Below are 53,103 nucleotides of genomic sequence, written 5' to 3' on the forward strand. Positions count from 1 at the left end.
CCACAGCAAAGTTTGTCCAAGTAGAGGCGGGTGTGATGAGAACTGCTAACTCACGGGCTGCGGGGCTGGCTCAAATAAGAGGCTTATGAGCCCCATGCCTATGTCCTTTCCTATGGTTTCCTTATGACAAGCAGCACTTTTTGACAGCACAACACTAAACACTAACACAAAATACAGTGAAAAGGGATGAAAAAGAATGGCCTGAATCCACTAGAGATGCCAGACAAATGAGAATCTATAACAACCAGAGTACAAAACTGAGAATAAGCCAGAGACCTCCACGCAGAGTGAGGTTAGCCCTAGTGCTGACCACATCGGTGCACTTGATAGGCCGAGAACATGGAGGCACAAGGGGCCTCTGGGTGGCATAACGGTTGGAAGCCTGGGGACCTCAGGTACAAGCAGTACAGACTTACCATGGGATCACCAGGAAAACTGTGCAACCAGCAAAGGCTATTTATTCACAACTTGCTATAGCGGGGGAACCAGCCAGCATCACTTGCTTTTGGTAGAAATTTAAAAGGCCCGAAAGGGATGGGAAACTTTTTATAGTTTTTTTTTGTTTGTTTGTTTGTTTTTTTTAAGTATCAGATTGGAAGTCGTTGGGGGGAAATGTTTTTAATTACATATTTTCTGATATTAAACCCAACACAGTTGTACTTTAATATTTTACCTAGGGGAACTACTTATTTTACAACTATATCCCAGTGTATCACTCATGATCAGCCACATAATTTGAATCATGCATTATCTTCTCTCCACAAATTACATACATTTAGGATTTGGCTACTTAAAAAAATCATTAAAAAGTAACAATTTAAATCCATTGATGGGAGAACCTCAGTTAGTTTAAAAACAACTGCCAGGCGGGGTGACTCATGCCTGTAATGCCGGCACTTTGGGAGGCCGAAGCTGGAAGACGGCTTGAGCCCAGGAGTTCCAGGCTAGCCTAGGCAACAGAGGGAGGCCCCATCTCTACCAAAAAAAAAAAAAAAAAAAGAAAAAAAACCTAAAAATTAGCCAGGCGTGGTGGCATGCACCTGTGGTCCCAGCTACTCGGGAAGTTGAGGCGAGAGGATCTCTGGAGTCGGAGGTGGGGAGGCTGCAGTGAGCAGTGATGGCTCCACTGCACTCCAGCCTGGGCGACGGAGCGGGACCCTGTATCAAAAAATAGATGAATAAATAAATAAAAACAATTCTAATGGAAGATTCGAAGAGCAATTTAAAACATGTGGCAACCAACCCTGACCCTGCGGCTTCAGTTTCCTCGCCGCTAGCTGAGGGCCGTGGCCGCTGCACAGGTGCTTGGGAGGATTCACGGATTCAGGCAGCGCCCGCCGCCCGTGTGCCAGACGTGCGGCCACACGGTAGGAGCAGTAAGACGTATCCAGGGAGAAAACAAGTCCATGAATGAGAAAGGAAACCCAGCGTTTGTAGGACTAGGAGGACAAAGAAAAAATTGCTGGCGGCGGAGGGCGAGGCTCAGCTGTGCGTGGCAGATGGGAATTTGCTCGGTGGCGGCTCCTCTTTCTAGAGGGTTTCCCAGCGTCCCCTCCCCCGCCAGCCCGCGGTGACGCGCCCGGTGCCCACCAGAGCCGGCTCTCCGCGCCGCTGCGCCTTCGCTCGCCCGCTTAGGCCGTGCTCGGGGTGGCGTGGGAGACAGAGTGCCCGGAGAGGACCCTGGAACACACAGTGGCATGGAAGACGCCTAGAAAAGGGCTTCTCTTCCCACTCACGAAAATCAGTGTGTGAGCTCGAAGCCATTTCCCAGCGTGTCCGCCTCAACTCCCTCCTTTAACAGATGAGGGAACTCCTCCAGGGAAATGCAATGATGCGCCCACGGCTGCCGGCGGCCCAGCGCCAAAGGACGTTCCACAAAGCCCTGGGGCCCGAAGTCCTCGGCTCGGCTGCCACGCAGGCCCCGCGGCCCCGTTCGGGCTCCCAGGATCGGCTCCCGGGCTGGACAGCGCTGCGGTCCACGAGTCCGGGCAGGGGCGCCTGCAGGCCGTAGCGGTTTCCTGCCTCGGGCATTCTGCTGCCTCCACAAACGGTTTTTGGAGGCACACACACAGATACTTTAACACGTCGGTGATGAATCGGCACCCAGCTGCCAGTGGCGGAGCTTCCTGGGCGGGGCCGCGGGCGCGAGGCAGCCTCATTTCCTCGCGCGCGCCGGAAGTGGCCGCTCAGGCGCGGCGGCGCGCCCGGGGGTGGGTGGCTGAGGCGGCGGCGGCGGCGGCCTGCCGCCCGGGTGTGCCAGCGGCGCAGGAGGCTGTGGAGCGCAGAGCGGGCGAGCGCGGTGAGTACCTGGCCCGGCCTTGCCCGCCCGCCCGCGACTCCCGCCGGCTCGAGCCCGGGCGGTGCGGGCGCCCGGGCTACGGGCTCCTGTCTGGTCGGGTGGGGTCGCCTCGCGGACGGGTCCTGCGGGGGGCCCTGTCCCTCAGGGATGAGCCTGCCGGAGTAGGCTCCGGTTTTGGGGAGAGCGCAGCCAGAGACGGTTGGTTCGCGTGTCAGTGTTGGTCTTTTTTTTTTTTTTTTTTTTTTTTTTCTTTTTTACCAACTCATCACCATCTCTGCTCCTCTCAGTGGATAAACTTTGGTCAGCGGTGACCTTGTCATCGCGTTAAAATAGTTCTGCCCGCAGCCCCTCTTTATTTGTAGATGGCAGAGCGAGCGCCGGTAAAGATGCTTGGTCGTGGAGGGCTCAGTGGGGCGGAGGAGACGGGAAGCCTCTGGTGTTGTCTTAGAATGCACCTTAAAAATGACCCTACCCTTGAGCAACGCAGGAAGCACGACAGTGATACTTCTGTTTGTGATGATGGTATTGGCGGTATGATAGTTTGATTATGCATCTGAAGCTTTTCTTCCTGAGCCCTTGGCTTGTTAAACTTGGAGGCGTTTTCTAGCATGCTTTTGAGAGAGATGTGGGATGTCGTGACGTTTCACCGTCATTCAAGGCTCGCAGGAGCAGGGCCTTCATGTCTGGTAATTAATGTTTTTTGAATGTTGTATTAAAATAGTATTTTCGATCTTGGAAGTAAGAAGCCAAGTATTTTAGGACTGAGTGTTAGCGTTCATTTTGTACTATTATTCTTATACCAACTTTAAACATAAAGTTGTCATGTAACTAAAAGAATGAAAAAAGATGTTGAATTTCCAATATTTGTGGCTCAGAGGATTTTGGCCTAACTAAGCACAGTTCCAACCAGTTTAGAAGCTGCATTTTTCTCTTTGTTTTTGTTGAGGCATACAATACATATGAAATCAATAAGAGCACGAATCTTTTTTTTTTTTTATACTTTAAGTTATAGGGTACATGTGCATAACGTGCAGGTTGGTTACATATGTATACTTGTGCCATGTTGGTGTGCTGCACCCATCAACTCGTCAGTACCCATCAACTCGTCATTTACATCAGGTATAACTCCCAATGCATTCCCTCCCCCCTCCGCCCTCCCCATGATAGGCCCCGGTGTGTGATGTTCCCCTTCCCGAGTCCAAGTGATCTCATTGTTCAGTTCCCACCTATGAGTGAGAACATGCGGTGTTTGGTTTTCTGTTCTTGTGATAGTTTGCTAAGAATGATGGTTTCCAGCTGCATCCATGTCCCTACAAAGGATACAAACTCATCCAAGAGCACGAATCTTAATTGTGCAGCTCAATGAATTTTTACATACTTATTACCCTGTGGAATCACTAGATATATCAAATTATAACCGTAGAACATTTCCATCATCCTGTTTCCCTGTGCTTCTTCCAAGTCAATTATATCCTTGTTTTCCCATCTGTATTCTAACTTCTCTTATCAGCTTTTAGTTTTCTGTGTTTTGAGCTTCATGTTAATGGACTGCATAGTATTCTCAGCATATTGTTTGTGAGACACACTCATGCTATTTCATGGTATTGTATTATTATTGTGTAATAGTCCATTGAATAATATGTGACTACTCTTCAGTTGATGGACATTTTTGTTCCCAATTTTTGTATATGATGTATTTTGGATATTAAGAATGCTGTGGGCCCGGCATGGTGGCTGAGGCCTGTTATCCCAGCGCTTGCAGAGGCCAAGGTGGGTGGATCACTTGGTCAGGAGTTCGAGACCAGCCTGGCAAATATGGTGAAACCACATCTCTACTAAAAATATGAAAATTAGCGAGGCGTGGTGGCGGATGCCTGTAAGCCCAGCTACTGGGGAGGCTGAGGCAGGAGGTGGAGGTTACAGTGAGCCAAGATCGTGCCTCTACACTCCAGCCTGGTCGGCAAAGCCTGACTCAGTCTCAAAAAGAAAAAAAAAAAAAAGAATACTGTGGACATCCTTGTAAATTAAATGTCTTGGTGAGCATCTGTATGCATTTCTGTCAGCTATGGAATGACTGAGTCATGACATAGGCAGAAAATTACCAACATGGAGTCATTACCAACCTTACCATTACCAACCAAAGGCAGAAAATTTAACCAACATGGAGTCATGTTTTTTTTAATGTAATAGAATTACTTATTTTAACTAATATAACATTCAAGGTTGGTTTAAAAAAAGCATAACTATTAAGAGCTCAAGACGTAAGTGATTCATTCATTACCATATTATTTACCCGTTGGATTGCACATTTATGACCGTCTTCTGTCAGACTGTCATTGTTTGTTTAACTGTTAGACAAGTCTGTTAGAGCTGGTGAGGATCTGACTCTGAAGTTTAGCATAACGTTTACGTAAGAACTATGTTACTCAAGTTAGTGGTTTTTTAGAGGAAATGAAATACCAAAAGGATATGACTGAAAGTGGATTGAAGAAGCATGGGACTGCAAGTCAAAGAACTTAACATTGTTATTGTCGTGCTACACAAGCACTAGGTATAAGTGTAAAATTGAATTATAAGGCTAGTTACAAATGTGAATTTACAGCAGGAGTACAGTGATTTTCATATGGACTGAGATACTACTAGCACATTTATAATGTGAACACACAACAAAAATCACTAAAAATTTGTGGGAAATCAATAGCATCTAAGAGAAGCTTCAGACCAAACAAATACAAGAACTAGGCACTGAAGCAGTGGAGCTAATGTAAGACAAAAGAAAACTTTAAAATAAGTATTAGTATCTTCAAATTTGTTAAGGTATTATGCCTACTGAACACATACAGGGTGACATGAAAAAAAAGCAATCAATTCTTGAATATTTAAACATGGAAAGTAGGAAAGAGCCAGGTGTGGTGGCTCATGCCTGTAATTCCAACACTTTGGAAGGCCGAGGCAGGAGGATCGCTGGATCCCAGGAGTTTGAGACCAGCCTAGGCAACATAATGAGATCCTGTCTCTACAAATAATTTTTTTTTTTTTTTTTTTTGAGACAGAGTCTGGCTCTGTTGCCCAGGCTGGAGTTCAGTGGCATGATCTCGGCTCACTGCAAGCTCCGCTTCCCAGGTTCACGCTATTCTCCTGCCTCAGTCTCCTGAGTAGCTGGAACTACAGGTGCCCGCCACCACGCCCGGCTAATTTTTGTATTTTTAGTAGAGATGTGGTTTCACCGTGTTAGCCAGGATGGTCTTGATCTCCTGACCTCATGATCTACCTGCCTCGGCCTCCCAAAGTGCTGGGATTACAGGCATGAGCCACCGCACCTGGCCACAAATAATTTTTAAAATTAGCAGTATGGTAGTGCACACCTGTCATCCCAGCTGTTCAGGCAGTGGAGGCTGCCACTGCACTTCAGCCTGACAGTGAAACTGTCTCAAAAAAAAAAAAAAAAAAAAGGAAAGAAAGAAAGAAAAAGAAAGTGGAAAAGACTAGCCATGACATGCAAAGTAGATCTAGAAGAGCCAATATACATCTAATAGGAGTTCCAGGAGGCGTTAGAAATCGGAAAAGAGGAAATAACCACAGAGATAACAGACATCCGGAAGGTAGGAGTGTCCAGGCAGAGTCTTGGGCAGCCTGAGCCAGGGAGAAATAAGTATCAGAGGACAAAGGACTGGCAAATATAGATCAACCCTTCCCTCTCTGGTCTGTTTCTTCATCTATACAGTGGGGATGATCAAGAAGTATGCATTTTTCTGAGAGCTTATGGAAGGATGTATTAGGTTTGCTGACTGTTCCCCACTCTTCTTCCCTACCAGCTCACAGCAGGGATTGGGGTTGTGTGTCCTTATATGATGTTTAACCTTTTTATCACACGTATTTATTTTGTGAAATTTTTAAAGTGTAACAATTTTTTAGAAGTTAAAGCAGGGATTGCCAGTATGGCTGGCTACCTATTTTAGTATAGCCTGTGATCTAAGGCTGGCTTTTACACTTTTTATTTTTTTATTTTGTATTTATTTATTTATTTATTCATTTATTTTTGAGACAGAGTCTTGCTCTGTCGCCCAGGCTGGAGTGCAGTGGCGCAATCTCAGCTTACTGCAACCTCTGTTTCCTGGGTTCAAGTGATTCTCCTGCCTCAGCCTCCTGAGTAGCTGGGTTTACAGGTGCACACCACCATGCCTGGCTAATTTTTGTATTTTTAGTAGAGACAGGGTTTCATCATGTTCCTCAGGCTGGTCTTGAACTCCTGACCTCGTGATCCACCTGCCTCAGCCTCCCAAAGTGCTGGGATTACACGCGTGAGCCACCGTGCCCAAGCCCTACATTTTTTAATGCTTTGGGGAGAAAAAAAAAATAATGCTTTTTTGTGCCGCAAAAGCAGAATCAACTGGTTGTGACATTTACTGTCTGACCTAAAATATTTGCTGATTCCTGGTTTAGAGGTCAGAAATGGACTTATGCATATATAGGAATTTTGCTAATGATAAAGGTGGCATTTCAAACTAGTGACAAGAGCATGGATTGCATGATAAATGGCAAGAATTAGCTATCTATTTGAGTGAAAATTTACTTTTATTAGGATTACTTCGGGTAGGGAAGCTAAAATCAAGAAGTAGGAAAAGATTAATAGATTTCAGTCTATTACCACTACCACCACCAACAACAAAACTTTGCTTAATAGGAAATAATACCTAACACTTACTGAGCACTTATGCTTGTCATGTTTTACTTGAATAAGTGTTATAATTATACTCTAAGGTAGGTTCTGCAATTATTCCCACTTAACAGAGGAGGAAACTGAAGTTTACATGTATTATGGAATTTGTCTGTAATGAAGAGTAGGAAACCATGATGCAGATCTTTGAATTCAGGCCATCTGGCTCCCAAGCCTATTGTAGACAAGACAAACTGAGAAAAAATATTTGCAACATGGTAACACCATTTTGTAGGTATTATCTACATCAGCACATAAAGATGTATGTAATTCCTTTAAAATATTCTGTTGTGTAAATGTCTTCAGTTAATTTAACCTTACCTCTATTGATGAACTTTAAGTTGCTTCTGTTTTTATTTTGCTCTTACATATAACACTGATAAACATCCTATGTATGTGACCTTATATAGTAGTATGGATACTTCTGTAGTATGGAATCAGGAAAGTGGAATTGTGAATTGCTGAATTAAATGATCTGTGCATTTAAATCAAGTTTTCTCTACAAAAATTTTTGTGTGCGTGTGTGTGTGTGTGTGTGTGGTTTAACTAAAGGAATCATAATATCTTGGAAGGAACATTGACTGTTCAGGCAAAACTGCCTCATTTTTTAGAGGAAGCCCTGAGAGGTAAAGTGTTGTGCCTAAGGTTACATAGCTATTAAGTAGCTGTTACACTTGACTCTTTAAGTTGTTTTTACTGTGCCACAGTTTGGCACCTTTTTCTCCTTTGTCTTGCTGAAATCCGGGTGCCATAAGTATAGTTTTCTCCAGAAACACGCTGTCAAAAGGATCCATTTGATATTACTTGTCCTTGGTACTCAGCACAGTACCTGACACACAGTAGGTAATCAAGTGTTTGTTGAATAAGTGCTGCTTTCAGATGATCAGTACTTACAGATCACTTATTCAGTAACATATTGACAACCCATGCATCACTGTAATACTCATCAAGTAATCAAAAACTTACCAAGAAATAAAACATTCTAATCTCCTGCTTCCTAGATATTTACACTTCATAATGGTTTAGTTTTCTGACTGGTTTATGTTTTCCAGATAATTGTGTGACTTTGTTTTTGCTTTGTAAAAAATGAACTCAAAATTATAAATTTAGTTTTTGAAAACTTTAATGAGAAATTGTTCTTTGCAGAAAATTTGGGAAGATTATACAGAATATGTTTTATAATAGACTCAAATGGATTGTATCCTTCAGAGGGCAGTAGATTAGTCTTGCAGGTTAACTTGACATACTGCAATGTACACGTCCTGGAAAAGATGCGTAACTTTTGTGTTCGTAGTACCAAAAATTGTGTATAATCAAGATTGAGTAGAAACTCCTTAAGGGTCATATTATTATGTAAGGGACTAATGCTGTAGAATTAACTATCTTTAACACTTCTCTTGTCTCCAAGTCACAAGGCAAAGAGAAAAGATATGGTAAGACCTTTAGAGAAATATGTAGTACTCTACTTTTGGGGAGATGAGGGGCTTAGTTTTGTTTTTTAAATGCAAACTTGTAATCAATAAATCTTTATACTTCAGTAAACAAACTGGAGGATTTTTGGTTTTTTATTTTTTTTTTACAAATGCCTTTTTGGCACTACTACTAAATCTGACTTGGCTTTATTTTTTAAACAGCTTCATTGAGGTATAATTGACATAAACTACACATATTTAAAGTGTGCAATTTGATAAGTTTTAACATATGTATACACCTGTGAAATCATCACTGCAACGAAAGTAATGAACAAATCCATTACTCCCAAAAGTTTTTCCATCCCTTTTTATAATTCCTTCCTGGTACCACCTCCCACAGGAAATCATTGACTGATTTACCTTCAGTTAACCACAAATTACCTTTCATTTTCTAAAATTTTATATAAATAGAATCATATAGTAAGTACTTCTGTTGCCTGGCTCCTATGACTCAGAGTAATTGTTGATATGTATCCATGGTGAAACATGTGTCAGAGTTTATTCCTTTTTATTGCTAAGCAGTGTTCCATTGTGTGTCTGTTTTACATTTTGTCCATTTACCTGTTGATGGACACTGGGTTGTTTCTGGTTTTGGGCTCTACACATATAAGTTGCTATGAACATTTGCGTACAGGTTTTGGTATGGTTAAAATATAAACTGAGGCAGAATAAAATTTTAAAGAGTTTTATCTGAGCAAACAGCAATTCATGAATCAGGCAGCAACAAATCAAAAATGATTTGGGACTCCACCAAAGGAATGTGAGCAGAAGACTTCTATAGGATGAACAAGGAAGCAAGGCAAAGACAATATTTGATTAATTGCATTTATACAGTTGCCTTGTTTAGTCCATCCTATTGTAAAGTCCCTAGTTATATAAGTTAGTTGATGGCTTCTAATTGGCATAACCTAAGTTTGTTTGTTTCTTTTTTTTTTTTTCTTTTAAGAGACAGGGCTAGAGTGCTTTGGTTCGATCGTAGCTCACTGCAGCTTTGAACTCCTGGGCTCAAGTGATCCTCCCACCTCAGCCTCAAGTAACCAGGACAACAGGAACTACAGACATGCACTGCCACGCCTGGCTAATTTTTTAAATTTCTTATAGAGGCAAGGTCTCGCTAGCTATATTGCCCAGGATGATCTCAAATTCTGGTCTCAAGTGATCCTCCTGTTTCAGCCTCCCAAGGTGCTTACAGGCATGAGCCACCATGCCCAGCCTAATGTTTCTTTAATATAGGCACAGACAAAAAATAAGCAAAGTTTTACATTTGCAAACAGCCCAAATTAAGTTTTGCTTCTATTGCTTATATTTGCAAGGTCAGGGTTGTTTTAATGGCTTAACTGGCTTTGTTCAGGAGATTTACAGACCTATTCTCCATCTTATTTTAATAGTATGAATATGTGTTTTCATTTCTTTTGGGTAAATATCTAGGAATGGAATGGCTGGATCATATGAGTAGGCTTATTAACTTATTAAGAAACTTGGCCTGGACTACATAGCAAGACTCTCTCTCCTAAAAAAAAAAAAAATTTAATCCTAGCACTTTGGGAGGCCGAGACGGGCGGATCACAAGGTCAGGAGATCGAGACCATCCTGGCTAACACGGTGAAACCCTGTCTCTACTAAAAAGAATACAAAAAACTAGCCGGGTGAGGTGGCAGGCATCTGTAGTCCCAGCTACTGGGGAGGCTGAGGCAGGAGAATGGCGTGAACCCGGGAGGCGGAGCTTGCAGTGAGCCCAGATCGCGCCACTGCACTCCAGCCTGGGCGACAGAGCGAGACTCCGTCTCAAAACAAAAAAAAGAAAAAATAAATTTTTTTAATTAGCAAAGTGTATTAGGGTTCTCTAGAGGGACAGAACTAAGAGGATATATGTATATATGAAAGGGAGTTTATTAAGGAGAATTGACTCATACCATCATCACAAGGTGAAGTCCCATGATAGGCCATCTACAAGTTGAGGAGCAAAGAAGCCAGTGGTGGATCAGTCCGAGTCCCAGAAGTAGGGAAGCTAACAGTGCAGCCTTCAGTCTGTGCAGCCAAAGGTCCAAGAGCCCCTGGAAAACCACTGGTGTAAGTCCAAGAGTCCAAAAGCTGAAGAACTTGGAGTCTGATGTGCCAGGGCAGGAAACATCCAGCATGGGAGAAAGATGAAGTCCGTAAGACTCAGCAAGTCAGCTCTTCCATCTTCTACCTGCTTTATTCTACCCCCGCTGGCAGCTGATTAGATGGTGCCCACCCAGATTGAGGGTGGGTCTACCCCTCCCGGTCCACTGACTCAAATGTTAATTTCCTTTGGCAACACCCTCAGAGACACACCCATGAACAATACTTTGTATCCTTCAGTCCAGTCAAGTTGACACTCAATATTAGCCATCACACCAGGTATAGTGGCTCCCACCTGTAATCCCAGATACTCGGGAGGCTGAGGCAGGAGGATCACTTGAGCCCAGGAGTTAGGCTGCATTGAGTTACAATATGATAGAGCCACTGCACTACAGCTTTGGTAACAGAGCAAGGTCCTGTCTTTTTTTTTTTTTTTTTTTTTTTTTAATAAGAAAGAAAATAACTTGTTAAGTTCATAACTTATTAACAAAACTATTTTTTATTCCCATCAGCAGTGTATGAAAGTTCTAGTCCTTCCACGTTAACAACACTTGGTATAGTCATTCTTTTTAATGTTAGCCATTATATTTTTAGCCCTTGTGTGTAGTGGTGTCTCATTATGATTTGATTTGCATTTCCCTAGTGACTAACAATGTTGAGCATCTTTTTCAAGTGTTTATTTGAAGTGTTCAGGCCTTTTCCCACATTTTAATTGAGTTTGGTTTATTATTTCATTTTGGTCATTTTAAAATATATTCTTGGTACAAGACCTTTATAAGCTGCATGCTTTGCCCATATTTTCTCCAGGTCCATGACTTGTCTTTTCATTCTCTTAACAATGTCTTTGAAAGAGCACAGATTACTAATTTTGATGAAATTCAATTTATCATTTATGCTGTTAAATATCATATCTAAGAAATATTTGCCTAACTCAGAGTGACAAAGATTTTATCCTATGTTTGCTTTTAGTTTTATAGTTTTAGGTTTTCCATTTAGGTCTATGATTTCACTTTGAATTACATGCTAGTGGATGTGGAGTGGTATCTAATTGTGCTTTTGATTTGCATTTCCTTTTTGGCGAATGGTGTTGAGCATCTTTTCATGTACTTATATGGGCCGTTCATTTATCTTTACAGAAATATCTGTTCAGGTCTTTTGCTTGTCGAATTATCTTTTCTTTTTTTCGTTTTAAAGACAGACAGACAAATGATTTACAAATGTCCTCTAATTCTGTGTGTTTTTTCTTCACTTTCTTGATGATGTCCTTTGCAACACAAGTTTTTTTTATTTTGATGAAGTCCAATTAATACTTGTTTTGACTTTGGTGTCATAAGAAGCTGTTGCCTGATCCAAGGTTACAAATATTTACACATAGGTTTTATTCTGAGAGTTTTATAGTTTTGACTCTTACATTCAGATCTTTGACCCATTTTGAGATAATTTTTGAATGTGGTGTGAAGTAGGAGTCTAGTTTCATTCTTTTGCCTGTAAATATCCAGTTGTCCCAGTACTATTTATTGAAAAAACTATTCTTTCACCCATTGAACTGCCTTGCTACTCTTGTTGAAAATCAACTAACCATAAATGTGATGATTTATTTTTGGGCTTTAAGTTCCATTCCATTGACTATATGTCTGTTTTTATGCCATACCACATTGTCTTAATTACCTATGGCTCTGTAGTAATTTTTGGAATTGGGAAGTGTTTTCCTCCAATTTCATTTTTCTTGTTCAATATTGTTTGGGTTATTCTGGGTTTCTTGAATTTGTATAAATTTTAAGATCAGCTTGCCAATTTCTTCAAGAAGTCCACTGGGATTCTTGAAGAGGATTGTGTTTAATCTGTACATTAATTGGGGAACATTATCCTTTTAGCAATATTAAGCCTTCCAATCATGAGTGTGGTGTCTTTCTGTTTATTTAAATGTTAAATGTCTTCCAACAATGTTTTGTAGTTTCTATGAATACAAGTCTTGCAGTTCTTTTGTTAAAATTATTACTATTTTGTTCTTTTCAATGCCATATTGTATACAGAATTGTTTTTGTTAATTTCTTTTTGAGATTGCTTATTGCTAATATGTAGAAATACAATTGATTTTTGTATAGTGATATTGTATCCTACAACCTGGCTGAACTCATTTATTAGTTATAATAGATTTTTAGCGAATTCCTTAGGATTTTCTGCATACAGATCATATCATCTGCAGATAAGGATAGTTTTACTTCTTCCTTTCCAATCTGGATGCCTTTTATTTCATTTTCTTGACTACTTGCTTTGGCTAGAACAATGTAAATAGAAGTGACAAGAGCAGACATCCTTGTCTTATTCCTGATCTTGGGGAAAGGCATGCAGTCTTTCATCATTAAATACAATGTTAGCTATGAGGTTTTTGTAGGTCCCTTTTCTTATATTAAGAAGGTCTCTTCTAGTTTATTGAATGGTGTTTGGTTTGGTTTGGTTTAGTTTGGTTTGGTTTGGTTTTTTGAGATGGCATCTCGCTCTGTTGCCCAGGCTGGAGTGCAGTGGCGCAATCTCGGCTCACTGCAACCTCTGCCTCCCAGGTTCATGTGATTCTCCTGACTCAGCCTCCTGAGTAGCTGGGACTACAGGTGCATGCCACCACCACACCCGGCTAATTTTTTTGTATTTTTAGTAGAGGCGGGGTTTCATCGTGCTAGCCAGAATGGTCTTTATCTCTTGACCTCATGATACGCCCACCTCGGCCTTCCAAAGTGCTGGAATTACAGGTGTGAGCCACTGCACGCAGCCCCTATTGAATGCTTTTTATTACGAAATGGTGTTTTTGTCAAATGCTTTTTCCATGTCTGTTGAGATGATCAAGTGAATTTTGTCTTCTATTGATATGGTATATTGTATTAATTGATTTTCAGATGTTAAACCAGCCTTGCAGTCCTGGGATAAATCTTGGTCATGATGTATGATTCCTTTTATATATTGCTGGGTTCGTTTTACTAGTATTTTGTTGAGGATTTTTGTATTTATATTCATATAGGATATTGGCCTATGGTTTTCTTTTAATGTCTTTGGATTTGGTAGTAGGATGATACTGACCTTATAGAATGCTTCCTCCTCTTCTGTTTTTTGGAAGAGTCTGTGAAGATAATTCTTATTTAATAATAATAATTCTTATTTAAATGTTTACTAGGCTGGGCGTGGTGGCTCACGCTTGTGATCCCAGCACTTTGGGAGGCTTAGGCGGGTGGATCCCCTGAGGTCAAGAGTTCGAGACCAGCCTGACCATCATGGAGAAACCCCATCTCTATTAAAAATACAGAATTAGCCAGGCATGGTGGCACATGCCTATAAGCCCAGCTACTCGGAAGGCTGAGGCAGGAGAATCCCTTGAACCTGGGAGGCAGAGATTGCAGTGAGCTGAGATTGCGCCATTGCACTCCAGCCTGGGCAACAAGAGCAAAACTCTCTCAAAAAAATAAGAAGAATAAATAAATATTTGGTAGATTCTACCAGTGAAGCCTCTAGGCCTGGACTTTTCTTTGTGAGTAGTTTTTTTTATTACTATTAATTCAATCTTTTGTCATGTAAGTCTATTCATATCCGGTATTTCTTAAATCAGTTTTGTTTCTATCTTTCTAGGATTTTGTCTATTTTATTCAGTTATCTTTTGAAGAGATTTAGATAATAATGAGCAAAAATCTTATGTTACCAATGTAGTTTAACATTAATGATGTTTTCCGTTGCTTTGTATAAATCCATATTCCTTTCTGGTATTATGTTCCTGTGCCTAAAAGACTTACAGTACAGGTGTGATGGTGATGAATTCCTTTAGCTTTTTATGTAGGGAAAGTATTTTGCCTTTTTCAAAGATAATTTTTCTGGGTATAGAATTGTAGGCTGGTATATTTTTCTTTTCAGTTCTTTAAAGATAATTGTTCCACTGTCTAATTACTTGCAATTTTCAAGGGGTAATCTGTCATTATTATCTTTTGTTCCTTGTATGTGATGTGCATTTTTCATGTGGCCAGTTTAAAGATTTTTCTCTTTACATTGGATTTGAGCAATTTGATTATCATGTGCCTTGCTACAATTTTCTTTATGGCTATTTGGGATTGGTTGAGTTTCTTATGTGTGTTTATAGTTTCCATCAAATTTGGGAAATTTTCAGCCTTCTTTATTTATTTCTCCTAACTCCTTCCCCCTTCTTTGGGGACTCCATTTACATGTGTATTAGGCTGTTTGAAATTATCACAGAGCTTATCAATGCTCTGTTTAAATTTTTCATTCTTTTTTCTTTCTGTTTTTGCATAGTTTCTGTTGCTACATCTTTAGTTTACTAATATTTTCTTCTAAAATATCTAATCTGCCATTAATCCCATTCAGTGTATTTTTCATCTCAGACACTGAAATTTTCATCTCTTGAAGTTTAACTTGGATCTCTTTTATGTCATTCATACCTCTACTTAAATTTTTGAACATAAACATCATTTTAAAAATACAGTTATGATAGCTGTTTTGGTGTGCTTTTTCTGCAGACTCCCACATCTGTCAGTTCTAATCATTGGTCAGTTTTAATCATCAATTTTTCTCATTATGGATCATATTTTTTTATGCCTGGTAATTTTTGTTGAGATGCCAGATACTGTGAATTTTATTTTGTTGAGTACTGGATATTTCTATATTCTTATAAATATTCTTAAGGCTTATTGTGCTATTACTTGGAAATAATGTGATCCTTTCAAGTCTTGCTTTTAAGATGTATTGGCAGGATTAGTGTCATGTTTAGTCTGGAGCTAATTATTTCCCACTACTGAGACAAGACTTTTTTGAGTGCTAGTCTACCCAGTGCCCTGGGAATTTTGAGGTTTTCCAGTCTGTCTGGTGGGAACATGCACTAATCCTGGCCCTGTATGAATGCTGGGTTCTGTGTCCTCTAATTTTGTGTGTGGTCCTTTTCTTAGCCCGTTAGTTGCCTCATAAGCCTTCACTGATCAGTGCGCTGCCAAATACCCATGGGATATCCTATTCAGATTTCTGGAGTTCTCTCTCTCTGCAGCTGTATCCACTCTGGTACTATTTGCTTTAATCCTACATACCTTGGTCTCCTCAGACTGTGAGCTGCATCCCATCAACTCAGGGAATCTGCTGGGCTCTGCTTAGGTTCCCCTCCTTGTGTGGCTCAGAAACTAAAGCAGTAAGCTGGCAACCATTTGTTTCTTGTTTCTCTGGGGATCACTGTCCTTTGTTACCTGATGTTAAATATTTTGAAAATCATTGTTTCATATTTTGGGTTTTTTGGCAGAAAGGGTTGGTTTTTTTTTGGTTGTTTCAAGACAACCAAAGAGAGCAAATCTGAGAGTAAATCTGGCCCATTACTTCATCTTGGTTGTAAGAGGAAGTCAGTTTTTTAGTCAGTTTTAGAGAGTTAGAATTGAGGGCTTGTAAGGTTTCTTTCAATCCTGAGATCTTTGGTTTCATGTTACATACCTTTAACAGCTTATTTTCCCATCTTCATGTTATCCTTTTCTCTCCTCAAAACACTTAACTATCTGCATTTGTGCTTAGAAGGCTTGTTGGGATTAACTCTGGGCTGTGAATGAACCGTATTCATGATACAAACACATTTCATAGAATGATGACAATCAAGATGTAACAACAGAAAAATGTTTCCTGTAATATTCTTAACATAATTTATATGATAGAACAGTTATAATGTAATCTTCTAGATTATGGCCATAGAGTTCTTTTCAGGAACTAGGCAAATAAAATTTTAATTGAAATCTTTCATTTTTAATAACCACAGAATTATGCAACTAACATTTACATTCTGAAGTAATTACAGTATCCTTTCTTTCATTTTATCAGAAAATATTCAACTGTAATATTAAGTAGGATATCTCAAAACCTGTATTTCCCTTAAAGGGAAGAGGAAGAAAGATGACCTTAGCTTTAACACTGCCACTGATATTTTCCATTCTATTTTATTGAAAAGTAAACCTTCAGTAGTGACCCATTGTCTGAGTTATAGCTCATTGTCTAAAATACATTGTGTATATAAAGAAAACATATGAGGTACCATATTAATAAAAGATAGTGGTAGTTCTGTTCCAGTTTCACTTCAGTTTTGAGTATAGTATGCTTAAGTATGTGTATCTTTATTAAAGTATGTATATCTTTATTTTACAAGATTATGTCTCCACATTTTCAGTTCTTTTTCCTAATAAATGGACTAGTAATAATAGTTTAAAAAGCTACTGCTAGGTTTTGAAACTCAAGTGTTTTCTTATGCTAGGGATTATGGTTTTGAGGTATGGTTAAGTCCTGGAAATAATATTAGTTTCGTATTCTTATTTTTTAATTAGATAGTATTTCTTAAAGCCAACTATTTTTTTCTGTTTTTCTCTATGTCACTCAAACAAGATTTATAATCAGTAAGAGAGATACTGTCATAGTAAAAGACTCCCTTGGCTGGGCGCGGTGGCTCATGCCTGTAATCCCAGCACTTTGGGAGGCCGAGGCGGGCGGATCACAAGGTCAGAAGATCGAGACCATGGTGAAACCCCGTCTCTACTAAAAATACAAAAATTAGTCGGGCGTGGTGGCGGGCACCTGTAGTCCCAGCTATTCGGGAGGCTGAGGCAGGAGAATGGCATGAACCCGGGAGGCGGAGCTTGCAGTGAGCCGAGATCGCGCCACTGCATTCCAGCCTGGACAACAGAGCCAGACTCCGTCTCAAAAAAAAAAGACTTCCTTGTAGTGAACTAAATTTTCCAAGATACTTGGTTATCATTTGGTTTACTAAAATAATAAATGACTAAGGAGAGTTAAGACCATTATTTGTGGTATATTGGCCATAAGAAGTTTTCATCTGTCCTATGTTTTATACAGACATGTTACCAAAAAACAAAAACAAAAACAAACGCATTGCAGCATTTGCCACAGAAAGCATCCAGGTTTTTTACTCATTAAAAAAGTCGCTAGGACTGATAATCTGTAGTGATCTTCCAGGTTTTGCTGCAGTGAGAAAACCATTACTGTTAAAAGCCTGCTGTCATATCACATTATCCTTCTCAACAAGCACTTTGTTACGATGGAAGTTCTCTTTGCAGTGAAGGCCTCCTTGCCTCCCTTGTCCTAAGTTAAACCTCTATTTCTAGAGTTAAGAATCATTAAAGACATGGAGGAGTTTGCACAACTGGTTGTGGCATGAACGATGGCATGTAATTTTATAAATGTATAAATGGTTTTTGAATTTTTTTCTCTGCTGATAAGGATGATTAAATTCTTCATGTTTTTTCTTTGTATAGACTCCAAACCTTTCTAGACTTGTAGGAAATCTGTTGATGCATAATACAGTGGAAAGAATTGTGTAATCTAATGTGCAAATAATCTACTGGAGGACATTGGATATAAAAATGTTTTCTTAATGTGTTTTTCAGATGTCTGTGAGCTTATGAAATTGTTCTTTCCCCCACTTAATTTTAAGGCTTCTAGACTGGCTGAGCTGAGCAGTAGAAATTAATGAGGTAGAATGCTTGAGTTGAATAAACTGGAAGAAAATATCTCTCTCCAGTAAACCATTATTACTATAACAGAAACAATTTCTATAAACTCAGTTCCCAAATGGACATAAGCTTTAGTTGGGAAATGGTGCGGTAATTGAAATACTATGTTAATAAAGAATTATAGGCAATATAATTTTCAAAAAATTAGAGAACAGTAGAATATATGTAATATACACTATGCTGAACGTAATTTTAATGTTTCTTTGACTCAAGTTATAGCCGTGTAGACATACTAGTTAAAAGTATTATACATAATTTATTGTTTTGTAAGGTATTTTTAAAAATTCTCCCAGGCCAGGCTTAGTGGCTCACACCTGTAATCCCAGGGCTGTGGGAGGCCAAGACAGGCAGATCACCTGAGGTCAGGACCAGTCTGGCTAACATGGTGAAACCTCGTCTCTACTAAAAATACAAAAATTAGCTGGGTGTGGTGGGCAGGTGCCTGTAGTACCAGCTACTTGGGAAGCTGAGATGGAAGGATCACTTGCACCCAGGAGCCAGAGGTTGCAGTCAGCCAAGATCGTGCCACTGCGCTTCAGCCTGGGTGACAGAGTGAGACTCCGTCTCAAAAAAAAAAAAAAAAAATTCTCCCAGTATTTACTGAATATGCTAAATTATATTAGTACCTCTCATAGTTCTCTGCATGTAGTAGTCACGTAGCTAAGTTCACTGAAGCCACAAACAAATTTGATATCCTTAAGGGAACAAAATTCTGATTGATTCTGATCTGTGTCTTTCAGAAAAATCACTACCAATATAATGGATTTTATATGTCAGATTGCTTTATTCTGGATATCATGGTAACAATACAGAAAGTATACATAACTTCCCATTTCTGCAAGTAGTCATGACTGCTGAAGAAAGAAAAACTTAAAGCTACGGCAGAATTATTTGGGTACCTTTTATGGAAATTCTGATTTTGTTTTTAATTTTTGATAACTTTTTACTGAAGGTATGAACACACAAAGAGCTTATTTTGTTAGGCAAATACACATTAATAAGAATGCCTAGAAGAGGACTGATTCTTCACACCCGGACCCACTGGTTGCTGTTGGGCCTCGCTTTGCTCTGCAGTTTGGTATTATTTATGTACCTCCTGGAATGTGCCCCCCAGACTGATGGAAATGCATCTCTTCCTGGTGTTATTGGGGAAAATTATGGTAAAGAGTATTATCAAGCCCTCCTACAGGAACAAGAAGAACATTATCAGACCAGGGCAACCAGTCTGAAACGCCAAATTGCTCAACTAAAACAAGAGTTACAAGAAATGAGTGAAAAGATGAGGTCATTGCAAGAAAGAAAGAATGTAGGGGCTAATGGCATAGGCTATCAGAGCAACAAAGAGCAAGCACCTAGTGATCTTTTAGAGTTTCTTCATTCCCAAATTGACAAAGCTGAAGTTAGCATAGGGGCCAAACTACCCAGTGAGTATGGGGTCATTCCCTTTGAAAGTTTTACCTTAATGAAAGTATTTCAATTGGAAATGGGTCTCACTCGCCATCCTGAAGAAAAACCAGTTAGAAAAGACAAACGAGATGAATTGGTGGAAGTTATTGAAGCTGGCTTGGAGGTCATTAATAATCCTGATGAAGATGATGAACAAGAAGATGAGGAGGGTCCACTTGGAGAGAAACTGATATTTAATGAAAATGACTTCATAGAAGGTAATGTGAAAAATACGTTGGTCAATATTATATTAGTAAGACAAATGCTAGTATTGTATGCTGGTAACATAAGTCAGTCATTGTCGACAGTATTAAAACACTTAAAGTTTTCGCACGTCATTCCACCAAGAATTTTAAGTGGCCTTCTGGAAAAAGGTATAATGAGATCATAATAAAATTGGAGAATAAGGACTAGGGAAATAGAATAAAACAGCTCTTGTTGCATGTGTATGATTTATATTACTTATCTGATCTCGGTGTTTTTTATGTTTTTAAAAATGTGTAAACTAAGACTCAAAACTTGAAAACCGTTTGATAAAGAAAATATTAGTAGACTCTTAGCTATTTTTCGTATTGGAGGAAGGAGAAGTGTCTGTCTGAACAAGGGGTCATACATAGTTTAAAAAGCATATTTGGCATTTGGAAAAGTAAGGAAATAATCTGTTTTCCTCATACATATTTCAGAAAGGGTATGGGATTTTTATGTGTCAAGATGGGATATGACTAGAGGTTGAAGAACACTGCTATAAAATTTAAGATACTTATTGATTGATATTAACAGTAATAATTCTATATCCCTACCCATCTCCTTTACACCTTTACACTCACTGCTAGACGTTTAATTGCTGACTTAAACCATTTTGAAAATAAATGTTTCTTGAAAGTTCTCTTTGCTTGATTCTATAAACTGTGTATCACAGTGGTCCCCAGCCTTTTTGGCAACAGGGACTGGTTTCATTGGTGACAATTTTTCCATGGGATGGTGAGGATGGTTTTGGGGTGAAACTGTTCCACTTCAGATCATCTGGCATTAGTTAGATTCTCATAAAGAGCGTGCAGTGTAGATTCCTTGCATGCGCAGTTCACAACAGAATTTGCGCTCCTTTGAGAATCCAGTGCAGCCCCTGATCTGACAGGAGGCGGAGCTCAGGCGGTAATGCTTGCCAGGCTCCCATCACTCACCTCTTGCTGTGCCGCCTAGTTCCCATCAGGCCACGGACCAGTAGCGGTCTGTGGCCTGGGGGTTAGGGACCCCTGGCATAGCACATGTAGACTTTTTGACTCCAAATCGTCATGGCCATCACTTGCTGCACAGTAGCATTATTATAATACACCGAGGCCTTTGGAGGCCATCAGGGAGGGCATTATGTTTTGCAGTGGCATTGCAGCTGCCTTTCCTTGTGGCCTCCTCTTTTTTCTGCTGTCACTTCCTGCCATTTTTGATGGATTATTTTTCTCAAAACTCTTCTGATTTTTCTGCAAGCTCAGCTTTTTGTCTTCTCACTGTATGTTTGTAGCTTATGGCAGAATTGGAAGCTGCGGAGGAAATAACTAAGTAACATGCGTAAAATGTCCTCACATCAGCTCTAACTAAAAAGAAAGGGAGCTTTGCCAGTTTTATATGCTGCAGCTCCTGCTTTTGTCTTATAACTCTCCTTGGATTCTGATACTTCAGGATTTTTCTCTACATGGAACATATTCTGTTCCTCACCTTTCCTCTACTGTGCCACTGTCTGCCCACTGCAGGGAGAGTAATTACTAATAATTAGTAATGACAGCTAATTCCTATCCCTCTTCTAGACTTTAGCTCAGATATCACTCTTCTGAGAAGTCATCTGCAACCTCAAGTCTAAGACAGCAGTACTTCTGTGTGCTCTTGTCACCTGTACATTCATACTGCTTGTCACAGTATGTGGCATTGCCCATTTCCTGGCTTATGCTTCCTACTAAACTGTAAGCCTCAGGAGGGTTGGGACCAAGTCTAATTTATTCACCTTTTTATACCCAGATATTGACTGAGTGACTCACACATCTGTAAGTCTAACCTTCTGTCTCCTGAGTGTCACACTTAAAAATCAGATTGCGACTGGGCACGGTGGCTCACACCTGTAATTCCAGCACTTTGGGAGGCCAAGGCGGGCAGATTATGAGGTCAAGAGACGGAGACCATCCTGGCCAACATGGTGAAACCCCGTCTCTACTAAAAATACAAAAATTAGCTAGGCCACGTGGTGGCGCATGCCTGTAGTCCCAGCTACTCAGGAGGCTGAGGCAGAAGAATTGCTTGAACCTGGCAGGTGGAGGTTGCAGTGAGCCAAGATTGCACCACTGCACTCCAGCCTGGTGACAGAGTGAGACTCCATCTAAAAAAACAATCAGATTGCCTTGTAGATACTCATGCTTTTCTCTCAAAGGCATCTCGAATCACTGTGTTTATGTCTGTACCAATTTTTCTTTGTCTGACTTCACTCTAGTCAGTGATTTTATATGTGTGTATGTATGCACACATATATATACAGATATATATATCACATAGCACACTATTGTTATTATTTGTCTATTTTTCTGTCTCCTTCACTAGATTGGCCCTATCCTCAAAATTGAGACCACATGGCACTCTTATATCACATAACTGACATGAAGGCACTAGATTTCTTTTAGTTGACCTAAACCAATAGAAACTTTGACTCTTGGGTCTAGATTTTAATATTGCTAGAAGTAATGTCTTTATTTTTCATGGTTACCATATTGATAGGCTCTAGTATTTTTAAAAAGTCATATGTAAAAAGGAATAATTGTCATTCGTAGTATATTTTATAGATTGAATAAAATAACAGAACAGTGAACTTTTTTTTTTAACCTTTCCTTTTCTTTTAAGGGAGTAATTGTTACTGATTGTGCAGTGGGGATAAATATTTTCACAAATAGGTAAAAATCCTGCGGGTCTGGTTTAATACCCTTGATGTTTAAGTGAGTAAAATCTGTCTTCCCATTGAATTTGTAAACTTTGACATGGAGATGTCTTTGTTCCTAACCTTTAGGTTATTATCGCACTGAGAGAGATAAGGGCACGCAGTATGAACTCTTTTTTAAGAAAGCAGACCTTATGGAATATAGACATGTGACCCTCTTCCGCCCTTTTGGACCTCTCATGAAAGTGAAGAGTGAGATGATTGACATCACTAGATCAATTATTAATATCATTGTGCCACTTGCTGAAAGAACTGAAGCATTTGTACAGTTCATGCAGAACTTCAGGTAACTGTCAGGGCTTAACGATTCAGCTACATTCTCCTAAAAAAAAATCACATTTTGGCCGGGCGCGGTGGCTCAAGCCTGTAATCCCAGCACTTTGGGAGGCCGAGGCGGGCGGATCACAAGGTCAGGAGATCGAGACCATCCTGGCTAACACGGTGAAACCCCGTCTCTACTAAAAAATACAAAAACTAGCCGGGCGAGGTGGCGGGCGCCTGTAGTCCCAGCTACTCGGGAGGCTGAGGCAGGAGAATGGCGTGAACCCGGGAGGCGGAGCTTGCAGTGAGCTGAGATCCAGCCACTGCACTCCAGTCTGGGCGACAAAGCGAGACTCTGTCTCAACAAAAAAAAAAAAAAAAAATCACATTTTACTCAGATTTCCTTAATTTATCTTCACTGATTATAATTACTTAGAATAATTTTATAGGCTTTAGGGGAACTTTATTTTTTTATATTCTTTTTTTAAAGCATGTGTAGTGTATTGTGTTATAGACAATTTGAACTATGAAATAAATTGAGTGACACCTATTAGAAACTAAATTTGATGGCCTTGATAATTGTGAATTCATTTTAAGACAAGTTGAATTTTTAAAAAATCAACTTTACTAAGGTATAATTTACATGCAGTAAAATCCACATATTTTAAGGATATGGGTATCATGACTCTTTTTTTTTGTTTTTGAGACAAGGTCTCACTCTGTCACCCAGGCTAGGATGCAGTGGAGTGAGCACAGTTCACTGCAGCCTCAACCTCCTGGGCTCAAGTGATCCTCTGCCTCAGCCTCCCAAGTAGCTGGGACCACAGGTGCATGCCATCTTTTTTATTCTGTACAACTTTGTAGAGAAGGGGTCTTGCCATGTTGTCCAGGCTGGGATTTAATGTCTTTTGACAAATGTATACACTCGCGAACCACCACTCCAATCAAGACAGAGAATACTGGTGTCTCACAAGAAAATCCCCTTGAGAATGATTTCAGTTTTTTAACTGAAATACATTTAGAAATACAAACATTAAACTAAAAGTTGGAGAAAGTTATTTCATCTTGCAAAGCAGAGAATTTGTAAAGGTTTTTTTATGTTATCAAATTTGGATATTTTAAAATGCTGAAGGGTTAAATAATTATCTACACATGAAAACTATTTGTGGAAAATGCTGCTTTTTGATTTAACAGTTTCCATGTTTTTAATACTTTAATATTTTTAATGTTTTAGATACTTTGATATACTAGTTTTAATGCTTTGTGATCCTAGTCTTTATTCTCATATTGAAATTGTTGGATTTAAAAGGTTAATTAAAACTGTTCTGCAACTGAATGTCTGGCAGTCATACTTCCAAGTGAGATTTACTGTTCCAAATAGCTCACTTGAGATCTGATTTCCTAAAGCATTTTTTTTTATTGCCTGTCTTAGAATTACTTTCAAAGGCCACATTATTATTTACAGTAAGTAATCTCAGTCATGGCAAATATTATTCTTTAATGATAGTTATAATTTTTGGAATTAGCCAGTCTGAAGGCAAAATGACTCTTAATCCAAAAGGTCAGTATTTATTTATTTGGTTTTGAACCAATTGAGTTTATTTCCTTGAACAGCTTGTGATTTGCTTCTGAAAGCAATCCAAAAGCAAAAGTTCAAAAAATGTTTTGAAATATGGCAACAATGTCAGACTGCTTCCATGGGCCTCCAAGGGGTGCACCCATTCAGGCATAGATCTTGTGCCTTCCATAATTCATCAGTATTGCCACTTTTATGTTTACTATTGTGTCAGTAATGCCTCATTTTCTTGTTAAAGCTTCATGTGGTTGCTTTCTGAATAAATAGTGCCTCATGTTTTCCTGAATAAACTTTATTTTTCACTTCTGTTAGGGATGTTTGTATTCATCAAGACAAGAAGATTCATCTCACAGTGGTATATTTTGGCAAAGAAGGACTGTCTAAAGTCAAGTCCATCCTAGAATCTGTCACAAGGTTGGTGAACCACATCCACAGCAAAGTCCTTGATATATAACATTGCTAAAAGAGAATTTCAGATATGTAATGAGTTAATAATTTTTAGTAACTATTATTTAAAAGTTGGCTGAGCATGTGGGTGGTTGTGGTGATGATAAGTTCCTCATTTCACATGCAACCCTACATGACTCAACTTCCCTTCCCTGCTTACAGGCAGCTTGGCATGATCAGGATGCTCTCTCTGGCCCATTCACCTTCTGTGTATTTGCTGGTGCTTTCCCTTTGTTTAAATCTAATTCCTTCACTTTGACATAATCATCTTCTGAACTTGTCTCTTTTTTTGTCACCTTTCTTTCCTTCCATTTCCTCAGGCTCCTTCTCCCCCTGCTAACAGTGCCAAGGTCTCCCATATCCTTAAGAAACTCCCACTCAACTCTGAAGTGCCCAGCCGCTACCATTACGTTTCTGTCCTTTCACAGCTCAACATCACAAGACAGTAGTTCATAACTAAGCAAGTCATACAGTACCTGGCACATAGTAGATGCTCAGAGGTTTGAATGGATGAATTAGTAATCCCTTAGTACTTAATTATTCTTTAGCTTCTCAGTCTTTTTCTTTCTAAATCATGGGCCCAAAGATACGACTTAACTGCCAAATTCTTTTCTGTTATTCTTTTTCATTGCTTTTTTACCTTTGACAACCTAACCAGTATTTCCATCTTAAAATGTTCTTCTTATGTTTGTAAAATGTAACTATGTTGTAAATGTAAGTATATGTAATGTAAACTATTAGGTTGATTATCATCTCTAACCGGTTACACCAGCTCTATATCCTTTACTTGCTTCTTTACCTTTCTGCCAGTTGTGGCCATTTGCCAAGAGCCCAGATTTGATCAGCCGTTCTTCTCAAATCATTCAACTAACATTCATTGAGTCCTACCTACTGTGTTCCAGGTACATTGCTTGGGAGTCTGGCGTAGTTGGAAGAAGAGTGGGCATATATGGGTGAATCTGAGTCCCTGACCTGCAGGGATTCTCAGAGCCTTGATATATATAGACACTACTCACTGTCTTCCCCTTCCATACACCAGCTCCTCCTCCTGATGGCCCTCTATCAGTTCAGAGTAAAACCATTTTCACCATCCCCTGGGCATAACTTCTGAGAGCCACAGTCTTTTACTTATTCTTTGCCTCCAGTTACCTCTAATCAGTTAGTTCCTACTTACTTCACAAGACCTCTTCTCTGTCTCTTCCTTGCTACTGCCACCACCCTAACCCTGGTTCCCCATTCCTCCATTTCTTCCCTTCCTCTCCCTCCTTAGTGTTTTTAGATCACCTACTAAGTGCCACGAGCTCACACTGGTAATACTGAAGTATTGTCAAGACACTTCTGTGGCAAATGGTGTAAACCTACCTTGAGCTTACTTAAGGAAAATAGGAGCAGTATTGAAGAATCTTGCATACCTCCCAGAAATAAAGGGATTGTTACAACCAAATTTGGGGAAGAAAATCAAAACAACTCTGGTTTCTCAGGGATTGGAACCAGAGACTTGAATACCATCAAAATTCTCTTGTCTCCTTGTCTGTTTTTCTCTGCATGTTGACTTCATTCTCCTGTTGCAGATTGGCTTCTTCCACATGGTGAGGGATATGACTGTTGGCGGCTCTGGGCTCACATCTTCTCAGCTTTGCCATCAGAGAGGAAAGAGCTTTCTCCCAGCTCCAGTTGAGAAAATCCCAGGGAAGGACATTTTGCCCACTCTTGAGCCAGTCACTATGGCCAGGTGGGGTGGGGGTATTGGGACTGGCGCAGCTTAAGCCTGGTCCCCACCCCTAGGAAATTACTGTGGTTGGGGTGGGCAGAGAGTGAGGGGTATTCTGTGATCAGTGCCTCCACTTGATGCTGAGTATGTGGGGTGGCAGTGGGCAGTTTTCACCCAACAGAGGAGAGATTTATAATCCTTAAGATGGGGGAAAGAGTCTTAGGCACTCAGAGCACTTGGAGTCCATTCCATGCACTATTTGAGCCTTTTTTCCATCTCTCCATTACCCATTCTGTACTGTTGTAAGCATAATCCTCCTAAAATGTTACTTTTTTGATTAGGCTGCAGTAAGTGGTTCTCCAACTTCAGTGCCAGAGTTACCAGGAGGACTTGTGAAAATGTAGAAGCTTGGCTCCAGCCCTAGCATCTGATTCAGTGGGTCTGGGTGTAGTCTGAGAGTTTGCTTCTCTAACACGTTGCCACGGGAAGCTGATGCTGTGGGTTTGGGGGCCTCACTGTGAGAACCACTGCCCTAGCAGAAAAGCCCTGCTGATTCTCTGACCGAGAATACTGACCGATTTCTTTAACCTTGCATGGGAGGTACTCTTCTGTCTGACTCTTCTCTCATTGTTCCCATTTTAAGATTCCTTTGACCCTTATCTCACTGTTCCCATTTTAGGGTCCTTTTGTACCAATCTGATTTGTCTGATCCCTTTTCTCTAAAATGCTTTCTACATTCTTACCTCTTTGCCTTTGGGAATAATTCTCTTGAATGACCTTTACGCTCACCACTGAATTCAACATTTTAACCAAGGCATAACTCACGTTCCACTTCTAACATCTTATCTAACTACTCCAGACATGAGCGATGTATTTTTTAGAACTGCTGTTCATTCATTCATTCAGCAACTATTTATTGAACTCCTACTCTATCAGGGGACACTGTCCGTAGTAACGAACAAAACAAAATCCCTGCTCCCACAGAGTGGAAGAGACACTGGAACAAACATGTCTGACAATATAAAGGAAAACAGCTGAGGAAGAGGATGGAGATGAAGGACTGGGAGGTCGGAGCTGCTTCTCAAGTAGTATTAGGGAGGATCCCTCTGATAAGGGGACATGTGTGCAAAGACCCAACAGATGCAGGAGGAGAGTGATCTTTGTGTGTGTTATCCAATTAGAATGCATTATTTATTAACAGACATTACAGCTCTTTTTCCATTTGTGTATTTTTCATCTCCCCAGAAGGTGTTTAAGATTCCAAAGGGCAGTGGCCACTTTAACACTTTTGGAGCCTCATACCACCAAAATGTGCCTCAAATGTGGGCATTTGGTGAATATCTCTCCCTGATGATAATCATACACATGAAGCTGGGATTTTCTTTCCCTGTGTGAATGTAGAACCAATATAATCAAATATTTGAAGTGTAAAACATATTTTGTAAGCTGTGTTGAAGGAAGAAAATTGGTAACTTTAAGTGGGACTTATCATTTGTTGTGTGTGCTTTCCTCATAGTGAGTCTAATTTTCACAATTACACCTTGGTCTCATTGAATGAAGAATTTAATCGTGGACGAGGACTAAATGTGGGTGCCCGAGCTTGGGACAAGGGAGAGGTCTTGATGTTTTTCTGTGATGTTGATATCTATTTCTCAGCCGAATTCCTTAACAGCTGCCGGTTAAATGCTGAGCCAGGTGCGTAAAATGTTGGTAGATGAGCTGACTATAGAATTTAGAACAGTGTCGGCATGTCCTATAGTTTGAATCAAGTGATTTTGAGGGAGAAGTTTCAGTTAAACCCCAGTATTTTTTTTAAGTTATATTAGGCATAATGTAACTGGAATACTAAATAGGAAATTGAAAATTTGACCCTTTGAAATTCATATCCTTTGTTCTCTTGGGTCCAACTTCCAGTGACTACATTTGAAGTCAAATAAAGAAATGCAGAGGAACAGGATATCTACAAATTGATGAGGCAGGAGCAATGCAGGTCGAAAAAGAGCTAAGCAGATGGTATGGAGATGTGTGTGAGTCTGAAGCACTCAGCTTTGGGCATATAGTGTCCACACATGCAAACATACCCCCATGCATGTGTGTACACACACTCACATGGAAGTCTAGATGCAGATAGTGCTTGGTCTCCAGACTGCATTTTGAGGTGTTTTACTATATTTTGCTTTAAGTTGTAGATATTTTTTGAAAATTAATGAGATAGCTGGGTGCAGTGGCTCTTGCCTGTAATCCCAGCACTTCGGGAGGCTGAGGCGGGTGGATCATGAGGTCAAGAGATTGAGACCATCCTGACCAACATGGTGAAACCCCGTCTCTACTAAAAATACAAAAATTAGCTAGGCATGGTGGCACACGCCTGTAGTCCCAGCTACTCAGGAGGTTGAGCAGAAGAATTGCTTGAACCTAGGAGGCAGAGGTTGCAGTAAGCCAAGATCGCGCCACTGCACTCCAGCCTGGTGACAGAGTGAGACTCCGTCTCAAAAAAAAAAAAAAAAAAAAAAAAATTAACGAGAAGATGACATTTTTTTAAATCAAATTTTAAATGCTTTTTAGTTCATTTTAAAAAATTAAAAGTATTAAAGAGGCCAGGCGCAGTGGCTCACCGCCTGTAATCCCACCACTTTGGGAGGCTGAGGCGGGTGGATCATGAGGTCAGGAGATCGAGACCATCCTGGCTAACATGGTGAAACCCCGTCTCTACTAAAAATACAAAAAAAGTTAGCCGGGCGTGGTGGTGGGCGCCTGTAGTCCCAGCTACTCAGGAGGCTGAGGCAGGAAAATGGCATGAGCCGAGGGGACGGAGCTTGCAGTGAGCCGAGATCGCACCACTGCACTCCAGCCTGGATGACAGGGCGACACTCCCTCTCAAAAAAAAAAAAAAAAAAAAGCATTAATCTCAGCAGGATGAGTAAGTTCAGGAAATCTATTATACAAACGTGACTATAGTTAATATATTGTATACTTACAAATTGCTAAGCCAGTAACATTAAAAAAAATGTTCTTACCACCAAAAAAAAACATGTTAATTATGTGAGGTGATGGATATGGTTATTAGCTTGATTTAGTCATTTCACAATATATGAATGTAGCAAAACATCATGTTGTACACCATTTTTATTAGTCAATTAGAAAAACATTATGGGGGCGCTGCTGAGCACAGTAGCTCACACCTTAATCCCAGCACCTTGGGAGTCTGAGACAGGAGGAGCACTTGTGCGCAGGAGTTCAAGACCAGCCTAGGCAACATAGCGAGACCTCATCTTTAAAAATAAAATTTTTGGCTGGGCACAGTAGCTAAATGCTTTTTAGCTCATTTAAAAGAATTAAAAGTATTAAAGAGGCCAGGTGTGGTGGCTCATGCCTATAAACCCAGCACTTTGGGAGGCCGAGGCAGGCGGATCAACTGAGGTCAGGAGTTCGAGACCAGCCTGGCCAACATGGTGAAACCCCATCTCTGTTAAAAATACACAATTTGCCTGGCGTGGTGGCTTGCTCCTGTAATCCCAGTTACTCTCGAGGCTGAGGCGGAAGAATTGCTTGAACCTGGGAGGCGGAGGTTGCAATGAGCTGAGATCGCCAGCCTGGGCAACAGAGCAAGACTCCGTCCCAAAAAATAAAAATAAAAAATTTTTAAAGAATCTAATAGCAAATTTTTTTTGTGGAACTATTCATATGCAAATGATTGCCTTCTTATTAATTAGGTTAGAGAGAGTTTTCAGGAACTCTCTGAACCTAATGAATAAATGAAGGTTAGGTTTATTTTACAGCATGAAATGCAAAATGTGAAAGTTGAAGGAGACATATTTGCTTAGTTTAAAAGAAATATTTTATATCCAGAAATAGATTTGCCTCTGGAAAATTGAGCTCCCCATCCCTAAATGTATTTGAACAACGGTAGAATGAACATCTGCTAGGGATCTTGTAATAAAAAGGTTGCCATGTTACTCCCACACTTCCTGACAATCACTGAACACTTCATGTGATCACATCTGATTGAAGCCAGCCATACTCTACTGAGGGAGATGGGCTAGTTAGCCTTTATGATCCTTTTAGATCAGTCAGTTTGAATGCTGATGACAGGGTCTTCTCCAAGGGCTATTATATCAGGTAATTTTAATCCTTATCTTCCTGACTCTTCCAGATTTTGGTTCAGATTTTTTCTATATTTTAATTATTCTCTGCATGTCTATTCATTGTACAGTATTTTTTGAATTTACTTTTTCTAATGATTCATTTTTGAAGGGTGGATTTAACAGACATTTCTAAGTTTCATAGTGATTATCAGAGGTTAATCTACATTTATTACTACTGATTAGATGAAATAATGAGTAATAAATGACTCAGGTAATGAATACACATCTCCCCAAAGTCAAAAGGAATAAATGTGAAGCACCCTTTAGTTTGTTTTTTCCTCTGTTCTTTTGTAAGGTTGTAGTTAACCTACTGATATGTTACAAAATCATCATATTCATCAAATTAACATGATGTTCTGTAGCCTGAATATTTAAAAATATAGATAAAATCATCTTATAAGAAAGACTTTGATAAAACTTAATAGATATTGCAACAAGGAACAGTTCTTCATAACTTCTTTGTATGTTACAAACCTATATTTTAATTTGTAGGTAAGAAGGTGTTTTACCCTGTGGTGTTCAGTCTTTACAATCCTGCCATTGTTTATGCCAACCAGGAAGTGCCACCACCTGTGGAGCAGCAGCTGGTGAGACTTTCACATTTTCAGTTATGAAAGACTCTAAAGATCTTTTCTAGATGTTTGCTGTGTAAGTAGAAAACAAAGTTTCAGTAAAAAACTGTATTCCCATGAGCAAAGTGTTAAAGAAAAACTGTAGTTATTGTAAACACATTTCCATAGTTTCTCTTTATACCACCAATAAAATGCTTTTCACATTTATTGCTTCAGAATTAAGTGTAAGGGGAGCAGAGTTTAGGTCATAAAGGAAAACCTCATGTCCCAGAATGTGGAAATTGTACAGTCATTTCTGCCAGCTTATTTTTACTAATACTAAAAATTTGATTTTAAAAACCCTACTAACTAGAAATACAAATCTACTCTGCTAAATAAGAGGGAATAGTATACTCTGGTAAATTACTTGGCAAGTCATGGAATATAAATGCCATATATCAAAACTTACAGTTATTGCCAAAGCTAAGCTTATGTAAGCTTTTTAAAATGTTTAAATAAACATTATTTTGTAATAATTTAGATTTAGAGAAGTTGCAAAGATAGTACAGAGAGTTCCATACTTCACCCAGTTTCCTCTAATGCTAACATCTTATGTAACCATGGTGCATTTGTCAAAGTGAAGAAATTAATATTGGTAAGTTACTGCTAAGTACACTACAGATTTATTAGGATTACACCAGTTTTTCTACTAACGTCCTTTTCTGTTTCAGAATCGAGTCCAGAATACCAAATTGCTGTTAGCGTAATCCTTTATTGTTAATACTAAGAAAAAGTAGAAATGATTAAGAAGTCACTTTAAGATGTTTAAAAAAAAAAGAAAAATAACTTCAAGGAAAGCAATAAAGATAAAGGCAGAAGTTAAAACAAAAATAGATTGAGAAATATAGAAGCTTATGTTTATGTACAAAAAATTTAATCGTAAGGTAGACACATTTTGGGTAAAAAGGAAAACATTGGAAATTAGAAAGTGAAAACATTGAGATAAATCAATTTTATAGGGTAAGTTTTCTAAATTCTAAATAAAATGAAAGATTTGAAAATTTATAAAATATGAACACAGGCTAAGTTCATGTTAGTATTTTATGAATAAAAGAGGTGGAAGTGGGCCGGGCATGGTGGCTCACGCCTATAATCCCAGCACTTTGGGAGGCCAAGGCAGGCAGATCACAAGGTCAGGAGTTCGAGACCAGCCTGGCCAATATGGTGAAACCCTGTCTCTATTAAAAATACAAAAATTAGCCAGGCATGGTGGCACGAGCCTGTAGTCTACCTACTCGGGAGACTGAGGCAAAAGAATCGCTTGAACCTGGGAGGCGGAAGTTGCAGTGAGCCAAGATCACACCACTGCACTCCAGCCTGGGCAACAGAGCGAGACTCCTTCTCAAAAAAACAAAACAGGCCGGGCATGGTGGCTCAAGCCTGTAATCCCAGCACTTTGGGAGGCCGAGGCGGGCGGATCACAAGGTCAGGAGATCGAGACCACAGTGAAACCCCGTCTCTACTAAAAATACAAAAAATTAGCCGGGCGCGGTGGCGGGCGCCTGTAGTCCCAGCTACTCAGGAGGCTGAGGCAGGAGAATGGCGGGAACCCGGGAGGTGGAGCTTGCAGTGAGCCGAGATCGCGCCACTGCACTCCAGCCTGGGCAACAGCGTGAGACTCCGTCTCAAAAAAAACAAAAGAGGTGGAAGCTCTGAAGAAATTAAGAGCCATTTAAAAAACAGTTATCAAAAAGTTACCCTGTAGGTACATAAATACAATGTTTTAATTTATGAGCTTTTCCAAACTCTCAAAGAGCAGGTAATATTAGCACCATATGATGTACTTAACATATTTTATGAGGCCACCATTATCCTGATATCAACACTTGGCATAGTACACACAGACACACAGACACACACACCCCTCTATCTTATCTCTAGGCCAGTATTATGAATATAAATATAAATAGGTTCAAAATGGCAAACTGAGCACCCACATCTGCCATATCTGACAGTGAATTATTCTAAAGAAAAGAGTACATTAGTACTGGAAAATGAGAGAAGGTGTTAGCAGCCATAAGTTTTGAGAACTTTCTGTAAGATGATAGCAGCATAAGATTTCTGGAGGAGAGAACAGACTAGAACGTGTTCAAGAGAACAGTGAGTGAAGATGGGGCTGCTTTGCATCCTCTGAGCTCATGGCAGACAGAATGGAGGGAGCCTGGAGTAAACATGCTTCTCTAGGTGTGCTGAGTAGCAGGCATCACAGGGATTGACCCTCAGTCTAAAGCAGTGCGTGTGGTCCCTGGGGCTGGAGAGGCTGGTCAGGGTGGCTAGGGAGCCCCTAGACTACAAAAGTGAGCTTCTGTTAGCACATTTCCCCTGAGACCCTGTTCTCCCCTCCTTGACTGTGACTGGAGATAGGCCATTTTAATCTTAGCTAACAGCCGTGGACTTCCGAACAACACTTGAAACAAAAATGAGTAGCAATTAACCAAGACTAACCAAACATTTGAGGAAAAACAATAGTGTGAAAGAGGGACCAAATGTTAATACACAGAAAAATTAACACATGAGTGTGTGAATACAGACAGAAAGTAATTTTAAAATATATCTTTAGGGAGATTAGAGAAAATGTTAAGTTCATAAAACAGGATTTGTTGCTTTAAAAAATCAGAACTTGAGAATTGTGAAAATATTTTAAAAATCAGTAAATGGTCTGAATAGCAGAATGGTTACAGGTGAGCCAAATTTGTAAACTGGAAGACAAGCCAACTGAACACGTAAAGTTCACGAGACAACATGAGAGAAAAATTGAGACAAGGAGAATCAAGCCAGAAGCTCCCAAATTATCAATAGGAGTTCAGAAAAGAGAGAATATTGAGTGGAGGAAATGGAAGAAAAGTTTCCAGAGCTAAGCAGAAACAAATCTTCTGGTGTTTGGAGAACAACAGTAAAGGAACAATTTTAATAGCTTCCAGAGACACTAAAAATATCTAAACCCAGCTTGTTCACAAAGGAGTAACAATCAGATTGACATTCGCCTTCTTTTTGACAACACTGGTGTTAGAAAACAATAAAGCAATACTATGAAAATCCTGAGGAAAAGTAACTTTGATTCTAGAATTAATATTTGACCTACTATTTTAGGATAAAATAGACATTTTTGAGCTTTCAAGGACTCAGAATTTATTTCTCACAGATCTTTTTAATCAAGTCCAGCAAAATGATAAATGTATACATTGAGAGAGGAGGACTTGAGAATAAATAGTAGTGAACAACAAAAAAAGTCTAAACATTTGTTGATGTAATAGTGTAAATAGTTGACATAATAAAAAGGCAATTAATAGCAATTTGGGATTAAGATGTCAGAGGGTTATGTGCATGGTATACTTATGTGTATATTACCTAACTGTCAGCTGAAAGGGCCTAGAACCAGTGACACCCTAATAGTAACAAGCACACTCAGCTTCCAAATCTTAGTTTCCAATACTGTTCTCCAATCAAAGGAGCCAGAGGTCCACGGAGAAATGGTTGATTCCAGGGCACAGGCAAAAAATATACAAGAAGACCCTGGAGCATCTTACAGCGCCAGAAAGTTAGAAAGCACTCAACAAAAAGACAGGGGGAGTGTGTCAAAGGGGGCAGGAGCCCACAGAAAGAGCTCCCAGTGCCCAAACTGGAACAACCTGAACAATGACCTGGATTATAACCCAAAGCATCAAATAAATAGCCATGAGTCTATACAGATATAAATGAGTAAGTGAATGAGCAGATAAATATTAAATGACTAGACTAGATAAGAAAGAAAAGACAAATCTTCCTTACAGAATTCCAAATAACTTATGTAGATACTCCCTCTTCCAGTAGATGGAACTAGGGGACCCACTTTCAAAGAATATAGTATGGAAAGAAAAAACAAACTTTTCAAAGGAGAAACCCAGCAGACACCTTAACCAAGTGATGTTATTCCAAAATAAAAGGTTATACATTAATTGAAAGCAAACAAGAAGAGGTAAATAAAGTCAGCATATAAGTGTGAAGGGAATGTAAAAGCTTGCTAATACTTTTTTTTTTTTTTTGGAGACGGAGTTTCGCTCTTGTTGCCCAGCCTGGAGTGCAGTGGCGCGATCTCAGCTCACTGCAAACTCTGCCTTCGGGTTTCTCCTGCCTCAGCCTCCCAAGTAGCTGGGATTATATTCGCACACCACCACACCCGGCTAATTTTTGTCTTTTTAGTAGAGACGGGGTTTCACCATGTTGGCCAGACTGGTCTCTAACTCCTGACCTTGTGCTCTGCTGGCCTCGGCCTCCCAAAGTGTTGGGATTATAGGCGTGAGCCACCCCACCCGGCCAAAGCATGCTAATATTCTTGCCTGGCTTGGAGGGTTGTAGGAGAAGAATGATTTGAATGCCGATTCATTCTAGGTGTTGCATAGCAACTTCAGTTTAAGCACTTCAAGTTCTAGTTTCACCACATTTAAATAGTCAGCCTTACTAGGAATAAATTAAAACAGCAGTATAATGCTTTTTTTCTGCTGTTAGGTCACTGCTTTTAAAAAGGAAAGCCATGCGAGCAAGGCTGGGGGATGGGAGCTCCTCCATCGCTCCTGTTGGGGATTCAGGCCAGTTCTCTGGGTCAAGTTCTAAACAGATTCATCCCTCCGATCCAGTAATTTCCACTCCCAGCAGTCTCTCGTGGGGAAATAATCAAGCTACATGATAGTAATATGCATAAATTGATAACATTAAAAGCAAGCAAAACTAATAATAAAAGGATAAATTGAATTCTGGTGCATTCTGTGGTGGATATTGCATATCAAGGAAAATGTGAAATGTAAATACAGCAATGTAAATGTAGAGAAAACTGTAAAGCTAAAAAGTGGGAAATAGCTTATCTATATTTTAGGTAACATTTGAATGATGATAATAGCTAATATTTTTATGAACCCTTTACTATGTGCAGGGTACTTGTTCTGTTTTGCCTACACATTAATTCATTTAATCCTCCTAACAACCTCTGAGGTACGTACTATTACTGCCCCCTTTGTCACAGCTGTGCTGCAGTCGAGTGCCTGTCCCAAGTGCACACTGGCCTGGGTAGACCCAGGAGCCCGGGTGATGTGGCTCCACAGCCTCTACTCCTGTCCACTGCACACACTGCCTCTGTTATATTAATTCATCAAATATTGAGGGTCCCTTTGATGCCAGGCATTATCCACCACTGGCACCCTGACATCTAGACCCTAACAGATATGGCTATTGCTCGTGAGGACCTTTATTTATTAGGAGGTGACAGAAAGTAAAATCAGATAATACGTGCCATGTGAATCATTAAAACAGACTGAGTTGCCAAGACTGACTCCGTGGTTTCTGTGACTTGTTTGATCAGAAAGGCATTTCTGAGATGAAGCTGAGCAGAGCTGTCCAAAGAACAGGAAAGAACCAGCTAGGCTATGATTGGGGGATAGTGGTTTCAGGCAGAAAGAACAGCTACTGGGTTTCCTAGGGTATTTGGAGCACAGCCGGTGAGGGTCATATAGCTGGGCCAGGGCATGTAGAGCTTGTTAAGCCTCTGGAAGGTGTTGGGATTTTATGCTAAGTGTGTTGGAAAGCCTTTGCAGGGAGAATGGATTGTGTGTTACTCTGGCTGGCAGCAGCCAGTTTAGGCTTTCACAGTAGACAAGTGAAGATGATTGTGGCTTGAGCGACAGTGTATTACAGTTACGGAGAAAGGTTTGGATATGATTCAGAGATAGGGCTGACAGAGCTTGCTGTTGGATTAGATGTAGGAAATGAGCAAAGGAAAGGAATGGGAGAGGAGAGATCAGGATTCAACTGGAGCCATAGTAGGCATGTGTTGTTTATCAGACATCCAAGGGGAGGTGCCAAGTTGCTAGTTGGCTTCAGGGATCTGGCATTCTGTGAGAGGCCAAGGCTTAGGTATCTAGGTTATGTGTGGATAACTGCATCTCCCACATGCTTAGGAGGCCAGATAAAACAGTGCAAGAAAATATTAACAATGAGGATTATGGACAATTTGAGTTTCCTTCTACTTTCCTCTGTGAAAATGTGTTGCTTTAAAAATCAAAACCAATGATTCCTTTCTCCAAGTCTGATAATATTTGAAGAATTTTTAGAGAAACTAAGTTACAAAGTTATAGTACTTATAAAATCAGAATTGGCATGATGTAGAGATGTCAAAGTGGGTGTTTTGCTTTTTAACACTTTGTATCACAGTTATATTTTAACAAAGAGATAAGAATATTAGAGACAGGAGTGGTGGCTTACATGTGTAATCCCAGCACTCTGGGAAGCCGAGGCGGGTGGATCACCAGAGGGCAAGAGTTCGATACCAGCCTGGCCAACATAGTGAAACCCCGTCACTACTATAAATACCAAAATTAGCCGGGTGTGGTGGCACACACCTGTAATCCCAGCTGTTCAGCAGACTGAGGCACGGAAATCGCTTGAACCCAGGAGGCAGAGGTTGTAGTGAGCCAAGATTGTGCCACTGCAGTCCAGTCTGGGCAACAGAGTGAGACTCTATCTCAAAATAATAATAATAGAGTCTAGTCATAATTTTGCCACTAAAGTTTTGTCTCTCTATATATTTATTTATTCAACATGTATTTATTGAAAGCTTGCCATGTGCCTAGCATTGTTCTAGGTACTAGGAATAGAGCAATGAACAGAATCCACAAGTCCTCCCCTCAGGGAGCTTTACATTCTAGAAGGGGAAGAAGTTCTCTCCCTCAGCTCAAAGAAAAACAAATGGAAAAGAAAAATGCCAACCTCATCCATCAGCTCCAGTCTGAACTGAGCCCTCAGGGCTGCCTGGTTCATTCTATGTTTTCCTGTTGAGTACAGCAGCAGTTTCAGACTGTGCCCACTCTTCTCAAAATTTGTCCCCTCTACAGACCTTGATATTCCTGCTATCTGCAGGAATTTCTGTGTAGGGGCCATACAGATCACTCAGATTCATTATGGCCAGAACCAACTCCATGTTGTTCCTCTCTGGGCTTCCCCTTCCCCTGGGCTTCATCTTGGTGATGGCACCATTACATACCCACTGTTCAGCACAGAAACCTGCTGTCATCTTGGTCGATCCTTCTCCTTCACTCACCATTACATACTCACTGTTCAGGACAGAAACCTGCTATTGTCTTGGTTGATCCTTCTCCTTCACTCCCTACTCCTGCCCATTCAATCACTTGCTGACTTCTGTGAAGTCTCTGACCTAAATCTTTTCCACATTCCACATCCATACACTATTTTGCTTTCTGTACATACCACAGTAGCATACACTAGCAACTTTCCATCCCTAGTTATAGCTGTTGCCTCTTTGTAGCATGTATCACCACCTAAAATGTATATTTATTTATTTACTATTTTCCCACCCAAACAAAGGTGCTTTGAAGGCAGGGACTTTGTCACCTCTGTTCACTGCTAAGCCCCAGTTACTAGAACCATATCCAAAAGATCAAACACTTGTTGAAAGTATGAATAAAATAAGAGGTTTATCAGGCTTCAACTTGTAAGTAGAAGTGATTCCAAGGACTCAGTGTCATCAATGCCCTGGTTTTAAATTTCTTTCTCTACTTAGACTTCAGTGGTGACAGCTTCATATTAAAGCTGGTTTCTCACATGGTAGAAAAGGACTTTGGCAGTTCCAAGCTTCATAGCTGCATCCTGCACTAGAGGTCAACAAATGTTTTCTGTAGAGAGCCAGATAAGAAATATTTTAATCTTTATAGGCCATACAGTTCTGCTGCAACTATTCAACTCTGCCACTGCACTGTGAAAGCACCCATAGACAATTTGTAAACAGATCAACACAACTATGTTCCGCTAAAATTATTTACAAAAGCAGGCAGCAGGCCAGATTTAGCCAGAGGCCATCGTTTGCTGACCCTGCCCTATGACCAAGTGTCCTTTCTAGGGAGTCTCTTAGAAGAACGAGGGAGCTTTGTTTTCCAAAGTTCCCAACAACCCCCCTGGTTTACCTACTTGGCCTGACTTTTTTCAAATACCTATTAGTGAGCCAGTTCCTATGGTAAGTGGGGTGAGACTCTCTCACTAGTATAGAGACTCATGGCCCACTCTGAATCTACTGGTGACAGCAGCTTCCCAGAATTCATGGGCTGCCCAGGGCCAGGTAATTACCAGAACAAAACTGTACCAATAGGAAGGGGGCTGAGGGAATGGATGCTGGGTAGGCACCAGAAAAGGTCTACTGTGTAAGGCTGATCATGTGTGTTACAGTTTGTTTATGCAACTGTTGTCCTAGAATGTAAGCCCCTTGAAGTCAGGCACCGCACTAATTATTAGTAACCTCAGCTTGCACCTTGTACAGGCTTTGAGTTCTATTTTTATTTGTTTTATAAAGATTTAATAACATAAGTGCATGTGATCCTTAGTCACATAAATGACAGGAAAAAAAGTATACATTAGAAAATAATTTGTTTCATCATTGATTAAAACTTCTTCTGCTTCTTATGGAATTAAATTGATTTTTTTTTTTTTTAACTAAGGTTCATAAAAAGGATTCTGGCTTTTGGCGAGATTTTGGCTTTGGAATGACTTGTCAGTATCGATCAGATTTCCTGACCATTGGTAAGTATACTTTACATTTAAGGATAGGACTTTATTTATTCCAGGCTTAATGGTATTTTGCTAAAAGTTCTCAGATATGTTTTCCTACTAAATTATGAGTGTCTAAGGTTAGCTAAAAAGAGAAACTGGATATACAAAAGGCAAAGTTAGTTTATAATTAATGTTTTGACTAGGAAAAAAGGTCATAAAGATAAAGTATAATATTGTGCTTTTAAAATCAAAACACTTGTTTTTAAAAATATCTGTTTAACTTGTTGCCTGTATTTGCAGTTGTTTAGAGTACTCTTACAAAAGCTTTCTCTATAACTTTACTGTTCTGCCCATGGGTTGTTACAGTTGGAAGTAATCTTGGTTGTCTAAACCAAGGACTTTCACACTTTTTTGAGATGAAACCTCCTTTACTTGTCTAGTGAACTGTTACACAAAATCCCAGTATTTAATACAAATGAAAGAAGACCTGCTCTCTCTAGCACTGATTGGAGTTAGCGTCTTGGAATCACACCTTAGTCGTGCATTCTCCTAAGTCTAAAGATGGCCCATGAATAATTTGTTCTAACCATCCTCCACGCCAGCTTCAGTCTTTCTTTCTTTCTTTCTTTTTTTTTTTTTTGAGACAGGGTGCTCCTCTGTTGTCCAGGCTGAAGTGCAGTGGTGCGATCTTGGCTCACTGCAGCCTCTGTCTCCCAGGCTCAAGCGATCCTCTCACCTCAGTCCCTAAGTAGCTGTGACCACAGGCATGCGCCACCACACCCAGTTAATTTTTGTATTTGTTTTGTAGAGGTGGAGTTTCACTTTATTGCCTAGGCTGGTCTTGAACTCCTGGGCTCAAATGATCTGCCCACCTTGGCCTCCCAAAGTGCTGGGATTACAGGCATGAGCCACCATGCCCAGCCCCCGGCTTCAGTCTTACCCATCAAAAAATAAAGTGTCAAAGAATAGTTTAATAAAGCAGGCTGAAACCTAATTCCATGTCTTCTGATTCATTTAGGGCTAGCTGCCTTTCTACAGCATACAAGTCATAGAATATATTTTATATACATTCTAGGTCCATATCACGTTCATTTTTATAATCAACCTTTTGTTTTGGAAATCCCCCCCACCTTGTCTCCTTATCACTGTAACACGTGAATAATGGAAAATCAGGAAATAACAATAAAAGGGGCATTAAATTAAACTGATGCTCTTTTCCTTGATTTCTGGCTTAGTTAAGCAAGAAGCATTTCACTATTCCTCAAAAATAGATTTGCGTACATTTTTTTCAGCAGTATGTTAAATGCTTTGAGTTCCTTATCTCTTTTATGACAATTTTATTGAGATATAATTTACATATCATAAAATTTACCAATTTAAAATGTACAGTTAACCGAGTCATGTAGCTATCACCACCATCAAATTTAGAGCATTATAACACCAAAAAGAAACCCCATACCCATTAACAATCACTCCTCATATCCCACCAACCCTCTTTTCCCCCAAACCTAGGCATCTACAAGTCTACTTCCTATAGATTTGCCTCTTCTGGGAATTTAATAGAAAGCAAATTATACAACATGTGGCCTTTTATGACTGGCTTCTTTCCCTTACATAATGTTTTCAAAGTTCTTCCATGTTGTGACATGTGTTAGGTACTTCATTCCTTTTTATAGAAAATGTTCTATTGTGTGGCTATACCACATTTTGTTTCTCCATTTGTCAGTTTATATGCATTTGAGTTGTTTCTGCTTTTTGGCTATTATAAATACTGCTGCTGTGAACATTTATGTTTAACTTTTTGAGTGGACATAGATTTTCAATTCTCTTGGACATATATCTAGGAGTAGAGTTGCTGGGTAATACGGTAACCCTGTGTTTGACCTTTTGAGAAATTGCCACACCGTTTTCCAAAGTGGCTACGTCATTTTACATTCCCACCAGCAGTGTTTTAAGGGTTCCAGTTTCCCCACATCCTCATTAATACATGTTGTTATCTGTCTTTTTGTTTCTAGTATCACCCATGATAGTGGATGTGGTATTGGTTGTGACTCTGATTATAATTTTTCTTATGATTAATGTTGTTGAGCATCTCTGTCACTCCTATTAGACTCCACTGACGGTTCACTAAGTGCTGTCTTGTTTTTGACAATGCTCTGGGGTCATAAATTGCTCCATAATCTGTCCCTACTAAATTGGGCCCTTTTGCAGGGATAGTTTTGCAGCAAGTCTTTGAGATTTGTTCAGACCCTGGGAGATATATTCTTACTCTCTCTCTCTGTGGTTCTCTCTAGTAAATTAGCTGGCCTACAGTTTAGCTGTTGCCCTCCTGGAGTTACCAGCCTCCTCTTAATTGCTTACTACCAAAATCTCCATTATTTTCAAGAGGCTGGAACTTCTCTAAACTCTGAACTTCTCTACATTCTATTTTAAATAAAGTCAGTTCCTTAGGGAAGAACTTTGGAGCAGTTTGTTCTTACAGACTGCCTCTCCCCCTTGGAAAAAATTCCACGAGGTTTTGCCCTGAGGATGGGGACAGTGACATACTTATCATTAAGCAGAGTGACCATCTCTGTCCTAATGAGCAGGACACTGGGTGGGGGCAGAAGGACCCCCAGTATTCTCAGCTGGCCACACCTGGAAGTGGAGCCTCCACCCTGTTGCTGTGGGCTGGGTGAAAAAGAGCTGTACCTATTTGGAACTTAGACTCTTTATTTGGAGTTTCTGTTCCTTTCTCTGTTTCCTTTCCTCCTGGTATTCCCATTATGTGTATGTTACATCTTTTGTAGTTGTCCCACAGTTCTTGGATATTTTGTTCATTTTATTTTCAGTCTTTTTCTTTGATTTTCTGTTTTGGAAATTTTTATTGTTATATCCTCAAGCTCAGAGATTGTTTCTTCAGCTAAGTCTGGTCTACTAATAAACCCATCTAAGGCATTCATTTATTTTGCAGTGTTTTTGATCTCTAGCATTTTTTAAAATTCCTTCTTAGAATTTCCATCTCACTGCTTATATTATGCATCTTGTGTGTTATCTGCTGTTTCCATTAGAGCCCTTAGCGTATTAATCATAATTGTTGTAAATTCCCAGCCTGATAATTCCAACATCCCTGCTGTATCTGAATCTGGATCTGGTACATGCTCTGTCTGTTCATACTGTGTTTTTCTTATCTTTTAGTATACCTTGTCATGTTTTCTGTTGAAAGTTGGACTTGATATACTGGGTAAAAGGAACTGCAATAAATAGGCCTTTGATGATGTGGTGGTGAAGTATGGAGGGAGTGGAAGTGTTCTGTAGTCGCATGAGTCTCAGTCTCTTAGGGATCCTGTATCCCAGACTCTGAACTTCACACATGCTTCTCAATCTCCCCTCCTCTCCTGGACAGGATAACTAGAAGGGGCTGGAGTTGGGTATATTTCTTCCTCCAAGTCAGTTAGGCACTGATAAAACCCCAGCAGGTTAGGCTCTAGTTAAATAACTTCTTCTAAGGACAGGCCTTGTTAATAATGACAACATGCTGCGGCATACTTTAAAATGATTACCTTTTCCCCTTCCCCACTGCTGGACGCATTAAGAGATTTTTCTCTGATCTTCACCATCGAGAACCTGGCAGAGCTCCTAGAGGTAAAACTCACATGAATATGGGGGTCCCAATATGACTGGGTCCTCCTGGAGTTTTTTAACTCTCAGACTTGCCTCCCCTGAGCCTCCAGCAATTTGTCAATTACAGTTCGGGTTCTCCTACCTGGGTACTGGTTCCCACAGAGATTTCTGCTCCAGTAAGTTGGAATTCTTTGTATCTGCCTGTCTGTCTCACCAGTTTTGAGGGCAGCGGTTTACCCTGTGACCTCACTTCCCTGTGAGAGACCTAAGAGGAGTTGTTGATTTTTCAGTGTTCAGCTTTTGACTTGTTAGGATGGAGTGATGACTTCTTAGCCCCAGACATGCCAGACCAGAAACTGGGAATGCCCCATTTCTTTTAAGTATATGTACCATCTCTAATATTCTAAGAGCTTATATCTACAAGGAAGAAAAGCTGATATGTCTCAGACATAGCATTTAGTAAAGCTCTGATTATTTAATACTTTTCAGAGATCTCCGGATTATTGTCCATCCTGTTAATGTGAAATTAAGTGGGATAGAATTATTTGACAGGAGCCAGGCATGGTGGCTCGAACTTGTGGTCCCACTTACTAAGGAGGCTGAGGCAGAAGGATCATTTGAGCCCAGGAGTTGGAGGCTGCAATAAGCTATGATTATACCTCTGTACTCCAGCCTGGGCAACAGAGTGAGACCACATCTCTGAAAAATAAAAATTATTTGACGGGCCAGGCACAGTGACTCACGCCTGTAATCCCAGCACTTTGGGAGACCAAAGTGGGTGGATCACCTGAGGTCAGGAGTTCAAGACCCCTGACCAACGTGGTAAAAACCCATCTCTACTAAAAATACAAAAAGTAGCTGAGCGTGGTGGTGCATGCCTGTAATCCCAGCTACTTGGGAGGCTCAAAAAAAAAAAAAAAAAAAAAAAGTTGTTTAACAGATGGCAGGGCATAGTGACTAACACTTGTAGTCTTAATGCTTTCAGAGGCCAAGACAGAAGGGCTTAAGGCCAGGAGTTTGAGACCATCCTGGGCAACATCGTGTAAGCCTGTCTCTACAAAATTTTTTTTTTTTTTTTTTTTTTTTTTTTTGTAATTGACCAGGTGTGGTGGCACACACCTGTAGTTCTAGCTACTCAGGAGGCTGAGGCAGGAGAATTGCTTAAGCCCAGGAATTTGAGGTTACAGTGAGCTATAATCATCCTACTTCACTCCAGCCTGGGTGACAGAGACCTTGTCTCTAAAAAAATAGAATTAATTTGGAAGCTTCACTCTTAAATAATTTTTTTCTAGGTTTTTAAGAATCAGTTTTCTAGCTCTTCAAAAAACTGTGGTTTGCATTCTCCCTGCATCTTTAAAACGTTAGTTGTTTAGCTTGAACCTGGCTTGAAAATAGTCTCAACTTCATCTCCCGTTTTATGGGTCTGCCCACTCCAGTTAGCCTTCTGCCCCATCACTCTATCAAAATTGTTCTGGGTAAATTTATAAGTAACATTTAGGCTGCCAGGTCCAGTCAGTTCTTTTTAAATTCTTCACTGAATAGCACACACTTGACAACTTCTTCCTCAAGACACTTTCTTCACATGGCTACTCCAATGGCACCTTTTCCAGAATTTTCTCCCTCACCTGGGGCCACTTCTCAATCTCTTTTCCTGACTTTCTCTACCTCTATTTAATCTCTAGAAATTGGCATTTCTTAGTGTGTAGACCTAGGCCTGTTTTCCTTCCAAATTCCTTCAGGAATTTCATTCATTCCTATAGCTTTAAATAATCTATGGACCCATTCTCAAATTTCTATCTCCAGCTTGGCCCTTTCTTCTTTTTCCCCTCTGGGGAGTTTTTCTATAGCCCAGAAAAGCATGTGTCTCAAAGGATAGAAAATGTAGCTGGTCTCAGTGGCTAAAGCCTGTAATCCAGCACTTTGGGAGGCCAAGTGGGCAGATCACTTGAACCCAGAGTTCAAGACCAGCCTGGGCAACATGGTGATACATCTCCACAAAAAAAAAAAAAAACAGCCGAGTATGGTGGCATGCGCCTGTGGTTCCAGCTGCTCAGGGGGCTGAGACGGGAGGATCACCTGAGCCACGGAGGTCGATGCTGCAGTGAGCCATGATCACACTACTGCACTCCAGTCTGGGTGACAGAGTGAGACCCTGTCTTAAAAGAACAAAAAGAAAACATAAAAATTTAATGGTGGTGAGATTATAGGTGACTTGTATTTTCTTCTCCTTTGACTTTCTGTAGATTTTCTACAGGACTGTGAAATTTACAAAGTTCTTAAATATTTAACCCCATTTTGATACTCTCAACAACCAATCTTGAGCTCCTTGAGTCCAAGTGTCAGCTCAAAACTGAACTTCCAGTGATTGGAAGTCACTCCTCCATGCCAGGTGTCTCATGCTATCTCTGTGCCGAACCATCCCATCCCTTTTGAAGCAGAACGTTTAAACATTTATATGTATATATATATCCCTGTGCTCTGGCTAATAATAGGCAGCTATTTATAGTGTCAGTTTTGATCTTACAGGTGGATTTGACATGGAAGTGAAAGGTTGGGGTGGAGAAGATGTTCATCTTTATCGAAAATACTTACATGGTGACCTTATTGTGATTCGGACTCCGGTTCCTGGTCTTTTCCACCTCTGGCATGAAAAGCGCTGTGCTGATGAGCTGCCCCCCGAGCAGTACCGCATGTGCATCCAGTCTAAAGCCATGAATGAGGCCTCTCACTCCCACCTGGGAATGCTGGTCTTCAGGGAGGAAATAGAGACGCATCTTCATAAACAGGCATACAGGACAAACAGCGAAGCTGTTGGTTGAAATCATAATTAATGTGTTACTGTGTGAACCACAAACCAGCACTATTTATTTAGCCTTACTTCTACTTCCAGATGCAGTGCCTCTTTTGGAAAAGACTTGTTTATTTTTCATATTCTTTCTGACATTACTTTAGCAATTCAACTTGATGTAAGAAGAAAAAGCAAATGTTTCAACACGAAATCTCTGTTTTGTGAGAATATTGCACTATGGAATAATTGACAAATTGAAATCTCACATTTGTCCCAAAAGTTGTTTTGAGTTAGTTCTACCTGGTGCCCATGTTCTGACTGTGTGTGGGATGGCATGGTGTCCTGATTGCATCTAAGTGGAGCAGATGGAATGTGCTGGGCCGCTGTTGGGTGGAGAGCAGCACATTCTTACAGAGGAGATGGAGCGTTATGAGCATAGTGTGTGGACAGGTATCTTCACCTGCCCACCCCTGAGTCAGCCTGCTTGATTTGATAGCTCAAAGAATCCTTTTCCACTGAAGTAGAGGATAATTAATTGACACATCTGAAATCCCCAATCAGTCAATCAAGAGAAAGGTAGAAATAAAAACTCCTTAACTTAACTGTTGCTTACACCCCTGAAAGTCTGTTTTTAAGCAAATGGGTAATAGTAGAAAATAGGTTAGAATCTATGGCTTGATTAAAAATATAATGTTATTACATTATCATTTTCAGGATTAGTAGTCAGAGTTGCTGTAAACTATTTTGAACAAACAGAAAAGAACATGGAAACATTTTTAACAGAGCATTTAATTATGTTGGAGTACAGGATCCTAGCTGTGTCTGGGAACATTAGTTTATGTTAGCCATCTACATCAGGGTCTTCCCATGGTGGGTCAGAATAGATGAGTATAGCATGGTTTTGTTTGTTTTTGCTTTCAATTTTCTCATTTGGCATGGATCCATATGTATTTACTATCCTTTTTTCTAATGTATTAATATATGCTACATTTGTATTTGCATTACTATAATACTTTGAGTTGAAAAAGAGTTTCATTGTGGAGAGAAAAAGCAAATGTATGCCACAAGATCACTCTGATTTGAGAAAAGGGAGGAGGGGAAGATAGTCTGAATGGAAATCTGAAATATGGAATGTTTTATAGAAATATATCACTTGTATATAGAATGTTTTAACTGAGGTATAAATTAATGAGACAAAGTGAAGAAGAAATTATATTCACATAGGACTGCACTACATTATTTATCACACATGGATCTGTTACCATCAGGTCAATTCCTAGTATGCATAAATTTTTTAACCTTTGGCTTTTAAAAGAGACCTATGTTGAAAACCACTGAAAATTCACTGAAGAAAAATCATTATTCTTTTTCTCAGTAAATCATATAATCTGAAATATTACAAATTTCAAAATTCTAGGTGCTATATTAATTCAATATTACAATAACTCTTACCCAATTATTCTTACAGATTTTAAGTTGTGGTTTAGTGATATTTTTTTTTTTTTTTTTTTTTTTTGATACGGAGTCTCACTCTGTTGCCCAGGCTGGAGTGCAGTGGGGCGATCTCTGCTCACTGCAAGCTCCGCCTCCCAGGTTCACTCCATTCTCCTGCCTCAACCTCCCGAGAGCTGGGACTACAGGTGCCTGCCACCTCACCCGGCTGGTTTTTGTATTTTTTAGTAGAGATGGGGTTTCACCTTGTTAGCCAGGATGGTTTCGATCTCCTGACCTCGTGATCCGCCCGTCTCGGCCTCCCAAAGTGCTGGGATTACAGGCTTGAGCCATCGCGCCCAGCCCGTGATTTTTTTAAAGATGTGTGAAATGTTCTTTGCAAAATAATTCAGGCCACTGTCTCCTTTTATGTATTATTATAATTATTTATTATGAAGACCATTGAATTATGATATTTAAAGTGAGAGAACTTAATTATTTGCAAAGGTAAGTTACAGCTTGTTTTTTGAGAGAATCAAATGAGTTTACTTTCGTTCCTCTTGTTTTTAAACTAGCTTGTAGTTTAAAGATGGAAGCTAAGCAATGGAAATGTTATATGTTTTTGACATTTATTAAATGGTACCAATAAAGTATTTTATTATCAAAAGTTAAATGAAAATGTGATAAATTTATTTCTGTTGTAAAGTATAAAGACAGAACATTACACATAACATGTAATTGTGTATACTTTAAAAATAAAACAGCAGTGCCGCAGCTGTTCAGGTTAAAATATGGGGCATTACCGGGGACAGGTCCCTTGTGCCCCTTCTTGATCACCTGCACTCACCCTCTCCATAATAGTCATGCTCTAATTTTTGTGATAGTTTTTACTTGTTTTTCTTCATAGTTTTCCCAGTTACGTATCTCCCAACAGACTGTTTTGCCTGGTTTTGAATTTATATACATTATTATTTCATTATATATTCTCTTTCATTCAGTGTTTCTGAGGTTGACTCATGTTATTCTCAAAATTAGTCAATTTTTATTATTGAATAGTATTTCATTGTACGGTAGGGAGGGGGAAAACTCCTTCCCATCTTCTCAGGGTCCCAGCTGGGCTTGAAGATTAAATTGGCATAGGATAGATTAACAAGAGAAAAGCATATAAATCTATGTAATACAAATTTTATGTGGCGCAGGAGCCTTCATAAAGAAATAAAAAACAAAAGAAGTAGAGTCAGTTACTTAAATACTGAATTGGACAAAGACTAGTAAACTGTGAAAATGTGACTATATTTTGTGGGAGGCTTAAAAAATAGTTATTTTAACAAGGTCTGTACAGTGTTCTCCTGGTCTCAAACTTCTTGTCATTGAAGATAAAGATGTTTGATGCCTTTCCTTCTAGTATAGTGTCTTTCACACTGGAATCCATCTCCTGCTGTTAAGAAACAGCACAAAGGTCAGTCACCTTTTTGTACCTGCTGTTTTTCATGTGTCTTTAATTTAAATAGTATGCCAGAATGGCATATTTTAACCCCTTCAGTATGAATGTCTACTATACTTATTCTACTGGTAGGAGATACTTCGGTGGTTTCCAGTTTGTTTTTATATTCTCTTGCTGGTAACTGTTTGGGTTGTGTGTAGATTTTTGTGGTTTGCTTTTGCTGTTAACATGAGTGTTGTCGTGAACATCTCTTGTAAGTGTGCCAGAATTTCTCCAGGAGTAAAAATGCTGAGCCATCGGTTGTGTGCATGTTTAACTTTCCAAAGTGGACCACCTTCCAGCACTGGGTGAGTTCATTTTGCATCCTTGACAGTACTTAATTTTGTCGGGTTTATTAATTCTTGCCAATTTAGTGGGCTTTAGGCATGAACTGTAGTTATGATTTATTTCTAGTCTTTTTATTCATTTTTACCAGTTCCTAGGGATTCTTCACATATTCTGGATACCAGTTCTTGTTGGTTTAATGTTTGCAGATACCTTCTCCCATCAAGACCAATGTGGTTTATCTTTTCCCATTTTTGGTGGTACTTTTTGATGAATAAAAAACTAACTTTATTGTGACTATCTTTTTTCTTTATGATTTCTGCTTTTTTCAATAGAATTTATTTTTTAGAGCAATTTTAGGTTCACAGAAAAATTGAACAGAAAGTACGTGGAGTTTCCTTACGTCCCCCTGCCCACACACATGCACAGTTTTTTCCATTATCTACATCTGCCACCACAGTGGTACATTTGTTACAACCAGTGAACCCACGTTGACACAAAATAATCACCTAAAGTCCATAGTTTACGTTAGGGTTCATTCTTGTACATTCTATGGGTTTAGACAAATGTATGATGACATCCAGTGTTATAGTATGATACAGAACAGTCTCACTGCCCCAAAAATCCTCTAAGCTGACTATTCATCTCTTCCTACCTACCCTCTAACCCCTAGCAACCACTGATGTTTTCACTGTCTCCATAGTTTTGCTTTTTCCAGAATGTCATATAGTTGGAATCATACAGCATGTAGCCTTTTCAAATTGACTTCTTTGACTTAGTAGTATGCATTTAAGTTTCTTCCATGACTTTTTATGGCTTGACAGCTCATTTCTTTTTAGTAGTGAATAATATTTCATTGTCTGGATGTAACCACAGTTTATCCATTCACCTATTGAAGGGCATCTGGGTTGCTTCCAAATTTTGGCAATTATTAATAAAACTGCAATAAACATCTATGTGCAGGTTTTTATGGGGACATGTTTTCAACCTTTAAACAAATAACAAGTAACGCAGTTGCTGAATCATATTGTAAGAGTATGTTTAGCTTATTAGCTTTGTAGGAACCTGCCAAACTGTCTTCCAATGTGGCTGTACCATTTTGCATTCCCACCAGCAATGAATGAGAGTTCCTGTTGCTCCACATCCTCGCCACCATATGGTGGTGTCAGTGTTTCAATTCTGGCCTTTCTAATAGGTGCATAGTAGTATCTCGTTGTTTTACTTTACATTTATCTGATGACATATGATGTGGAGCATCTCTTCATGTGCTTATTTTCCATCTGTATATCTTTTTTTTTTTTTTTTTTTTTTTTGAGACAAGGTCTCACAGTTGCCCAGGAGGCTAGAGGCTGGAATGCAGTGGCGCTATCATGGCTCACTGCAGCCTCAACCTCCTGGGCTCAGGCAGTCCTCCTGCCTCACCTCCTGAGTAGCTGAGACCACAGGCGTGCACCACCTCCCCTGACTAGTTTTTTGTTTTTTTGTTTTTTTAATAGAAACAGGGGTCCCCCTATTTACCCAGGCTGATCTCAAACTCCTAGGCTCAAGCGATGTGTATCTTCTCAAGTGATGTGTATTTTCTTTTGTGAGGAATTGGTTTCTACTTTTTATTGATTTATGACCTCATAATAGGGAAGGATTTCTTTAAAAATACTGTTGTATATTCTCAATATCTCCCATGTAATTTCGCTTTTCTCAGTTCTTTAACCTAAGTGGAAGAGAGTTTTGTGTATGATGTAAGGTGAGGATTGCATTTCACTTATTTCCAGCACTACGTACATACTTTACCTGCTAATCTGCAAAACCATTCTTATATCCTGTCAGATGTCCCTGTGTGCATCAGTCTGATTCTATGCTCTCTTCTGTTCTGTTAGGCTACCACTCTATCACTTACCATTAGCATTGCATGGTATAAGTTATTGTAATTTTATGCTAGTCAATATTTGGGACATGTAGTCCACTCAACTTGTTCTTAAAGATTGTCATGGCTATCACAGGCTTTGTAATTTCATATAAATTTTAGAATACACTTACTAGGTTTCATGAAAATGTATGCATTTGATTAGAATTTCATTGAATCTGTAAGATCACTTTGGGGAGTCTTTATGATACGAAGTCTTCCAATCTATTCTATTTGGCTTTATTGTCTTTCAATTACATTTTATAATTTTTCACACTGTGGACTTACATGTGCTGTTTTTCAGATTCTTCCTAGTTACTCTGCATTTTTGATACCATTGTACCTTATCTTTTGTGTTACTGGTGTTTAGAAATCATTGATTTTGCATGTTAATTTTTGTGTTCAGAAACTTTGCCAAAAACTGTTAATTCTGGTAATTAGAATTCTTTTGCATTTTTCATGTTTTACATAATATCATATATATGAATAGTGAGTTTTGTTTCCTTTCCATTTTTAGGTCTTTAGTTCTTTTTCTTGTCCTCCCATGCTTGGTAGGATTTGTTGTGCAATGCTGATGGAAGTGGTAATAGTGGGCTCCCTGCCCTGTTTCTGATTTCAAGGGCACTGCTTTCAAGGTTTCATCAGTAAGTGTGATGGTTGCTGGAGGTGTTTTCGTAGATAACCCCGTCAACTTGAAAAACTTCCCTTCTGTTATTACTTAGTGAGTTTTTATCCTACCTAAGAGCATTTATCAGATACTTTGACTACATCTGTTGAGATGTTCATATAATTTTTCCGCTCCTTTAAAGTATTAAATTGATGAATTAATAGATTTTCTCAAGTACTTTTGCATTCTTGGGACGAATTTCGGTCAGTCATGATGTGTTATTTTTATTTTACATTGTTTGATTTGGTTTGCTTACATATACACACATGTAAGTATTCACATTTACACATCTCATATGTATTCATGTCGGGGGTGTGGGTATGTATATACTTCAGGTGTTTTTAATCTATGTTCATGAATGAGATTGCCTATGACTTCCCTTTCTCTTCCTTGTTGGGCATTTTTGTTTATTTATTTGTTGTTTTAATTGACAGGATCTTGCTCTGTCTCCAAGGCTGAAGTGCAGTGGGGGCGATCACGGCTCATTGCAGCCTCAACCTCCGGGCTTAAGTGATCCCCCTACCTCAGCCTCTCAAGTAGCTGGGACCACAGGCACACACCCCTGCACCTGACTCATTTTTGTTGTTGTTGTTGTTGTTGTTGTTTGTTTGTGTGTAGAGACAGGGTCTTGGTTTGTTGTCCAGGCTGGTCTGGAGCTCCTGATTTCAAGTGATCTTCCCACCTTGACCTCCCAAAGTGCAGAGATTACAGGTGTGAGCCACCATGTCTGGCCCTCATTAGGCTTTTCTGTTGAGGTTATACTAGCTTATAAACTAAGTTACAAGTGTTCCTTCTTACTCTGTTTCTAAAAAAGTTTTGTAAAACTAGAATAAATTTCTTCCTTGAATATTTGGAACTGCCTGGAAGAACTGCCTGAAAGCCACTTGGGCATGAACTTTTCTATCTGGGAAGATTTTTGATCAGTTGTTCAATTTATTTAGTAATTATGTAACTATTCAGACTTTCTATTTTTCGTAGAATAAGCTTTCATTGAGTTATTTTGGGTAAATCGTAATTTTCTAGGAATTTATACTGATAAATTTGAAAATTCAGATGAAATCAATATCCTCCTATTATCTCTGTGATATGTATAAGATCTATAGTGATATCCTTTTTTTCT

The 53,103-nt window shown here is 39.6% G+C and overlaps 1 protein-coding gene across 4 annotated transcripts; it reads left to right on the plus strand.

Moving 5' to 3' along the window:
• Positions 1–2,196: 2,196 nt before the first annotated feature.
• LOC105486613 (chondroitin sulfate N-acetylgalactosaminyltransferase 2) lies at positions 2,197–47,407 on the plus strand. Of its 4 annotated transcripts, XM_011749540.3 has the most exons (8): positions 2,197–2,299; positions 18,873–19,796; positions 22,619–22,835; positions 24,699–24,800; positions 28,061–28,239; positions 31,182–31,276; positions 39,775–39,856; positions 45,956–47,407. In XM_011749540.3, exons 2-8 carry the CDS (start codon positions 19,136–19,138, stop codon positions 46,246–46,248), a joined length of 1,629 nt encoding a protein of 542 aa, XP_011747842.1. In that variant the 5' UTR covers positions 2,197–2,299; positions 18,873–19,135; the 3' UTR covers positions 46,249–47,407. The 4 variants fall into 4 exon arrangements, 3 of the variants coding, with proteins under 3 accessions (XP_011747842.1, XP_070926156.1, XP_024650127.1); XR_011607980.1 differs by lacking the exons at positions 28,061–28,239; positions 45,956–47,407; XM_071070055.1 differs by lacking the exons at positions 28,061–28,239; positions 31,182–31,276; positions 45,956–47,407.
• The last annotated feature ends 5,696 nt before the right edge of the window (positions 47,408–53,103 follow it).

Source organism: Macaca nemestrina, chromosome 9 (genome assembly GCF_043159975.1).
Source record: "Macaca nemestrina isolate mMacNem1 chromosome 9, mMacNem.hap1, whole genome shotgun sequence".
NCBI lineage: Eukaryota > Metazoa > Chordata > Mammalia > Primates > Cercopithecidae > Macaca > Macaca nemestrina.

What these genes read in the sequence shown, in the direction of transcription:
- LOC105486613 (XM_011749540.3), top strand. Translation starts at nt 19,136, where the DNA reads ATGCCTAGAAGAGGACTGATTCTTCACACCCGGACCCACTGGTTGCTG. An exon ending in CAGTTCATGCAGAACTTCAG is followed by an intron (nt 22,836 to 24,698) that starts GTAACTGTCAGG and finishes CACTTCTGTTAG; the next exon opens with GGATGTTTGTATTCATCAAG. An exon ending in CCGGTTAAATGCTGAGCCAG is followed by an intron (nt 28,240 to 31,181) that starts GTGCGTAAAATG and finishes TTTAATTTGTAG; the next exon opens with GTAAGAAGGTGTTTTACCCT.